General features: G+C 46.6%; 1 protein-coding gene and 1 long non-coding RNA gene across 2 annotated transcripts; both read left to right on the plus strand.

Annotated features, from left to right (window-relative positions):
• Positions 1 to 3874: 3874 nt before the first annotated feature.
• Positions 3875 to 40553, plus strand: LOC144128370 (uncharacterized). Its single transcript, XM_077661735.1, has 13 exons — positions 3875 to 3922; positions 6363 to 6513; positions 8791 to 9007; positions 9449 to 9503; positions 14972 to 15066; positions 20062 to 20497; positions 24124 to 24271; positions 28996 to 29212; positions 29680 to 29734; positions 32167 to 32261; positions 35495 to 35930; positions 38338 to 38640; positions 40320 to 40553. The coding sequence occupies exons 1-13, from the start codon at positions 3875 to 3877 to the stop codon at positions 40551 to 40553; spliced, it is 2490 nt and encodes an 829-aa protein (XP_077517861.1).
• Positions 40554 to 60852: 20299 nt separating this feature from the next.
• On the plus strand, positions 60853 to 71354 carry LOC144106779 (uncharacterized). The gene is made up of 3 exons (XR_013309113.1): positions 60853 to 61228; positions 67973 to 68136; positions 71014 to 71354. It is a non-coding gene; the product is annotated as an uncharacterized LOC144106779 (long non-coding RNA).
• Positions 71355 to 72089: the final 735 nt, after the last annotated feature.

Raw genomic sequence — 72089 nt, forward strand, 5'->3', positions numbered from 1 at the left:
CAACGTTGTCAGCGCTAATGCATGCAGCCCACATCATTCTCTCTCTCATCACCTCAATCTAACTCAAAGCGAGATTCGTCCACTGACCCAGGGAGCCAGTCATGAGTCCTTCCATTTAAATCATTGGGATCTTCCCCTATCCTCTCTTACTGTCTCCTACCTTTTTCATTTCATTGCGCCTGCTATGCTTTCTATCCTCTGCCGCAGCTGAGATGGTTCAGTGTCGATGGCTGTTGCCGGGGCTAGCAAAAATTTTATCTTTCCTTATTATTATTATTTCAATAAACCAGTCCTAATTGGAGTCTAGAACATTTTGAACGGCAATGTCAATCAGCACAATGAACACCGACGTCTTATAGTTTCAGTGCCGCGTTTCTGCCACAGCGTTCCCAACGGCAACCTATGCAGCGCACCACTGTCACTACCGCCACTTAGATTAAAGCGCGACTGACGTGCCCACCGTCCGAAGGGGGAGAGTTATCCGAAGCCTCCTTTTACTGCGCAGAGCTCGGAGAAGACGACCCGACTTCGTTATCATGCATGGAACAAGCTCGCACTGACTACGCCAGCACTGCGTTCCTCTTAGCGAGGCACGCGGTGAGTCACGAGGTCAGACGGCGAACCAGCTGCGGAGAGCGCATGCGCCAAGCCAGCAGCGGTGCTAGCGCATGCGGTGGCGTCGTTGCGAAGGCTACGGTGCAGGTGCAGTGAAGCGAAGGCACAATTGCAGCCCATATTGAAACTCGGCTCAACTAGGTTAAACTTGGCTGAGGCTCAGCCCGGCTGAACTATCAGCTTTACAAAAAGCAGCTTAGCGGTGCAAGGAAAAATTCTATATCCTGTGCACTAGCTCTGAGTCATATTAAAGAACGCGCATGGGACTGCAGAATAATAATAATATTAATAATAATAATAATAATAATAATAATAATAATAATAATAATTGGTTTTTGTGGAAAGGAAATGGCGCAGTATCCGTCTCATATATCGGCGGACACCTGAACCGCGCAGTAAGGGAAGGGATAGAGGAAAGAGTGAAAGAAGAAAGTGGTGCCGTAGTGGAGGGCTCCGTAATAATTTCCACCACCTGGGGATCTTTAACGTGCACTCACATCGCACAGCACACGGGCGCCTTAGCATTTTTCCTCCATAAAAACGCAAAGAGGTTGGTAATTTCTATCCGTGAAATTTTCAAGCATTCGTACTAGCGTCAGCGCGCATTTTTCATGACAATCTTTTAATGAAAGCACAATGAATTGTTACCCAATGTCGCCTCATAAGCATCGTACAAGGCCTCCATAATTATGAAAATTGTTTTTTTAGGAAAGGAAATGGCATGGGATCTGTCAGGTCACGGTGGACACCTGAACGGCGTCGTAAAAAAAAGAATAAAGGAGGGAGTGAGAGAAGAAAGGAAGAAAGAGATGTCGCTGTGAGGGCTCCAGAATGAAAATAGAAATTGATTTTTCGCTAGCTCTCACTAGCTGTGAAACATATTAGGGAACGCGCAAGGTAGTCCAGAATAATAATAATAATAATAATAATAATAATAATAATAATAATAATAATAATAATAATAATAATAATAATAATAATAATAATTATTATTATTATTATTATTATTATTATTATTATTATTATTATTATTATTATTATTATTATTATTATTATTATTATTATTATTATTATTATTATTATTATTATTATTATTATTATTATTATTATTATTATTATTATTATTATTATTATTATTATTATTATTATTATTATTGAAAGGAAATGGCGAAGTATCTGTCTCAGATATCGGCGGACATCTGAACCACGTCGTAAGGGAAGGGATGAAGCAGAGGGTGAAAGAAGAAAGGAAGAAACAGGTGCCATAGTGGAGGGCTCCAGAATAATTTCGACCACCTGGGGATCATTAACGTGCAATACCTCATGCCTGATACCTGATTAATGTCTGCAGCGGGTACTTGGACATAAGAAATTAAATTTTTTTATGGAGTGTTGCTGTGTGCTTGGCTTGCAGCACTCTGGGACGGGTCGGCTCGGTATTTCACTGCCTCTGGGATCGGCCTGGGGACATTTAGGGCGGCGCGTCTTTTCTTTCACTCTTTACTCTCCTATCATTTACCGCCTCCTACTTTCAGTACGCGGCAGCGAGCGTGGCTCGGCTTGAGCCAGGAGGCAGGCCCGTGCTCTTTCGTTTTCGTTCTTCTGCTCAGATGCATGTCAGTCAGTCAGTCAGTCATTAACGTGCACTGACATCGCACAGCACACGGGCGCCTTTGCGTTTCGCCTCGATCGATATATGCAGCCGCTGAGGTCGGGTTCGAAACGGGAACTCCGCACCACGTGAGGATCTTTAACGTGTACTGAGATCGACTGAGATCGCACAGCACACGGGTACCTTTATGCGTTTTGCCTCCATCGAAACGCCAAGGAAATGTTGGTTGTAGACTGTACTCAATCAACATTCTCTTGGCAAACAGAGTTTGCATACACGTAGCTCCAGTACCCAAGAACATGTCCACCCACTCCCATTAATGCCGAAATACAGCTCAGAATGAATTGACAAATGACAGCGAGAGTGGTAAGGCAGTCGACGTAGACGAGGCCCCTATTTCCCTCTCCCCATGGGAACGCAGCGGTAGCTATCGTAGTAAAATCCAACTGCCAACAACTCGTCTCCCTTTCCATACAAAACTCTACCATACAAGAGGCCTAAGTGACTGCGATAGCCCTGGCCATACCGCACGGGAATGCTACCGGCCGATAGTACCACATCGTGGCCGACTCACAAGCGGCTTGTCAGATCCTCCCTGCAGGCAAGGCACATAAATACTCCTCCCGCTAGTCACAGCAACCCCGAGTCTAATACATCCATCAAATATAAGATAACATGGACCCCCGCGTACAAAGTCTTGGAAGGAAATTAGGTCGCGAACGGCCTAGTTCGAGATTACACAAGCCGAGGGGCCCTTAATCCGATCTCCCCCAACCATTCTCGAATCCAACCAATGTTCACAGTATACAACACAAGACTCCACCATCACCGCCCTATGTGTTGATCTCTACCACCACCTCCAAAACAACTCACTGCTGGAAGGCTCTCTTTTGAAAGGGAAATGCCAATTCTTTCTTGAGTTTTATCTGACTTAGCTGTGTGGCTACAAAAATCATTGAAGGTAGCGGTGCTCCTATTCAAGTTGAAACAGACAGCTCATGCCCGCCTTGGCCGGCCTCCGTCCCACATTCAGCTCACTGTCAGCATGTACCTGCCTATGAATGATCAGTGCGCGCTCAGTCATGTAATCTTTGAGCAAGCAGCACTCGCCTGTTCCCCTTGCACGTGGGAGATGCAGGAAAATTGATGGTAACAGATCTTGCCTCTGAGGGTGAACTTCTTTATTCCGAAGCACAGCGCTAGCTGCTGGAAACATGCGGGAAAATGGGGGGAGGGGGGAAGAGTGCTCGAAAATCGCTTGACCATGTACTAAATGGTCGCCGGACCTGCGCACACTGATGCGAAAGGCTTTGAACACCAAGAAAAGATCAAGTACTCGTTTTAAAGAAGCATTCGGCAAGCTCACTTGTCCTGCGACTCCACAAAACTGGAGCTGTCCTTGTGTTATATAACAAGAACGGTATACTATAGAGTCTGACTGTTAAGAGATTCTGCTGTAAAGACAGACAGCGGATGCCTGTCTCGAGAAAAAGTTTTTCAGAAAGCACAAGCCGTCACATTTGCACTGACGCAGGCCGAAAACGGAAAGCCAGCGGAGGCGGATGCATAGGACAACGACGAGCCCGGACGTGCGAAAGCGAGAAGCAAAATCCAGCGACAAGCGACTCGGATGCCGTAGCTACGGCTATGCATCACGAATCGGGGACGGCGGATGTGAAGCCGCTTGGCGCCGAGGTGAGTGCGACAGCGATTCCACCCCGCGTCCGGGGACACTGCCATCCGGATGGGCAGCGTACCACTCCGCCAAGCCCTCGCTGCTTCCCCGATGTCATTAGGCGCGGATGCTGTCGAGGGTAAAGAATGCCAAACTTCCAGAAGTGGTAGCACTAAATGTATCGCTTCCAGCCAAAAATTGCCAGTGCACTTAAGTCTCCTTACACAGAGGAATGCGAAAGCATGGAGGTTTCCAGAACGCGGATTATTTCCACGAAGTCAGTGCGCGATCTATTTATATTTGTTATGTTTTACTTTTATATTCTTTTTCAATTTTGTTTTCTTTCACTTATTTTTATGTTTCCTGTATTTCTTTTGTTTTGTGTATTTTACTTCTCACGTCCAAGTGCTATGTCGACGGCGGTGACTATTGTGTCGTCGAAGTGTAAAAATTAATTATGTAACTGCAATTCATCAATCAAATGTTTTCTATAGCAAGATCTCATCACCTACTATCTAACAAAGTCAAAGTTGTCCACATTTATCTTCACAGAACGACGTAATCGTGCTGAGAATGTTTTGCTGACAAGGAATTCGGGATACAGCCATCTAATGTTTTCGCATTAGAAACAGCCACTTTAACATGGCACCTCGTTATGTAATTCAAGGGTGGCACGTTTTAGAGGGAGGGTATTTCTCCTGGATATTATTCGAGTCGAAGATCTTTAGCAGCTGAAGGATTTAGTTGTCATTGGAGAACTACCACGGACTCGAGAGACGCAGGTTCGATCCTGGCCGCGGCGGTCGCATTTCGGTGGAGGCTAAATACTAGGGACCTCATCCTCCTGTAGGGAACGCCTCGCTGCTTTCTAGAGTCCGCCTTTTAAACGACTTGGCCACATTATTGTTATATTTTGCAGAGGTGTTCTAAATGCCTGCAGCATTGGTCGTCTATGACTGCTTGCAACCTTCCTGAGAGCTTCATGTTTGAGCGCCAGAGTGCAGTCTTGCACCCCGCGCGTCCTTCCTTCTTGCTCCATCCTCCACGCTACTCGCTTTTTTTAATGCAGTAGCCCTAGAGTTATTTTCACGCCATAACCTCGCTGACGACTGGTCTGACGGCATAAGTTTCCTCTTTGGCTGAGACGGTGATAACTGCACCGGATGTCGTGTGTCCACAAAGGACAATTCAAAGAGCGCCACCCACTGCAAGCAAATTCAAACCACTAAATGCAAAGTAGATTGTGGAGGATTGTGCGACAGCAGTTGATTGTTAAAAACTGGCATAAGTCTAGAATGTGGTGATATTGAAAAAATGCGAAAGCATCCTTTGACCTAATGGCCTTTACCATAAAGACCGTTCACATAAAAGCCTTCAACCGAAAGTGCTTTAACCAGAAGGCCTTTACCCTGAATGCATTCACCTTAAAAGACTTTTGTCCTAAAGGACTTCACCATATGCCTATGACGTCACTATCACTAGGTGCATGTCTCAGTGCGCATACTCATTGACTAATTGTCCTTTTCTTGTTGCGTGACGACTTGATATCGAAGGAACTCCAAAGCTCTCGCCTTGCATCCAAAGCGAAAAAGTTGTGATACGTGTGCAGTACACCTTAGAGCACCTCTCCCTTCAGGAGTGCACGTATAATCCTGATATGGCCCTCAAAATTGACATGACGAGAAAATGGCTACGTGTAGCCATACGCTCAGATTTGGTTTATGGTTGGTTTATGGGTGTTTAACGTCCCAAAGCGACTCAGGTTATGAGGGACGCCGCAGTGAAGGGATCCGGAAATTTCGACCCCCTGGGGTTCTTTAACATGCACTGACATCGCACACCACACGGGCCTCTAGAATATCGCCTCCATCGAAATTAGACCGCCGAGGCCGGGATCGAACCTGCGTCTTTTGGGCCAGCAGCCGAGCGCCATAACCACTCAGCCACCGCGGGGGCTGTCATACGCACATGTGATCTCATGCAGTTGTCCTGGTGGGCCTGGCTACGCCTTGAGAAATGCACAGGCCGGGGAGTGAGCACCCTAGGCGACGTTATTGTGTCACGTGATCTGTGGTCGGATTATTACATAGCTGAATATAACGTGACATTATCACGCTATCTACATACGCGGCGTGTGTTCTGTCAGTAGAAGAGCGTTATTTTCGGTTTCGACATATCCCAATTCCCAGACCATTCCGATCTGACACCTTCCTCCGTGCAGTTGTAATAGTATTAAGTTATTATTGAGTCGATCACCCTCTTATTGAGTCTTAAAAGGAGTCTATTACACGAAAGTACTCGTGCTGAGTAGAGCTCACGAATACTACGCCCATTTTCTTCTGCTCGGTGAGGCATCATTAGTAGGCTTAATTTATAGCTCCGTTAGTAGAGTTTCTCTCTGCAGTTCAAGTTTTGCAGAGGCTAGCGCATTGTGACCTGTGCTCGTCGTCCCTGCCACAGGTCGAAGAGGAAACAGATGCTCTCTCCAATGCCTACGTGTCCAGCATCATGCCGGACATGAGCACCGTAGTGCAAGCAGCGAGCGATGTTCCATCTAGTGCTGGCCACCAACACCGCTGCGGCAAACCAAGCACGAAGAAGAGACACCGCGGTGAGTGAGAGTTGTGTGCCACTTGCGCTGTCCGGTGCACTCCTGTCGGCCAATTAAAATCCGAGGTAGGCAGTGTTATTTTCGTCCCGGACGATACACATATCCGAAGCAGGTCTCCAAGTCGAAGAACCTGTTGTCTCTGGACCAATGTAGGTAAAAGAAGTCGGCAGAACGGATTCGTTACTGATGTGAACAGGATGGTAAAACCCTTCACCTTAGGTCCTATTATGAAAGGGATGTGTGCCTCGAACCGTGTCCGTAGGGGGTCCCTTTATGTAGAGCCGGAAAGCTTCTAAGATCTGCCAGAGAATAGTGCAGACCTATTAGCGTGGGCGTACACCAAAATATTCAATGTCTATTGTGCACTTGCACCCGCAGATGCTCTCCCCACCTAACCACATAGCTACCACTTCACGTGCATAGCATGCAGCTGGTAATCCGGTTTTTCGTATTGCCTTTAACATGGTTAGCACTGTACTCCCCCAGGAGCACATGTAGACGCATTCCTGAAGCTATAGTGACGGTCCTCGCTCTGATGCACGTCACAATACGCGCATGGGTGTGCGTGTTTGCATTTGAGCCGTTAGTGCTCGACCCCTCGTGAAATGGGTGGCTGCGCAGAGCAAACCTGGCCCACAGATACGGGATGCCGCAGTCAATGTATTTGTCCTGCACTTAGAATCAGCGAAAAGGGGCAAATCCTTATGGTAGTGGGGTTGTATATGTACTGACGCCATGCAAGTGCACAGTGTCATGGCGCCAATAAATGGAGTTCCAGTCGAAAAAAATCTTACCGAATCGCGCCCAAACTGTGACAATTTGTCCTGTATATTTGCGGAAACGACAGATGATTTTTCTGTAGTATTGTGCTATTTTTCTGCAGCAATCCAGTATTTATAATTGATACTTCTCTGTTTTTCTTTCCGGTAGGACAAGGGACAGCACAATAGTACTGAAAATTTCATTCTCACTACAAAATGTTTTTTTTACTAAAGTTCAAGGCCAAAATAAAGCAGAAATCTGCTGTAATGGGAGAAATTTTTCAGCTGTGTTGTTATACTGGTTGCGTCTTTTATCCTACCCACTTAACAAGCGCAGCGCTAAGTGTGCGCAGGCGCGGTCTCCATGACGTCATGAGACATTGCAAAGAGGTTGCCAACGTTGTTGCGTATTATTTGCCTAATAATTATTGACGGTTTGCGCCACGACCGTGTACTTTTCGTTGTTAGTGCGGTGGTGGTTGCGGCCGGCCACTTCTAATGTGCTAGCGGATTCAGCCCTACACTCTCGGTATCGGGTTGTGTCTTCTACGAAGTGATAGCACTGCGGTCGTCTTTCTCCCGCTAACAGTAACGACACTCCTTGTTTTCTCATCATCTGACGCATGAGTGATTTGCCAAGTCCTCCCCTATGCTGACAAGGCGAATTTGATACAACTGGGCAGCCCTCCCCGTGCACCCCCATTTCATGTACTAAACCCCATACATGTCCGCTGTAGACGTTACGACTACCGATAGTGTTGGACAGAAGCAGCACATCGTGTTTTCCTGCGTTTTAAAATATCTGTATCTCATCCACGCGTAACTGAGGATTGCCAGCACAAATATGTATTATTCATTATAAGTGATAAATCATTTGTATACCGTGTAAGGTAGAGCCGCTAGCAATATGTTTCCCACGTTGTGAGTACTTGATCTAAGGTGAAAGGGCATTAAACGCTTTTCGATGTCCATCAACACGTTTAGCGTCGTAACTTTCACAGCGAATCAGCAGAGATTTAAAAAAAATGGTTTGCATTGCCATAACCATCACTGTTAATAATACAGAACGCAGAGGCATGTGCAATAGTGCAACGCCACAGCGCTGGCTTTTGTCTTTATACCTGGACTGCGAGGATAAAAAAATAATGACGTTCAACACGAAGCCTCTAGATCAGCATGTGTTTGGAGGCGGATTTTAAAAACTGTTTCATATTGCACAGAATTTTCTATCAGTCTGAACTCTTAACTACTTCTTTTGCCACATTGGGCTTGGTTCACACTTAGGGAGACGCCACAACGCCTGTTGCTGGAAGTCGACTTAAGTTTGTGCGCGGTTCTCTCATTGCGGTGCTAAAAAGAGCGGAACCCGTGGGAAATGGAACAGCTCGAAGGAATTGTAAAAGTGAAAACTGGCGCAAATGAAAAGAACTGTGCAGGGCACAAATGGCGCAGCTTAAGAGAATGGTACTGCTGCCTGGCGCCACCATCATTTGTTGTGGTTGGCCATCCGTCGCAGGAGCTGCCTGGCAGTGGACCGTCAGACGCCAGAAGCTACCGAGTATTGAGGACACATGCACGGTGGACAGGACGCCACCTGGTCCCCTGGGAGAACTGCTGCCCGCGGGCACCTGCCTTCGGAGGCCGCCAGGCTTCTTGGTGCAGCACATCGCTAACGTTATCCACAAGAGTCCGCGGCAAATGTTGCGCGTGCAACACATCTACGAGGCACTGAGGTGAGCCCCCTCTTCGCACGAACGATCTAGAAGGTATCTTGCCTGATCGCGAAGACCTCAGGTTGCATCACCGTCTCCCAAGTGTTTCAATGCTTATTGAACTAGCCAAAAATGACGAATCCAGACATTTCGTGTCCCCCAGTCCTACACCTTCCCCTTGCTAAGTTCTGGGGGTCCCCCGGCTCAGTATGGTCACGTGGGGTCCTGACGGACTGCGCCGCGTCACGGAGACTGTACGAAGCAGCAGTCCGGGCATTTCAGGCATTTTGTCTAGCGTGTGAGCGGCTCTCTTCAAGATGTGCCCAACTTAAAACTTCCTTAACGAACTGCGCTTCTCAGTACGATTGATATGAGCAACACATGTAGCTCGATAACTAAAGTTACTCTGAATGGTCGCTCGTCATTTGGGTGTTCTCTCTAACCTGTCTCCCCAATGCGCAGGAACAAGTTCCCGTTCTTCCGCTTCGTGGATAAGGACGCCCACGCCACATTTAAGGTGAGCGAAGCTGGGAAAGAGAGAAATGGGAAAAGTGAATGAGAAGGGCCTTTTCTGGACAAGACTACTTTTTTACAATGTATTTAAAACAACCGACATGCTGGTTTACGTAGTGGAGGTTATTTGAAAGGGGAAAAGGAACAGAAAAAATATTCTGCAAAAAAAATTTACAGGAAAGTATTCTACTAACAGGAGCTGCTATTATAGCAGCTTCTCTATTTCATCAGACCTACCTTCTTGTTATTCCTCTTGTTGTCTTTCTATCCTTTTGAACTCATTGAGGTGATATACATAGCCTCTTAACTATGCGGTGGTGTACGTAGTTATGAGCTAAAGATGGCCATGTACCCAATGTTCGCTTACAAAGAAATCCAAGCAATTTATCATTATCTAGCTGAGGTTAGACTACTATTGTTGTTCAGCTGGGGATGATGATAAACCTTTATTTGCCATCAGAATGGAGGCCCCCTACTCCCTACCTCCGGCACGCAGGCCGAGGTGCAGGGGCCGGGACCTCCGCTACTAGAGACAGGCAAGGAGTTTCTGACACCTCGCGGCAGCTATCGCCAGATGGACCGCTTTCTTCTGCACGACGGGGTCCGTGCTTTGCAGAAGGGTTTCCCAGGCGTCTCTACTGTCTATGTTCTCTCGGAACCCTGGAGAATCCGCACATTGCCAAATCACATGGTCGAGGGTCCCCCTCTCCCCACACTTCCTACACTTATCATCAATATCCTCATCTTTTAAGACATGTGATGCCCACACTGGGTGTATGAAATTGTTTGCCTGTAGTCTCCTCCAAGCCGTAGCCTCTGTGTAAGTGAGCTCTTTGTCCGGGGGAGGAAAGAGTCTCCTGTTTAGTATGTAATTTTTCACTATTTCTGTGTAATTTATCAGTCTCTCATCCAGTTCCTTGCTATCGGGCGGTCCTGCCGCGGCTCGGAAGTAGAGATCTCGAGCCAGGGCGTTTGCCGCCTCGTTTCCTGGAACTGCCTCGTGGGCTGGTGTCCAAACGAGACTAATATTTCTATTTATTCTGCGTCCCTCTAGGATTCGCAGTGCTTCCTGAGTTATTCTGCCTCGGGCATAATTTTGGATAGCAGTCTTGCTATCGCTAATTATGTATTGTGCCTCCGTTCCCACGCAAGCGAGCGCTATTGCAACTTCTTCAGCCGACTCTGGATTTCGACTGCGTATGGTTGCGGAAGAGACAGCTGTACCCCGGCCACTAACGACCGTTGCCACCACTGCTACCAGTTTCCCGCTAGCCGCATCCGTGTACGCCACTGCTTTCTCATTCATTTCGCCGAAGCGTTTGGTGAGCGCCTCAGCTCTCTTTCCCCTCCTTGCTTTGTTAAATGTAGGGTGCATGTTTCTGGGTAAAGGATCTACCTTGATCTTTTCTCTGATGTCCCTTGGGATCTCCCGCTTTACTAGAATACCCCTGTTCGTCTGGAGTCCTACCATGCTTAGAATCGCCCTTCCTGTGTTTGATTGGCTTAATCTGTCTTGCTGCGCCGTTCTCGTGGCTTCAGCAATCTCTCTCCATGTATTGTGAATACCCATGTCTAGGAGTCTTTCAGTGGAGGTGCTTATGGGCAGGCCTAGGGCCCGTTTGTAGCATCCCCTTATGATCGTGTCTAGTTTATCCTGTTCTGAGGCGCGGATCTTCAAGTAGGGTGTAGCATAGCTTATCCTGCTGATAACGTATGCTTGCACCAACTTGATCAAGCTTTTCTCTCTGAGCCCTCGTCCTTTAAGTGCTATTCTTCTAAATATCCCTATGGCTTGCGCCGCATATCCCTCGAGCTTCTTCAGGGTTTCCCCGATGTATCCGTCGCTCTGAATATGCAGTCCTAATATTCTAATCCTATCCACCATCGGCACAGGTTGTCCTCCGACCGTGATGTTGAAGTTGTTACTCTGAGTCTCAAGTGCCTAGGATTATACACCAGAAGCGCGGATTTCTCTGGTGAGCACGCTAGCCCTCTATTCGCTGCGTAGTTTACCACTACATCCGCTGCCTCCTGTAGTTTATGCTCTATTTCGGCATCGCTGCCCTGATTGATCCAGATGGTTACGTCATCAGCATACATACTAAAGTGTATGTTGCCAATCTTTTTGAGCTTTTCCGGGAGACCTCTCATAGCAAGGTTAAATAGAAGCGGGGATAAGACCGATCCTTGCGGGGTGCCCCTACTCCCTAGCGTAATTACTCCCGACTCTATGTCTTGATATCTGATTTTTGCTGTTCTATTTGTCAGAATGTCCTTTATATAGTCATAGGTTTTTTGTCCTGCTCCTATCGCTTGGAGTTCCTCTAGGATCGCCTCGTGCTTTACATTGTCGAAAGCTTTTTTGAGGTCCAGCCCAAGAATTACTTTTGCATCCCTAGAACTGGAGTCCATGATGTCATGATTCAGGCGTAACATTACATCCTGAGTGCTTAGCTTTGGTCTGAATCCGACCATCTCATCAGGCCATAAGCTGTTATCCTCCATGTAGCGAGTTATTCTCGTTTGAACTACATGTTCCATCAACTTTCCTACGCATGAGGTTAGGGATAATGGCCGGAGGTTCTCCAGCTTGGGTGGCTTACCCGGCTTGGGGATTAAAATTATGCTGGCCTCTTTCCATTGCTTGGGTAACTTTCCTTTTTCCCATACTTATTGCATGTATTTTGTGAGAGCAATGATGGACTCGTCATCTATATTTCTAAGTATCTTATTTGTTATACCATACGGCCCTGGGGCGGACTTCGTTTGAAGTCTGATTAACTCCGCTATAACCTCCGCCTCCGTTATGGGTGCGTCGAGCTCCTCTCTTACTGCACCTTTATAGGCCGGCAAGTCCGAGCAAGTTATATTTCCTATATAGGTCTGTTCTATTTCCTTTATGAAATCCTTGTCTTCCCCCTGGTAGGCATGTCTAGTTTTCTTTAGCTTAATGTTCGTTAGAGTTTTCGATTGAGTTGGGTCTAACAGGTAGCGTAGGATATTCCACGTCTTGGCTAGACTCAATCCTTTCTCCATATCATCGCATACGCCGCACCAATTATGTTCACATAGCTGCATGGCGTACCTCTCGATTTCTTTATTGTCTCTAGCTATCCTCCTTTTCAGGTTCCGGTTCCACCTTTGTTTTTTAAGCCTGCGTTCTAACCCGCGTTTTGCCTCCCACATGTGGAGTAGCTTGCTGTCGGCTATCGCTGGGGCGTCCTGTCCATCTAAAGTTACTGTTGCCTTAGCTACATGCTTTTTAAGCTTGCTCGTCCAGCTTTCTATGGTTCTGCAGTGCTGACGAAAACATTCTGGCGGGGGAACAAAAATAATAATTGGTTTTTGGGGAAAGGAAATGGCGTAGTATCTGTCACATATCGTTGGACACCTGAACCGCGCCGTAAGGAAAGGGATAAAGGAGGGAGTGAAAGAAGGAAGAAGAGGTGCCGTAGTGGAGGGCTCCGGAATAATTTCGACCACCTGGGGATCTTTAACATGCACTGACATCGCACAGCACACGGGCGCCTTAGCGTTTTGCCTCCATAAAAACGCAGCCGCCGCGGTCGGGTTCGAACCCGAGAACTCCGGATCAGTAGTCGAGCGCCCTAACCACTGAGCCACCGCGGCGGGGGCCGGACCTGCAAATCCTAGGATGCATTTCTGCATACGCGAAACATTTTCTACTCTTTTCCTGGATGCGGGATGTAAGCATTGACTACATTTCAGGTAACACTCCCCTGTCATAGTCTAAAACGACAGCAGTTTGAGGCTCGTTCCCTAGGTTTCGCGCCGTCGTAGTAGTAGTAGTAGTGCTAGTAACATCGGTAGTAGTTTTAGTCGGCGTTGCAGGAGCGTGCTCACCATGGGGAAAGAAGACGGAATTGCCCTAACGTCACTCTTAACGTCACTAGGACGCGCATGGCAACACACTCGAATGAGTTGTCCTAACCCAATGACGTGACGTCTGACAGCGTAGAACCTCTCTCTCGTAACTCCTTCCACTGCTGTGACGACCCGAAACGCATCATAAACTTCGTCTCGCATAATAATACGTTGGTCCGACACCTCGAACACATCTCTTGCCAATTATCAGATCGCTACGCTTCCTTTGTGACTATCAAGGACTGAGAGGGAAGCCCTACGAGGGCGAGTGTGCCTGAAAGATGAAAATAGTGGTCTATAAATCTACAGATATTCGTGCACTTCTCAATTTCCTTTCTTCGGTAGATTACGAAAACAGCATATCTAAACAGATCTTCCCAAATGTCGAGTTATATAGTGGTAACAGCCCTGTCAGTTTTCGTGCTTTAACATTGGAACTGCCATCAAATATTTACCACCGTTGCACGTTTAAAGCTTCGACTGCGGAGAGGAGGGGGAAAAAGTTGAGTATATTTGGTTTTTGAGGAAACGGAAGGGACAGGTACTGTCTCACTCCTCCGCGGGCAACTCAACTACGCCATGAGGGAAGGCATGAAGGTGATAGTGAATGAAGAAAGAGATGATAGAGATGCCTTGGTGGAGGGCCCCGGAATAATTTCGACCGTCTGAAGATCTTTAACGCGCACTTACATCGCACAGTACACGGGCGCATTTTGCGCTTCGCCTGCAACGAAACGCGACCGCGGTGGCCGAGATCGAATCCGGGTATCCCGGCTTAGCGGCGCAGCGCGCAAATCACAGCGCCCAAACACAGTGTCCAATTAGACCCGGTGGAGAAACGATGAGATCGCGGGAGAGGGTGATTGGGGGATCTTTTGGCTCGCGTTCAATGCCACGCCGTTGGCACGTGGTCTGTACAGAGCTAGCTCTTCACCATGACCGTTCGATGAAACGCTGTCATGTACTCCACGCAACGCCGTCACTCCTTTGGAGCGGCGTTGTTACCGTTTTGCGGCTGCACTCAGGCGTCTCCCGCAGACCCGATCACAACAGCCTTGACTAAATTCAGCTCACTAACACATATCGGTGTCCCCGGGTTCGAACCCGACCGCGGCGGCAGCGTTTAGATAGAGGCGACACGCAAAAGGCGTCCGTGTGCTGTGCGATGTCAGCGCACGTAAACATCCTCAGGTGGTCGAAATTATTCCGACTTCCTCCACAACGCCACCTCTTTCTTCCTCTCTTCTCTCACCCTCTCCTTTATCCCTTCCCTTACGGCGAGGTGCAGGTGTTAGCCGATATGTGAGACAGATACTGTGCCATTTCCTTTCACCAAAAACCAATTTTCATTTGCCGGCGTTGTGAGCAGGTGGTGCCAAGAGAGAAATCTAGGAGGCAGGTAGGACAGCTATGAATGTATAGAATGACTTTCTGCATATAAGGGAATTAATCCACTTTGCCATCGCGTCATACCCTTAAGGCGGAGCTTAAGTGTTCCCTCCCGTTTTTTAGTATGTTTGTAAATTTTTCTAGAGCGGCCACGATTTTTCTTTTAAAAGTCCTTCACATTGCGGTGAACTATCGCAGAGCTCGGTGCGCCACGCCCTCTTCCAGCGCTGGTTTATCAAGGTGCCCTCCAGCAATGCCACGAACAGCTTCTGGTCTGTCAACTACAGTGAAAGGTATGCATACGTGTCTCTGTCGCACGCTGTGTATGACGGAACGCTTTTACAAGTTTATTTGCTTCTAACAAATCAGGAATCCGAAATGTACATCCGCAGGGCGTGCACTGCTGAGTACAGATAAGCAAGGGTTGCTTGGAGGAGTGCAGTGGCTTCTAATTAAAGAGCAAACGAAGCAGTGCACTGCATAACAAGTGCTGCATAAAGTCGGGTGGACGGGTGAAGTTAGGAAGTCCGCGCTGACAGGCTAACAGCCGCTGGCGCAGGTGATCGTTAAATGGAGATATAGAGAGTAATTTCTACTCGAGTAAACGAAGCCAAATTGATGGTAATAGTAACAAGAACTTGACCGAACTGAACGAAAGCTCATCAGTGGTGTACAGCGGGACGGTGCAGCCCTTGCCTTACGGCGTCCTCTCCCGTGCCTGTTCCTCCCTGCGAGGACGCGCTGCAACCTCATACCCGCCCTGACGAAGACTGGCCCTCTTGTCGAAACGTTGGCAAGCACCCTGAGGCTTTCCCCTCTCTTGTTCACTTTGTAATAAATTCTCGACAAAGGTAATTGTGAGCCGAAAGGTGTTTAGGAGCGCAATGTTTTCATACATTGTACGATTTCACTGTAACAAATCATTATAACTGGAGATCTGTCATCACGCTTTATTTTTTTGTGTGTTAACGTTTTTCCTAACGTCAAAAGTGTTCCTCATTGCTCCTTTAAATCATTTTTATATGCTTAATGTGAACAATGAAAACACTGTAAAAAAAGATATATCTGAACACTTGACCAATTACTGTAGCTGCGGTTACGCCGACGGCTACGACGCTGAGGCGCAAGCCATAAACCGGACCTAAAAGCTGCTCTCTAAAAATATATGTTTCAGGAACTCCATGCACGCTTCATCGCTGCGCAAACCCCTGTGGTGGTATCGTGCACTTCAAGGGCTGCCTTCTCTCCATCTGTGTAAATAATTATGTACGATTGCCTATCCAGGCTAAGCGCGCAGAGTTTGTTCCTGGTCCATTCATTTCTAGCACATAGGAAGCCGGAAGTCCTTAAGAGGAGGGGAAAAGATTCCCTATACCCTTGGATCATTTTTGTCTGCTTTTGCAAGTATTCTTACAAGTAGCTCTCTGTTTATGGGGCTTTCACTGCACCACGATGAGTGTCGTTTCCTTCAGGAGGCAAAGCCAGCCTTTGACCATTTCATGATGAAGAAATCAGTGGCATGAGTGATGGTGTTATCTTTTGACGACGGTAACGAGGCAACGGTGTTTATGTTAGCGGCTTTGAGGAGCACTTATGGCACTCCTTTAGCTACATATTTTTGTAAGGCAAAGAGAACCCCTTTCCTCACCTTTCTCGACCTTTTGGCTTTTAAGGACGCCGTAAAGGCTCGATGACATGCCCGAGAAGCAAACCCCATTTACCTACGAAGCAGACCACATTTGCCTAATGAAATCTAAGGTTCGACGAAATCTCGTCTGGTCGGGTGAATACATTGGCGAAAATAACGAAGCGCCGACCAAAAGGTGTTGTCAAGATGGAAGGACGTTTCGACTTCCACACGGAAGTCTTGTTCACTGATGGAAAAATTTCGCACACAAAGCTTAAGTACGTTGTGCTAATCGTCGCAGGCATCTAGCGTACGAGGGCGGTAGATTGCCGATGTTACGGTTGAGCGTCTGATCTGTTGTCGTGATAAACAAAGACTCCAGATATTGGCGTGACATCCAGTTTTTATCACGGCCGATAATTGCCGCTTCTTCCCAAGCGATATCATGCTTCGTGTTTTCAACGTGTTCAGCCAGTGCGTTGGAACAAGCCTTCTTTTTCTTGACATCATTCTTGTGCTCATTCAGCCGTCTTTCAAAGTTTCCGCTTTCACCTATGTAGGAGTGATCGCAGTCTGAGCAGGGGATTTTATCGATTACTCCGGGAAACTTTTCCTTTTTTAGCTTGTCCTTTACGGACACCAACTCGCGACGAAGCTTGCACGCAGGCACGTGAGCTATATGCACATCGTAGGTGCGAAAAACGCGGGCCAATGACTCGCTCACGCCTGGCACATAGGGTATTGCAGCTCGGGCACGGCAAGGTAGGCGAACGGGCTGAGCTGGTCTCGTTGTCTGCTGTATTACAGCGTTCACGAAGTGCTGTGGGTAGATACAATTTTTGAGCTCGCGTCGCACTTGGCGTATGTCAGAGGCTTTTTCTTCGGGTTTCGAGCATATTCTTTCCGCACGACGGACGAGGGTAGAAACGACGGAGAGCTTATGGCACGTAGGACGGACTGAATTAAAGTGAAGGTATTGGCCTGTGTGCGTGTCCTTTCTGTACACCTTGAATGATAGGCGGTCATCACGTCGCTCCACCATGACGTCCAGAAAAGGAAGACGGCCTGAAATCTCCTCCTTGACGGTAAACTGCATGGAATCTTCCATGCTGTTCAAATGGTTCGTGAAAGCAGCCAAGGCATTCTTTTTGATTATGCAAAAGCAGTCATCAATCTACCGCAGGAAGACCTTCGGGTGCGGCTCGAACGAAGCCAAAGCGCGGCCTTCCATTGCTTCCATTGTGAGGTTTGCGGTTGTGACCGAGATAGATGCTCCCATGGCAGTGCCATGAACCTGCTTGTAGACAGTGCCCCGAAAGATTAAGTACGTGTTCTTCAAGCAAAACTGCAGAAGCTTCAACAGGTCCGATGGATCGATGGGTGTCCTAGCACTCAGTTCGTCGTCGTCCCGAAGCGCTGAACGGCATACCTCCACCGCCAGATCCACGGGGACGCTGGTAAACAATGATCTGACGTCAAATGACACCATTATCTCGTCGCTTTCAATCGTGATTTCGCGTATTTTTTCAGTAAAATCAAAGGAGTTGCGTACGAAAGTCGGTCTCTTGCCAACGAGTGGCGAAAAAACTTTGTACAAGTAGCCTGAAAGCCGGTACAAGGGAGAGCGGGTAAAATCCACTATTGGTTGCATTGGAACGCCTGGCTTGTGGATCTTCGGGAGGCCATATAAAGCAGGGGCAGATCCATTGTGGCAGTGGAGCGTGAAGTATAACGACCTGTGCTGTGGTGGAACAAACTGGAAGATGTCTGTCAAAAGCCTTTGCAACTCTCGCTCTGCCTTGAGTGTAGGGTCCCGCTTGAGTCGCATGTACGTGCCATCATCCTCCAGAAGCTTCGTCATTTTCTGAACGTAGTTGCTGTGGTTTAGAATGACGGTGGCGTTGCCCTTGTCAGCAGGTAGGATTACGATATCCGTATTGCTCCACAGGCTCCTGACAGCATCACGCTCCTGAGCAAGGAGTGGGGTGGGGTGCCGATGTGGCAGCTTGGCGAGTATGCTGATCGCATTGGTACGAGCTTCATCTCGGCGATTGTTTTCCACACGTCCCGCAGCCTGTTCCACGGCACAGATGATTTTTCTTGCGTCCGGAGCCGCTCTCGTATTGAAGTTCAAACCAAGCTCCAGAACGGCGAGCTCTGTTTGAGTAGGCCTATACGAAGACAGATTGTGGACGGTGGGTTTAGGTCTGTTGGCCGGACTCCCTTTACGGCCAGGTAGCAGTCTGATTAGCTTCTCTTTGTGTGTGCGCTCACGCTGACCAGACTGTAGACTAGCTACGAAGTTGGCGTGCAACTGGATGCTGACGAACTCGTTAGGACACTGGTGTTCAAGGCGGCGACGGGCAAAAAAGGCTTGGTTCTGAATGTGCCTTATTGAGTCCTTGCACTCCAGGATTCTGGCTTGAAGCAACTGTCGTTCTGCTCTTGACACCACGCTATGACCGAAGGGCGTATCGACCGGTCGTAGCAAGCGGAGGGACCGCGGGGTTAGGTTCCTGGCTTTGCTTATGAGGTTGAATTCTAGATGAGCCTTGAACGCAGAAAGCCGGATGGTTAGCGAAACGAACTGGCGCACTTGAGTGATGAAATTCTGGCCATACGACCGTCGTAGCATGATGAAATCAAAGGTTCGACGAAATCTCGTCTGGTCGGGTGAATACATTGGCGAAAATAACGAAGCGCCGACCAAAAGGTGTTGTCAAGATGGAAGGACGTTTCGACTTCCACACGGAAGTCTTGTTCACTGATGGAAAAATTTCGCACACAACACCTTTTGGTCGGCGCTTCGTTATTTTCGCCACATTTGCCTAAGACAGAATAATGGTGGTGGGCCCGAGTTCGCTCACGGTAGCCGCGGCCAGGAGACTTGGCTTGACTGTGATACAGGCACACAATTAAAGAGCACATTTACACGTACGTTCCAAGCCTGTTCCTCGAGTTACAGAAGCGACCACTCTAGCTCAGACATGCCCAAAAGCAAATTTGGCCGTGGTACGTGGTTTTCCTCAAGGATGGCAACCAGTGAGGCTAGAGACTTCATTGATATGGTTAGCAGGTGTCAGTGAGGCATCTGTGGTGTCTACTGGTGGACATTGTCGCAGGAGTGACGCTTCGAGAGGTACGCGATGACGCCTGCAGGAGGCGACCACGAAGCTATAGACTTCCACACCTGTCTTGGGGAACGTACGTCAAGTGGACAAATGGATGTCATTGTAGCCACGGAAGAACCCAGCGAAACCCAACTTGTCTCGAAAGTAAAACACCGCGCTTTCGTTTCTATCCGCCATGACATCCGCAAATGACCGCATTTCCTGAATGGTAGCAGGCCGCAACGCGTTTCCGGATTCCGTTCAAGAAAGCCTCAGACACCTCTTAGCGTTGCAGCGACACTTCCCTGGCCTTTTAACGCCGCTATATTCAGGTGCTCCCCTTGCTCTTCCCAAGTGCCTTGCTGCAAGCTATAGCTTCAGCAGGAGAGTCTGTCAGACGCGAGAAAGGCACCTTAGATTAACGGTGCCTCGAATCTTTGTTGAGACGTAGTGGCTAAAGTCCGACAGGACCGGTCACCTCTTCACGGACTTCTTTGTGTCCGAACTCATCACAACCAGTTTTTTTTCCTCCTGCTGGTGTCCTAATACAGGCCTCACGATTGGATCATGCCCAAAAAAGAAGAGCAGGGCCGACCAAATGAGACAACGGAGGCATTGAATTTCGCTAGCGACCTGGGGCCGGTGCCGTCCCCTGCGAGGACACCGCCGGACTTGGAGCCACCGAGAGACATCAGAATGTCGTCGGTGCCCACGGCTGGGGCGTCGCAGCTGCCAATGGTCTCATCGCAGAGCCAGGAAAAGACGAGTACCTCAAGCTCGCCTCTGCCGGTACTGCTGTCACGGACGACGCAGGCGACGCCGAAGTCGTCTCCCTCGGATTCTAATCCACTGTCGCCGACGCCACAGTACAGAGACACCGGCGTCTCGAGCTCGGCTCCAGCTCGTGCAGAGCCGACACCGGTGGGCATGTGCACCGGCCTCAAAGAAACTCCGACGGTCGACTGTCCAGGTCCCTTACCCATGCAGGTAAGTGCTATCGGCACCCTGAAAACCGCCTCACTGTTCATCTTGCAGACGAACGCGGCAGCCTCGTGGCTTCAATTCGTTCATTTGCATATCGTTTTGTACCACATTGTCGCACGTGACGGCAGGCTCTTCTTGAAAAACGTGTGCACGTTTCCTCATTCAACCTGCCCAGCCTAAATCAATTTGTGGTCAGAAATTCGTGGCTTCACATTGAAGCGCTGCAAGAGGGCGGCTTAAGCTCGAAAAACGTGCTTGTATTCTCGGAGTGCTTAAGACAGCCATGGTCATAGGGCTTAATTTGGTACAATATTCGCTCATAATGGTGGTTTTCGGCTGAACAGCCATAAAAACTCAAGGGTTTCATCAAAGTGTGGACAAGTCCCTCATTAAGTGCCATCGACAAGGCACTTCGCACGGCGTCTGTTCACATCTTTCCGGGCTAGTTGGTATTACAGTTAACGAATTACGTGGAGTGCTTTGCGAAATTGATTAATGTTCTTGTTTTACTTGTCGGCTGCAAAATTGGGAGCCAGGGAAGAGTTTTCCGTCGAGTGTGACAATGTTGTGGGCTTAAGTACACCCGCTGTCGTCGAAGTTTCGTAACACGCGCGTGGTACGAGAATTCTACCAAATGAAATAATCAATCAGTAAACCCGCCCCTAAGTTGTGTATGGACACATGCACGCTAACAGTGGTGACAATATGGATTTTAAAGCAAAAGCATTTCTTGTCTCACGAGTGACATGTACAGGACCTGTAATCAGAGCGTGTCGACTGAGCGTGTCGTCAGAGGATGCCCGTGCGAACTGGAATGGAAGGGACAGGTACAGTGTCACTCCTCCGTGGACAACTCAACTGCGCCATGAGGGAAGGCATGAAGGTGGTAGTGAATGAAGAAAGAGATGATAGAGATGCCTTGGTGGAGGGCCCCGGAATAATTTCGACCGTCTGAAGATCTTTAACGCGCACATACATCGCACCCTCCGCGGTGGCTCAGTGGTTTGGGCGCTCGACTACTGATCCGGAGTTCCCGGGTTCGAACCCGACCGCGGCGGCTGCGTTTTTATGGAGGAAAAACGCTAAGGCGCCCGTGTGCTGTGCGATGTCAGTGCACGTTAAAGATCCCCAGGTGGTCGAAATTATTCCGGAGCCCTCCACTACGGCACCTCATTCTTCCTTTCTTCTTTCACTCCCTCCTTTATTCCTTCCCTTACGGCGCGGTTAAGGTGTCCAGCGATATAGGAGACAGATACTGCGCCATTTCCTTTCCTCAAAAACCAATTAATTAATATCTATTTATATTTTTTATGTTTGATTTTTACTTTCTTCTTCATTTTTGTTTCCTTTCACTTATTTTTGTTTCTTGTATTTCTTTTATTTGTCAATTTTACTTATCACGTCCAAGTACTATGTCGACGTCCGTGGCTATTGTGCCGTCGAAGTGTAATTAATTAATTGCAATTCATCGACGAAATGCTTTCTGCAGAAAGATCTCATCATGCACAAACAGAGTCAAAGTTGTGCCCATTGATCTTCACAGAACGACGTAATCGTGCGGAGAATGTTTTGCTGACACGAAACGCGCACAAAAACACGGGCTTTGTCACGTCAAAGTGTGATTTTCGCGTTTAATTATCTATTTACAATTCATCAACCAGATTTTCCCATAGCATGTCCTCATCACGCACTATATAACACAATTAAACTTTTACATATATATCAGCATAAAACTACACTATCGGGCAGAGAAGCTATGTCGACGTCTTTGGCTATTGTTACGTCCAAGTGTGATTTCGCGTTTAATTAACTAATTTTACTACATCAACCAAATTTTTCCCAAAGCGAAATCTCATCACACACTATCCAACACAACGAAACTTTTTCACATTTATCTTCACCGAACAACGTAATCCTGCGGAGAATGCTTTGTTGACACGGAATTCGGGACACAGCCATCGAATGCTTCCGCATTAAAAACAGTCACTTTGACATGGCACCTCGTTATGTAATTCACAGGTGGCACGTTTCAGAGTGGGGGTATTTCTCCTGGATATTATTCGAGTCCAGCATCTTTAGCAGCTGAAGGATTTAGTTCTCATTGGAGAAATACCACGGACGCGAGAGACGCAGGTTCGATCCTGGCCGCGGCGGTCGCATTTCGGTGGAGGCGAAATACTAGGGACCTCATCCTCCTGTAGGGAACGCCTCGCTTGTTTCTAGAGTCCGGCATTTAAACGACTTGGACACATTTTTCTTATATTTCGCAGAGGTGTTCTAAGTGTCTGTAGCATTGGTCGTCTATGACTGCTTGCAACCTTTCTGAGAGCTTCATGTTTGAGCACCAGGTTGGAGTCTTGCACCCCGCGCGTCCTTCCTTCTTGATCCATCCTCCACGCTCCTCGCTTTTTTTTAATGCAGTAGCACTAGAGCTATCATCACGCCATAACCTCGCTGACGACTGGTGTGACAGCGTACGTTTCCTTTTTGGCCGAGACGGTGATAACTGCACCGGATGTCGTGCGTCCACAAAGGACAATTCAAAGAGTGCCACCCGCTGGAAGCAGATTCAAACCACTAATTGCGAAGCAGACTCTGGAGGATTGTGCGACAGCATTAGTGGGCTTGATTCTTGCGAAGAGCAGTTAGCCGTCCTGGTCGTGAAAAACTGGCATAAGTCTAGAATGTGGTGATATTGAAAAAATGCGAAAGCATCCTTTCACCTAATGGCCTTTACGATAAAGAACGTTCACATAAAAGCCTTCAGCCTAAAGTGCTTTGCCCAGAAGGCCTTTACCCTGAACGTATTCACCTTAAGGGCTTTTGACCTAAAGGACTTCACCATATGGCTATGACCTCACTACCACTAGGTACATGTCTCAGTGTGTATACTCATTGACTAATTGCCCTTTTCTTGTTGCGTGACGACTTGATATCGAAGGAACTCCAAAGCTCTCGCCTTTTATTCAGAGCGAAAAATTTATTATACCTGTGCAGTACACCTTAAAGCGCCCCTGCCTTCAGGAGATCACGTATACTCCGGATAGGGCTCTCCAAAATGACCTGACGACAAAATGACTACGTGTATCCGTACGCTCATGTGATCTCGAGTCAGTTGTCCTGGTGGACCTGGCTGCGCCTTAAGAGCTGCACAGGCTGGGGAGTGAGCAATCTAGGCGACGTCATTATGTCACGTGATCTGTGGTCAGATTCTAATTACATAGTCGAAAATAACGTGATATTATCACGCTGTCTACAGCGTCAGTCCACGTCTCTTGAAGCCCTTGCCCACATACGCAGCATGTGTTCTGGCAGTAGAAGAGCGTTATTTTCGGTTGCGACATATCACAATTCTCAGACCATTCCGCTCTGAGTCCTTCCTCCGTGCAGTTTTAATAGTAGTAAGTTATTATTGAGCCGATCACCCTTTTATTGAGTCTTAAAGGGAGTCTATTACACGAAAGTACTCGTGCTGAGTAGAGCTCACGAATACTACGCCAATTTTCGGCTGCTCGAAGAGGCATCATTAGTAGGCTTAATTTATAGCTCCGTTAGTAGACTTTCTCTCTGCAGTTCAAGTTTTGCAGAGGCTAGCGCATTGTGACCTGTGCTCGTCGTCCCTGCCACAGGTCGAAGAGGAAACCGATGCTCTCTCCAATGCCTACGTGTCCAGCATCATGCCGGACATGAGCACCATCGTCCAAGCAGCGAGCGACGTTCCGTCTTGTGCTGGCCGCCAACACCTCTGCGACGAACCAAGCACGAAGAGACGCCGAGGTGAGTGAGAGCAGTGCGCTACTTGCGCAGTCCGATGCACTCCGGTCGGCAATTTAAAATACCAATTAGGCAGTGTTATTTTCGTTCCGCACCATACACATATCCGCATCAGGTCTCCAAGGGGAACAACATGTAGTCTTTGAACCAATATAGGTAAGGGACGTCGGCAGAACGGATTCATTACCATGCGAACAGGACGGTAAAACCCTTCACCTTAGGTCCCATTATGAAAACGATGTGCGCCTCGAACAGTACCCGTAGAGGTCCCTTTATGTAGACGTGGAAAGCTTCCAAGCCCTACCGGTAGTAACGGCTAGCGGCTGCTCGAATTAGAGAGGTTTAGAACCGCGGAGACGTATCAACGTGGACGTACACCGGAATATCGAATGTCTACTGTGAACTTTCACCCGCAGGTGCTCCCCTCTAACCACATAGCTACCACTTCACATGCATAGCATGTCGCTGGTAATCCAGTTTACCGGATTGTCTTTACCTTGATATGCACTGTACCCCCGGTAGCACATGTACACGCAATCCTGAAACTATAGTGACGATTCTCGCTTTGATGCTCGTCAAAATGGGCGCGTGGGTGTGTGTGTTTGCATTTGAACAGTTTGTGCTCGACACCTCGCGAAAATCGTGGCTGTGCAGAGCAAACCTGGCCCACAGATACGGGATGCCGCAGTTAGTGTATATGTCCTTCACTTAGAACAAGCGAAAAGAGAAAATGCTTACGGTTGTGGGGTTGTATATGTACTGACGCAGAGTCCTGTATGTGTGCGGACTTGTATGCTTAGCTCATGCTCACGCCAGAGTGGCCGCCATGCAAGTGCACAGTGTTACGGCGCCAATAAATGGATGCCCAGTAAAAAAAAACTTACCGAATCGTGTTCAATATATGACAGTATGTTCTGTAAGTAAGTTTGTGGCAACAACATATGATTTTTCTGTAGTATTGCACCATTTTCTGTCGCATTCCAGTAGTTATATCTGATACTATTCTGCAGTTTTTTTGAACAATGAACAAAGTAAAAACACAGTACACTGTACTGATGGGCTTCTTTAATGCGAAAGTGGGGAACAAGCAGCCTGGCGACGAGGCGGTAGGCGACTACGGGATAGGTTCTGTGAATAGCAGGGGGGAGTTATTAGTAGAGTTCGGAGATAGAAATAATTTCCGCATCATAAATACCTCCTTCCGCAAACAAGAGAACAGAAAGTGGACCTGGAAGAGCCCTAATGTTGAGGATAAAAATGGAATTGACTTCACACTATGCGCTCACCCTGGAATCGTGCAGGATGTGGAAGTCTTCGGAGAGGAACGTTGTAGCGACCACAGAATGGTAAGGTCTCGAATTAGCTTAGACTTGAAGAAGGAACAGAAAAAGCTAGTAAAGGGGAAGTGCATTAACGAGCTAGCGGTAAGAGGGAAAGTAGAGGAATTCAGGATATCGCTGCAGAACAGACACTTAGCTTTAACTGAGGAAGGCGATCTTAATGTTGATACAGTGTACGATAATCTGACAGCTATCATTACGGAGTGCGCAGAAGAAGTAGGCGGTAGGACGGCTCGACAGGATACCGGCAAGCTATCTCAGGCGACGAATGATCTGATTAAGAAACCTCAAGGCATGAGGGCGTCTAACCCTACAGACCGAATTGAACTAGCAGAGCTATCGAGGTTAATAAATAAGCGCAAGGTAGCCGACATAAATAAGTTTAATATGGAGAAAATCGGGCATGCTCAAAAGAACGGAGGTAGCCTAAAAGCGGTGAAGGGGAAATTAGGCATAGGTAAAAACCAGATGTATGCGTTAAGAGACAAGGAGGGCAATGTCATTAGCAATATGGATAATATAGTTAAAGCAACCGAGGACTTCTACACAAATCTATACAGTAGCCAATGTATTCAAGACGTTAATGATGGAGACAGTAGCGCACAGCAATGCATCATCCCGCCAGTAATGAAAGATGAAATAAAGAAAGGCTTAGGAGAAATGCAAAGGGGGAAAGCCGCTGGTGAGGATCAGGCAACAACAGATCTGTTGAAAGACAGCGGGGAGATTTTTCTAGAAAAACTAGCCACCTTGTATACGCAATGCCTTATGACCTCGACCATACCTGAATCTTGGAGAACGCAAATATTATCTTAATTCATAAGAAAGGAGACGCCACAGACTTTAAAAGTTACAGACCGATCACCTTCTGTTGCCTACATGGTATATACTGAGATGATCGCTAATAGAGTCAGGGCAACCTTAGACTTTAATCAACAAAATGATCAGGAAGGCTTTCGTAAAGGATATTCCACAATGGATCACAATCACACTATCAATCAGTTGACAGAGAAATGCGCAGAATATAACCAACCCCTATATATAGCCTTAACTGATTATGAGAAAGCATTTGACTCAGTGGAAACGTCTGCATTCATACAGGCATTGCGGAATCAGGGTGTTGGTGAGCCTTATGTCAAACTACTGGAAGATATATATATATATATATATATATATATATATATATATATATATATATATATATATATATATATATATATATATATATATATATATATAGGAATTGTACAGCTACCATAGTCCTCCACAAAGTCAGCAAGAAAATTCCAATAAGGAAAGGCGTCAGGCAAGGAGACACGACCTCGCCAATGCTATTCGCCGCCTGTTTGCAGGAGGCATTCCGAGGCCTGAATTGGGAACAGCCTGGGATAAGAGTTAATGAAGAATACCCAAATGATCTGCGATTCGCTGATAAAATTGCCTTGCTGAGTCACTCAGGAGATGAACTGCAAATTACGATCAATGAGTTAGACAGGCAGAACAGAGTGCTCTGTCTAAAAATTAACATGCAGAAAACGAAAGTAATGTTCAACAGTCTAGCAAGAGAACAGTAGTTCACAATTGGCAATGAGGTGCTGAAAGTTGTAAAGGAATTCGTCTGCACAGGGCAGGTAGGGACAGTTGATCCAGATCATGAGAGGGAAAGAACTAGAACGCTAAGAATGGGGTGGAGCGCATATGGCAGGTTCTCTCAGATCATGAATAGCAGGTTACCAATATCCCTCAAGAGAAAACTGCACACAACTGTATCTTACCGGTACTCACCTACGGGGCAGAAACGTGGAGGCTTACGGAAAGGGTTCGGCTTAAGTTAAGAACAACACAGCGAGCCATGAAAAGGAAAATGATAGGTGTAACATTAAGAGACCGGAAGCGGGCAGAGTGGGTGAGGGAACAAACGCGTGTTATTGATATCCTAGTCGAAATCAAGAGGAACAATTGGGCTGGAGCAGGGCATGTACTGCGAAGGGATGATAACCGCTGGTTCTTAAGGATAGCGGAGTGGATTCCAAGAGAAGTTAAGCGTAGCAGGGGGCGGCAGAAGGTTAGGTGGGCGGATGAGATTAGTAAGTTCGCAGGCATAGGGTGAGCGCAGCTGGCAAAGGACAGGGTTAAGTGGAGAGACATGGGAGAGGCCTTTGCCCTGCAGTGGGTATAGTCAGGCTCATGATGATGATGATGATGGTGGTGGTGGAGTTCTTTGCGGGACAAGGGACAGCACAATACTACTGAAAATTTTATTGTCTGGTATGGCAGACATTTTTCGTCTGTGTTGTTATACTGGTTGCGTAATTTATCCGATTCACTTAACAAGCGCATCGCAAAGTGTGCGCAGGCGCAATCTCCGCGACGTCACGCGACATTGGAGTGAGGTTGCCGTCGTTGAGTATTATCTACTTAATAATATGGACGGATTGCCCCACGACCCTGTTCTGATGCAATGAGTGATTTGCCAACTCGTCCCCTATGCTGACAAGGCGAATTTGAGACAACTGGGCAGCCCTCCCCGTGCACCTGCATATCCTGCACTAAATCCTATACATGCCCTCTGAAAACGTTACGACTACCGAGTGTTTTTGAAGGGAGCAGAACATCTTGTTTTCCTGCTTTTTAAAATATCAGGATCTCATCCACGCGTAACTGCGGATGGGCAGAAAAATAGTTATAAAACCTTATAAGTAATAAATAATTTATAAATCGTGTGGTGTAGAGCCGCTAGCAATATGTTTCCCACGTTGTGAGTACTTGAGCTAAGATAAAAAGTGTAATAAACGCATTTCGATCTCCGTGAAGAAGTTTAGCATCGTAACATTTACCACGAAGCAGCAGAGATTAAAGAAAGGTTTGCATTGCCAAAACCAACACGGTTAACAATACGGGAGGGAGGGGAGCGAGGGGACAAACACGCATAGAACGGAAAGGCATGTGCTATAGTGCTGCGCCACAGCGCTGGCTTTTGTCTTTATATCTGGACTGGAAAGACCACTGAAAAATGACGTCCAACACGATGCCTCTAGATTAGCATGTGATTGGAGGCGAATTTTAAGAACTATTTCATATTGCACAGCCTTTTACATAAAATTGAACTCTGAATTACTTCTTTTGCCACATTGGGCTTGGTCAATACTTGACAGGGAGACGACACAGCGCCTATTGCTGGATGTCGATTTGAGTTTGTGCGCGGTTCTGTCATTGCCGGCGCTAAAAAAGCGGTACTCGGGGGAAATGTCGCCGCTCAAAGAAGGGGTAAAGGAGAAAACGGGCGCAATTCAGAATTACTGTGCAGGAAACAAATGGCGTAGCTTAAAAGAATGGTACTGCTGGCTGGCGCCGAAATCATTTGTTGCTGATGGCCGTCCCTCGCAGGAGCTGGCTTGCAGTCGACCTTCAGACGGCAGAACCAACCAAATACAGAGGACACATGCACGGTGGACAGGGCGCCACCTGGTCTCCTGGGGGAACTGCTGCCCGCGGGCACCTGCCTTCGGCGTCCATCAGGCTTCTTGGTGGAGCACATCGCTAACGCTATCCACAAGAGTCCGCGGCAAATGTTGCGCGCGTCACACATCTACGAGGCACTGAGGTCAGCCCCTCTTCTGACGCATGATCTAGAAGGTATCTTGCCTGATCGCGAAGACCTTAGGTTGCACCACCCTCTCCTAAGCTTTTGAATGCTTATAAACTAGGCAGAAATGACGAAAACAGACCTTTCCTGTGCCCCACTCCCGCACTTTCTCTTGCTAAGTTTTTGGTCTCCCCCGGCTCAGTAAGGTCACGTGGGGCCCTGACGGACTGCGCCGCGTCACGGAGACTGTAGGAAACAGCAGTCCGGGAGTACCCCACATAACGTGCATTTCAGGCTACATCGCATTTTGTCTCGCGTGTGAGCAGCTCTCTTCAAGATGTGCCCAGCTTAAAACGTCCTAAACGACCTGCGCTTCTCGAAACGAGTAATATGAGCAACACATCATGGAGCTCGATAACTGAAGTTACTCTGAATCGTTGCTCGTCATTTCAGTGTTGTCTCTTACCTGTCTCACGAATGCGCAGGAACAAGTTCCCGTTCTACCGCTTCGTGGATATGGACGCCCAGGCTACTTGGATGGTGAGTGCAACTGGGAAAGAGAGAAAAGGGAGGAGAAAATGAGAAGGGCCTTTTCTGGACAAGACTACTTTTGAGAATGTATTTAAAACCACCGACATACTGGTCTGCATAGTTGTGACTTGAAGGGGAAAAGGAACAGAAAAAATATTGCGCAAAAGATATTTACAGGAAAGTATTCTGCTAACGGGAGCTGCAATTGCCGCAGCCTCTCTATTCTATAAGAAATACCTTCTTGTAATTCCTCTGGTTATCTTTCTATCCTTTTGAACTCATTGAGGTGACATACATAATATTTTAACTATGTGGTTGTGCACGTAGTTATGAGCTAAAGATGGCCATGTACCCAATGTGCGCTTACAAAGAAACCCAAGCAATTTATCATTATCTAGCAGAGTTTACACCACTTTGTTGTTCAACTGGAGATCTGCCGTGCTGACGAAAAACTGCTGCCGGGGAAACCGGGCCTGCAAACCCTAGGCTAGCAAAAATCTTTTCCTTCCTTTTTACTATTTTTTCATTAAAAAAACCACTACCACGTGCACCAAACCCTAGGATGCATTACTGCATGCACCAAACATTTTCTGCTCTTGTCCTGGATGCGGGATGTAAGCATTCACTACATTTTAGTTAAAAGTCCCCTTTCATAGTTTAAAACAAGAGCAGTTAGAGGCTCGTTCCTTAGGTTAAGTGCCGTCCTAGAAGTAGTACTAGTTTCTTCAGTAGTAGTGGTAGTCGACGTAGAGGGTGGTCACCATAGGGAAGGAAGAAGGAATTTTCCTAACGTCACTATTAACGTCACTAGGACGCGCATGGCAACTGACTCCACTGAGTGGTCCTAACCCAATGACGTGACGTGTGACATCGTAGTTCCTCTCCCTCGTAACTCCGGTAACTGCTGTGATGACCTCCCGACACGCATCATAAACTTCGTCTCGCATAACTATACATTGGTCCGACAACTCGAACACATCTCTTGCCACTTCTCAGATCGCGACGCTTCCTTTGTGACTATCAAGGACTGAGAGAGAATGCTACGAGAGCGAGTATGCTTCAAAAATGAAAAGGGTTGTCTATAACGCTACAGATATGCATGGCCTTCTCAATTGTCTTCAGTACATTACGAAAACACCATATCTCAACAAGTCTCCCCGAATCTCGCATTATACAGTGGTAACAGCCTTGTCAGTTTCGTGCTTTATTATTAGAATGGCCATCAAATATTTATCGCCGTTGCAAGTTTAAAGCTTGGACTCCGCAGAGGAGACGGAAATGAGTTGAGTATTTTTGGTTTTTGAGGAAATTGAAGGCACAGTAACTGTCTCACTCCTCGGTGGACAACTCAAATCGTCATTAGGGAAGGCACAAAGATGCTATCGAATGAAGAAAGGTATAGATAGAGGTGCCTTGGTGGAGGGCCCCGAAATAATTTCGACCATCTGAATACCTTTAACGCGCACCTACATCGCACTTTACACGGGCGCCTTTTGCGCTCCGCCTCCAACGAAACGCGACCGCCGCAGCCGGGTTCGAAACCGGGTATCCCGGCTCAGCGGCGCACCGCGGAAATCACAGCGCCCAATCACAGCGTCCAAACAGTGCCGGTGGGGAAACGATGAGCTCGCGGGTGAGGGGGATTGGGAGATCTTTTGGCTCTCGTTCGACGCCTCGCCGTTGGCACGTGGTCCGTACAGAGCCAGCTCGTTACGATGACCGTTTGATGAAACGCTGTCGTGTACTCCACACAACGCCGTCGCTCGTTCAGAGTGGCGTTGTTACTGTCTTGCGGCTGCACTGAGGCGACTCCCGCAGACCCGATCATAACTGCCTTGAGTGAATTCAGCTCACTAACACAAATCGAAGTACCCGGTTTCGAACCCGATCGCGGCGGCAGCGTTCCGATGGAGGCGAAACGCAAAAGGCGCCCTTGTGCTCTGCGATGTCAGCGCACGTTAAAGAACATCAGGTGGTCGAAACTATTCCGACCTCAACCACAACGGCATCTCTTTCTTCCTTCCTTGCTTCTGTCACTCTCTACATTATCCCTTCCTTTACAGCGCGGTTCAGATGTTAGCCGACATGTGAGACGGATACTGTGCCATTTCCTTTCACCAAGAACCAATTTCCATTTCCCAGCGATATGGGACACCTATGAATGTATAGAATGACTTTCTGCATATATGGGAATTAATCCAATTTGCCATCGCGTCATGCCCTTGCTGCCCAGAGAGAAATCTAGGAGGCACGTGGGACACCTATGAATGTATGGAATGACTTTCTGTAGAGATGGGAATTAATCCACATTGTTATCGCGTCATACCCTTAAGGCGAAGCTGAAGTTTCCCCTCCCATTTTTTTTGTCTTTTTGTAAATCTGTTGAGCGCGGCCAAGATTTTTCTTCTAAATGTCCTTCACTATGCGGTGAACTATCGCAGAGCTCGGTGCGCCATGCCCTCTGCCAGTGCTGGTTTATCAAGGTGCCCTCCAGCAAAGCCCGAAACAGCTTCTGGTCTCTCAACTACAGTGAAAGGTACGCATACGTGTCTCTGCCGCGCGCTGTGTGACGGAACTTCCTCGCAAGTTTATTTCTTTCTAACTGAAATCAGGAAACGGAAATGAACATGCGCAGGGCATGCACTGCTGAGGACAGATAATCAAGGGTTGCTTGGGGGAGTGCAGTGGCTTCTAATTAAAGGAAACATACCAGTGCACAGTATATGGTCCGGTGGACGGATGAAGTTAGGAATTCCGCGTTGCCAAGCTAACAGCTGCTGGCGCAGGAGATCGTTAAATCGAGATATTGAGAGAGCAATTTCTCCTCGAGTAAACGAAGGCAAATTTATAGTAAAAGTAACAAGTACTGAACCGACGATTTCAGTACTACCTTATGTGAAATTTTAGCGCAGCTTGATTTTGCGACATATTCGGGCAAAATACTTTCATGACAGTTACTATGACTAGCATGCCGTTTCTCGCACAAGGCCTCTTATCTACTGCACTGAACGAAACCTCCTTAGTGGTAAATAGCGGCACGGTGCAGCCATTGCCTTGCGGCGTCCTCTCCCGTGTATGCTGCTCCCAGCGAGGACGCGCTGCAAACCTCATACCCGCCCAGACGAAGAGCGATCCTCTAGCCGAAACGTTGGCAAGCCCCCTGAGGCTTTCCCCTCGATTCTAAACTTCGCGATAAATTCTGCACAAATGCATTTTTGAACAGGAACGAGTTTACGAGCGCAATTTTTTCATACATTATACGATATCACTGCAACGATCAATATACCTGGAGATCTCCTGTCATCAGGCTTGATATTTTTTGGTATTAACGTTATTCCTAACATCAAAAGAGTTCCCCATGGTTTCTTTACATCAATTGTAACTGCCTAATGTGAGGAATGAAAACACTGTAAAAAGATTTTGCTACATATCTGAAGAATTGGCCGATTACCTTGAATATGTCTATAGCAGGGCCTTATAGCTTTCCAATATTAAAAATATTTTGTCCAAGAATGTTTGACATGGCTTCTCTCATGGCTTCAAGTAAGAACGCTGAAGGCACACAGGACGAGTTTTTGTCTGGAGCCGGCCACTAGGCGAGTGGCCGGCACATCCAAAGTAGCGCGTGCCCGTTTCCACGGGAAACAGCGTGTCCGCCATTAACGTTCTCCATAGACGCCCCTGTATTTGCTGGTTCAAGGTTCGACGGGAGATTCAAGGTTGACCCAAGTTGCAACTAGCAGTTTAGTGGTAGATCTAACGTTGATTTAAATTGAATCAGCCACGCTAGTGTGCGAAAATTAAGGGGCCCGCAGTCTTAATTGCGCAAGGACTCCGCCTCACTTGGGCAAGGCAGTGCGCCGTTCTCAATGGACCCTCCAGTTTATGCCGCCAGTAATGGAGCGGTTGCTGGGATATCTGCTTGCTACCGCATTCGCCACAGTTTCTTTTGCTGCTGCGCTAGTGGGTTTTCTCATGGTTTCATTTGTGATATGAGTCTGGTCTGTTGTTCTGTGTGTTCCCCGTTGTTACTCCTCGTTTTCTTGTGTATGTCAAATAAACTTCTGGTAACCAGTTCCTGTTGAGCAGGCTGTTTCAGCACATGTGGTAAGTATGACGGCCATCTGTAAAGTCGATTGGGAAGCCATTACGCAAAATTAGCGCGACCTCTTTCAGCCTCCGCCATATCCTTCATCTTCACTTTCCATCTTACGCTTCTGCCTTTCTTTCTTCCACTGCTACCTTTTCTGCATTCTTTGCTGAGCTCATCGCTTTATTGTAGCTGCAGGTTACACCGACGACAACGACAACGAGGCGCAAGCCAGAAACGGACGCCTAAAAGCTGCTCTCTAAAAATATGTTTCAGGATTTTCATGCACACTTCATCGCAACACAAACTCCCGTGGTCGTAGCGTACTCTTTATGGGCTGTCTTCTCTCCATCTGTGCAACTAATTATGAAAGACTGCCTAGCCAGGCTAAGCGGGCAGCTTTTATTCCTACTCTACTCAATTCTAGCACAAAACAAGCCTGAAATCCTTGAGAGGATAGGAAAAGATTCAATTAATCTTTGGATAATCCTTGTCTGCCTTTGCAAGATTCTTAAAAGTACATCGCTGTTAATGGGGCTTTCACTGCACCACGATGAGTGTGGCTCCCTTCAGGAGGCAAAGCCAGCCTTTGAGCGTGCCATGATGTTAGGTCAGTGACGTGTGTAATTGTGTTATCTTTTGACGAAGGTAACGAGGCAACGGGGATTGTTTGCTAGCCACGTTGCGGAGCACTTATGGCACCCCTTTAGCTTTAAATTTTAGTAAGGTAAGAAGAACCCTTTTCCTCACCTTTCTAGACATTTTATTTCTTAAGGGTACCGTAAGGGTTCGGCGATATGCCCGAGACGCAAACCCGGTTTGTCTGGTTACTTTTGTCAAAAACAGTATAACGGTGGCAAGCTCTAGTTCGCTCACGGTAACCGCGGCCAGGAGACTGTGCTTGACTGTGATACAAGCACACAAAAAAAGAGCACATTTACACGTACGTTCGAAGCGGGTTACTTGAGCTACAGGAACGACCGCTCCGCTCAGACAAGCCCGAAACCAAATTCGCCAAATTCCTCCGTGGTACGTAGCGTCCCTCAAGGGTGGCTACCTGTGAGGCTAGAGACTTCGTTGCTATGGTTAGCAGGTGTCAGTGAGGCACCTGGGTTGTCTACTGTCGGACATTGTCGCCGGAGAGAAGCTTCAAGGGGGAGCGCGATGACGCCTGCAGGAGGCGGCTACGAAGCTATAGACTTACACGCAATCTTGGGGAACGTATGTCAAGCGGATAAACGGATGTCATTGTAGCCACAGAAACACCCAGCGAAACACAACGTGTCTCTAATGTAAACGTCCGCGCTTTCGTTTCTATCCGGAATGACATCCGCAAATGAGCGCATTCCCTGAATGGTAGTAGACCGCAGCGCGTTTACGGGTTCCGTCCAAGAAAGCCTCAGACACCGCTTAGCGCTGCAGCGACACTTCCCTGGCCTTTTAACGTCGCTCGTTCCAAGTGCTCCCCTCGGTCTTCGCAAGTGCATATCTGCGCGCTATATAGCTTCAGGAGGAGAGTCTGTCAGACGCGAGAAAGGCACCTTAGATTAAAGGCGCTCGAATCTTTGTTGAGACGCGGTGGCTAAAGTACAACAGGACCGGTCATCTCTTCCCCGGGCTTCTTTGGGTCCGAACTCCTGACAACCTTTTTTTTTCTCCTGCTGGTTTTCTAAATACAGACCTCGCGTGTGGATCATGCCCGAGAAAGAAGAGCAGGGCCAACCACTTGAGACAACAGAGGCATCAACTTCAGCTGGCGACCTGGGGCTGATGCCGTCCTCAGCGAGGACACCGCCGAACTTGGAGCCACCAAGGGACATCAGAATGTCGTCGGTGCCCACGACGGGGGCGTCACAGCTGCCAATGGTCTCATCGCAGAGCCAGGAAGAGTCGAGTACCTCAAACTCGCCTCTGCCGGTACTGCTGCCACGGTCGACGCAGGCAACGCCGAAGTCGTCTCCCTCGAGTTGTAATCCAGTGTCACCGACGCCACAATACAGGGACACCGCCGTCTCGAACTCGGCTCCAGCTCGTGCAGAGCCGGCACCGGTGGGCAGGTGCATCGGCGTCAAAGATACTCCAACGGTCAAATATCCAGGTCCGTTTCCGGTGCAGGTAGGTACTATCGGCACCCTGAAAACCGCTTCACTCTTCCACTGTACGCAAGCCGGAACCACGCGACTCGTTTGCAGAAGCAGACGCACGCGGCAGCCTCGTGGCTTCAGTTCATTCATTTGCATATCATTTCGTACCACATGGTCGAACGTGATGCCCGACTCTTCTTGAAAAACGTGTTCACGTTTCCTCATTCAGCCTGCCCAGTATAAATCGGTATGTGTTCAGAAATTGCTGGCTTTGCAAATGAAGCGCTGCTAGATGGTTGTTTAAGCTCGGAAAACGTGCTTTTATTCTCGGAGTGCTTAAGACAGCCTTGGTCATAGGGCTGAATTTGGTATAATATTCACCCGTAATGGTGGTTCCCGTCTGAACAGCCGGGAAAACTCACGGGTTTCATCCAAGTATGGACCTGTCCTTCATTAAAATTGCCTTCAAAGTTACCTCCTGAATTTCCATCGACAAGGCGCTTTGCACGGCGTCTGTTCACATCTTTTCGAGCTGATTGGTATTACAGTTACTGACTTACCCGGAGCGCCTTGCGAAATTGAATAATGTTCGTGTTTTACTTGTCGGCTGCGAAACTGGGAGCCAGGGAGGAGTTTTCCCTCGAGTGTGACAATGTTGTAGCTTAATTAATCCAAGCCGTCGAAGTCTCGCAACACGCGCGTGGTACGAGAATTCTACGAAATGAAATAGTCAATCAGTAAAAGCGCCCCTATATTGTCTGTGGACATATGCACGCTAACAGTGGTGACAATATAGATTTTAAAGCAAAAGCATTTCTTGTTTCATGAGTGACACGTACAGGACCTGCAATAAGAGCCTGTCGACAAAGCGTGTCATCAGAGGGTGTCCATGCGACCTTCTCTCTTATGCATTATTGGAGTAAGTTTTAGAATAGTTGATGAAATAAATATGTAATTAACATAAATTATTCGTTCGCCATATTTACAAATTAATTTATTCTACGAATAAGTTGAAATAGCCCATCTGTTCAAATTAATCAGTGATTTAATCGAATCGATCAATTAGTCGATTACTAAATTATCGAACAGTTCCAGTCAATAAAGTCAACCGAATTATTGTCTAAAACAATCATTAATTACCTGAATGAATTAACTGGTTCAGTTTGGTAAATACTTGACACATTTATAGTTAAATTAATTGATTTTGTGAATTTAATATTGCATTCGGTAATTTAAAAAACTAATTAGTACTTTGGCGTGCTTACTAGACGCTCTAGTAATGGAATCGATGTCTGGATTTGGTAAATTGAAAATTGGTTTTGAGGCATGGAAATAACGCAGTAATTGTTTCACATATCCCGGTGAACACCCGAACCGCGTCATAAGAGAAGTGGTAAAGGAGAGAGTGAAAGAGGAAAGGAAGAAAGATGCGCCGTAGGGGAGGTCTTTGGAACAATTTCGACCAACTGGGGACATTTAATGTGCACTGACATCGCACAGCCCGCGGGCGCCTTTTTGCGTTTCGCCTCCATCGAAACACGGCTCCCGCGGTCGAGTTCGAACCCGGGTACTCCGGCTCAGCATACGAGCGCTTTAACCACTGAGCCAAGTTAGAGCGAAAACACTACTTAGAAACGACCAACGCATAAAGAAACGCACACCCAGCAACATAATCGGCAGGAGTAAGAGAAATGATTTCGCATTACATCGCCTAGGCAGACTTATGTGCACCCATGGAATTTTAATTAATTATGAAGTTCACAGCATTTATCATACTGTCACTTTGTGACCGCTTCATCGCATCACCTACTTGCTTTTCAAAAAACAGAATTTATGCGCTATTTCTCCTGAATGTTTTTGAAAACCTGTTTCTAAACGCCGGGTGCAAAGAACTTTTCCAGTAGCCCAGTTTCGATGACATAATAGGCCACTGATATTGCGTTATGTTACTCTAACATAACAAGGAGACCACAGCAATAATCATCAACAACCAGGAGCTTATTATTCTTCATCTGCTCCCCACGGCATTGCCCTAACCCGTTCATCATTTTCCCATTATGCTGAGCGCCAGGGGGCCGTTCAGCGGTGGCGTTGAAGCGCGTAGTCGGCAGTAGTCTCTGGCCGCCGCTGGTGGCGCTAAAGCTGTGAATTATAATAAAGTTAGCAAAAGACAATCAGAAGATCATTGGCGCAAAAGCAGACAGCTGACAACGTCGGAAGGGTACTATTAAAAATGTAATTGAAGAAAATGAAAACTATGTAGACCGATTTATAACACCGTTTAAGTAATATAAAGAAAAAGTGAATGAAAAAAGCCAAGCATGGTGGCAACTGCCACCGTGCACTCTGTTTCAAAGGGGATCAACCATGCGTGTACCCATATAGGCCGCCTTTTGTAGCTTCCCCAGTGAGTGTCATCGTCTGTTCACTGCGTGCAGGAACCTGCGCCAAGGCCCAGCAGCGCCCCACCGCGGCTCGGCAGGGCCACGTCTCAACAGACGGCGCTTCCGTTGGTGGTTGGCCGTTCAAGAGAACAGCACCAGCCGCAGGCAGGGCCGCAGCCACAGCCGCAGCTGCAACCGCCGCGGCAGTTTGTGGGATGGCCGCATGGCAACGAGGAAAGTTTCTACGCGCTCAGCGTAGCATCGTTGCAGGACTACGCTCAACAAGAGATGCAGCCATCACACGGACGCCGATGTAAGCACCCGTACAATCCCCCTTTCTGTGGTGGCATGTCTGTGGCAAAACTACGCCTTGAATATTAATTATTCAGGTTGAAGGCTGTGGAAAGCATGTGGCGAGGTGTCATATCGTCGTACCCTATAATGTGGCGCACCAAGATTGTAGCAATACATAGCCCATGGGTATGCAATAAAAAGAACATTAAGGAGTGGATATGTGAGATGAACGCCAGCGCGCGCGAAGTGAAAACGATGAGAAACTCAGTGTCTGCGTGCTTTCGAGCATGCCACTCACCTTAGAGTCACATGGTTATTGAGGCTGTCCAGTCGTACGTATTTGTCAGGAATGAAAAATATTCAAAGGAGCCCTTTATATTGACACTATTACTGTCCCAAAATAAAGCTTATCTCATGGCGCTAGCTATTGAGAGGAAATATGCAGTATGTTGCTCTGTACGTTATTAATGCTAAAACATTAATAAGCTGTATCGGCGAGGTCATGTCATCAAAACACATCCGCATACGTTTTGGCGGTCTCAGAATACGTAGGATGAAATGAATGGTTGTAATCGAAAGAGCATGATGCGAGAATGGCGCAGAAAAATGATGTCGATAGGATGAATAGTTATTAAGAACCAAAAATGTCAAAAACCGTCGAAATAGCGCGGACGTCGATATAGTGAGTGGACGGGAAAACTACCGTGGATGGCAGAATGGTGGGAAAATAGGCAAAGAAATTGTATTAAAGTTCCCTAGCGAACTGAAATGTGTTTCATGAGTGATAATTAAGCGCAAAAGTTTGAGTGATATAGAGTGATTAGTTAAGTGTTAGAAGCAAATTGCGTTAGGCTGGACGGTGATATAGGAGGCGGACGGGAAAGCTGATCTGGCGCCAAATTTGAAAACGAATATGTGATTGGAGTAAAAGCAGATGTAAATATAATAAATGTGATTAATCAACAAGAGTAAAAAGGAAGACAATGGGTAATATAATTGCAGTCGATAATAGTAGCCAATAAGGACGTTTAATTGATAGCCAGAATTTGAAAATAACTCCTTAACTAATAAGTTCATTAATGCTAATACGGATGTATCGACTAAGGATTTGTACCTTGCTCTAAACTGGCCGCGAGAAACAGGTGGACCGTTCGTGTTTCGCAACATGTCCTTTAATCTGCGTAATCGTCCGATTACTGTAGTAGTTGATTTTTGAGTGCCGTGGAAACGTCAATGCTTTAATTCGCGTTCTCCCACTACGGTCGCCGCACTGATCTCTAGAGTATTGGTAGAAAACTAATATGCAATTTTTACTACGCTAGTAAAATATAAACCATTTCGAGGCTCTAAACTTGGCTCGTTATCACAACCTTTTTCGCATCGAAAAAGTTTTGTGGCTGTTTTGCTTTTTACAGGTATACTTTGCGTTGACCCCGCAATGTCTATATCTTCACTATTCATCGCCCTTCCTCACCCCAGGGCAAGGTGAAAATTACAACCTCCACTGGGACCTACACGCCACGGACGGGAATGTACTTTCCGAACACAACTTTTATTCGGGTCGTCCCTACGGCACTCAACCTGCGCCAAGACCGCAAACCATAATTCACTCGGCGCGGCATAGACCAGAATTGCGATGGACACCGAGGGATGCCAGCTTCGTACAACTGTTGCCTCAAAGAGAACCGCCGCTGTGTCGGCAGGAACCTCTGTCACGACGGGGGAGACCGACTTCACAACAGGAACTGTCGTCACAACAGGATCGACAGTCACTACTGCAGGAGGAACTGCTGTCAGAGCACGAACAGCCAGTGCTGCGCAGGTGCCGCCCGCAACAGCAGGGAGTACCACGGGTAGAGTTGGACGTGACTCGCCTGAATGGCAGGCCGTACGTAGTGCAGAATGCGAGGCGCTCCGCGGACGACCCTCGCGCGGTCATCATCGAGTGCTATGCAGCACTGGAGCGGCCGACTTAGGGTCACCAGAGGACAGCGCCGACTGCAGCCAGCGAGTCCACCCGTGTAACCGCATTCTTGACGCTGTTTGCAAGTCGCTTGAGAGCAGGACCTTGTTCCTGCCGTCGTTCAGAGCCTGGATATAGACAATGGGGTCGAGCGTAACTTCTCTCCGGGCTTTAAACACCATTTCCGGTTCAAAATTCTCGCTTGTGGTGCCACAGTTGGTCAACTTGTTTCTCTACGTGTTCTAAGCATTTTTGAAGTCATTGCTGTCAGTTTTTCAAACGGTTTGTTTCCGCAACACGTATTATACGCTGTGTTCTGGGTGCTGTTTTGGTTTTTCCTTCTTGCTATGTGTTGCCTGTTGTTTTTTGAAAAAATGTCGCGCTATACCGAAATCACTTACTAAAGGAAAAAATTGTGGATGTCCACTTGTCTGCTGATGTGCAGTGAAGGGAAAGCACTTCTCTTACTGTTGCCCGCTATGGTGGTGTGTTTTTGTTTCTTTATGTCTTAGCCGTGGACTGGAAGCACAGATACGAACTCTTCACGATGAAATGAACAAATGAATGTAATCTAACATAGTTGATAAAATTATTCAGCTATAAATTAATTAATCAGTTGGATTAACTTGCTTATCAGATTGTGGAGTAATTCACTAGTTTAATTCTGTCAGTATATTTAACTGAATGTAATTGAAACTAATTCTGTGATTACATAGATAATCGATTTGACAAAATTACCCACTAATTTGGAAAGTAATTATTTTTATTTACTAATTTTTTATTTACTAATTTTTTATTTATATAAAAAATGCCTCTAAAGACCCTCACGGCTGAGGCTATTACATAGGCAGGTACAGGCAACAGAGCGAAGCCAAATTTAAACACAAACAGACGTGAAAAACAAAGTTTTTATGGGACATTGGCATAAAATACATGGCAGTAATAATTAAAACAAAATAAACAAAAATGAACAGAGCAGCACACTTTGAAAAATTCTTTCCTGGACAACAATCTACACAACTTCATTGAAACCACAAAGTTAAAGAGAAACAATCTGAACCATAATTAATAAAAATACAAGGAAAAAATACCCAATGCATTGATATGGAACACTTAATGCAAAAAGTGCAGAAGCGATACTAATAGCAGACATCAGTTTGTAGAATTTATCCGGATCAATGGCATTCGCGATACGTTCGCAATAAATTTCAACAGAATAATTGCTTCGCCCAATTAATTCCTGAACTGATCAACCATTATTGTGACTTAATTTTTATTTCATGCTAGTTACGTGATTATACTTAACTCATATATTAATTACATCTATAATGGATGACCTGACAGTTCTAGCGGACACGCTCTGCTGATACGCTCTGCCGATAGCCTCTGTACACGACACTCATTAAGCAAGAATTGCTTTCGCATTTTAAAGAAAAATGAGAGAGAGAGAAAGATTGAAAAAGCTTAATGCATAATGATATAGGAGGCACCCCTACATTCCCAACTTGGGTAAGCAGACCCGAAAAAGAGTTGAGGGCGCGAAAAAGTCATGTGTATGTGCATTTACATGTACAGGCGGCAAGAATGCCAGGAAGTGGAAGACGAAATAATTGCCTTAGCTATCACACACTCATCCACTGACTTTATTGTACACATCCCAAAACAGCAGTTAGTAACTATGCCAATCACAAAATCCCCCCAGCGCTGTGTCGTTATATCTGCCTCTGTCTGTGTCTAAAGGTGCGCTGTTTTTCCAAATATGAGCTACCAACTAGCCCGTTTGACCACCCTTGATAGTGATGAATGCACGAATGTATCTTACGGTCTATAAGAAGTAGCACCCGCTTCCTGAATTCTGATTATTGTTTACAATCTCTTATTCCTGTGTGATAGGCTTCCGCGATATGGCTCGGGTGCTTCATAAAATGTAAGGGTTTGGGCGAATAAACCTCATTTGCAAGTTGGCGCCTGTCCTGTTGTGTTCGTGTGCCTCTTTGATCCTTGTTGTTTTCGCGCCATCCTGACATCATCAAAAAGCTATGCACCAACTATCCCAAACCAAAGTACTTCTTGGGCACCAGTTGTTGCATGGGGGTTCGGAGTCGCTCCCGTCACAGCCAGAGGTCAGGAACGACGCTTGCTCCGACCACCGCCACCACCACCAGGGCAGGACTGCCGACGAGTTAAAGGAGTTGGATGATGGGAGGAAGAAGAATTGGGGGTTTATATACATTGCTTACATAGATAGACGTCAAAAAGAACTTCTCTCTGAAGAGAGGGTCTTAAAAGGAGGCTTAAGGAGCCTTAAAATGGAGCATGATCGAGCATGATCACGGGAGCACCGCAGAGGACCACTCGCGGTCCAGTTTTATACAGTTCTCCGTCCCTAGATTCCTCAGGTTGCGGTCGTCTCCGCCAGGGTGGGAGTGGCCTATCTTGTATTATCAGCACTACCGCATACAGGGAGACGCATTCGTAACGTGTCGAGCCAGAGAGAGAGGAGGATGCCCTTGTGTCCACGTCGACGGCGGCGGTAGATGTTTTCTAACCGGCCGAAGGACCCCAGGCGGGGTTGATACCTGTTCTTTCGATGTCAGCCAACGCGCCGGACAAGATCGCACGGTCGGGTCCAGTAGCCGGAAGGGTCGCTTCGTTCCTGGCGACGCCTGCGAAGGCTGGCGGACGACGACCGCTAATCCGCCGCTGGTTTTCCACGCATACCGTCTTCTACCAGGAACCAGGTCGCATTAATTCTCCCAACTTAGACACGACCATCGGGGATTTGCTGCCGCTCGATCCCTGCGGCGGCCTCTCTGCTCCGCCAAGAGTCCATCCAGTGCAGCTGCACTCGGTGCGGCCTGGTAGTGATCGACAGATGCTCGGCGCTCGCTGCGGCGGCATTTCTCGGACCTTCGCTCCCCTTACGTGGTTCCCGGAATACCGCTGGGCGACGCTCTCGAGTAATGGGGTCGCGAGCAGTGGAAGCGATTCTTCTCGTGTGGCTTGGAACCATTCCGAACAAGCTTAGTGCTGGTTTCCAGCAGGTGAGCCTTGCCGACGGCGCGGCTAATACAGTCGGGTGGTAGCCCGAATATAACAGTATGCTTGTGCGTTCTTGCGCACAAAATTAGCGCCTGTTTTAGGAATGTCGCTGCTCTTAATGCCGCACTAATTGCAAGGTAACTATCACATGGACCGGGGGCCCAATTATAATATTCTATGACCTGCATGCAAGATGACAGGGAGGTATTGGGGGCGTCTGTTCTAGCAGTTCCACGGGTGGAAATGGTAGCAGCGACGCACCGACTCTATTAATCTTTTCTTTTGCATCTATTGCTTTCAACACCCTTCTGTCTGCACGCGGCAGTGACAATGGATCTGTAGAAAACCGTCATTTTCTTTCTGGTTCTGTGAACGGATGGACGAGCGAAAATACGCGGGCACCACATCCCGGGAGAAGGCGCGGTCGCGCGGTTCTCCTGGGGACCGGGGGTCTTCTGGCTCTAGCCGCGCACAGGCGCGGACGCAGATCTGCCATGAAGACCGCTACCATTATCGCCCGGCCATCGTGTGTGAACTGACCGCCGGGGGCCGCGAGCGAGGAGCCAGGCGAGGTGAGCGGAACCTTTCTCCCCCATCATTTTGTGTGCATTCCACCCTTTTTGTGCATTTCACCCCCGTACGCGAGCGGAACACTCCCTCGTTGCGGCGGTTGCTATGTTTCTTGCTGCGAATTGTATTGCTCAGGAGCAATAAACGCTCATCCGAGTAGCATACTCGTGTTTGTCCCCTGTGGCACGAACCCGCCGTGGTTGCGACTTAACGCACCGCGGGTTGGGGGTCACAGCTCTGACTTCTAGGGCTGGCACGCTGGTGCTAGAGAGCGACTACTGGTTCTAGCCCTTTGAGCGTTATTATAATAACCCGTTGATAAATAACGTTGATAAATAAATGTGTCTTTGTAGAAGTGCCCACTTCTCTTAAATCTATATATATATATATATATATATATATATATATATATATATATATATATATATATATATATATATATATATATAAAGTAAAGATTCCGCTATGCACCTTGGTTTCGGTGACAGTTGGCTCCCTTCATAAGTATATATATATATATATATATATATATATATATATATATATATATATATATATATAATAGGGAATCTTTTATTTTTTTAATGTGTAGTGCTGGTCAGTGGGATAATAATACTTATTTTATTCTATCGCGTAAAGAAAATTTCTTATAAAGCAGCAGAAAAACAACCATGCCGCCGGTGGGATCCGAACCCACGACCTCCGAATATCGCGTCCGGTGCTCTTACCAACTGAGCTGCGGCGACGGCTGTCCAATCTGCTGCTCTCGCGGGTATTTATGTTTATTGCGTGTAAGCGAACGATGAGAGTGTTCACCAGCGCCACCCTCGTCCATAGCAAATTCGGATCCATAGCGGTTTCGTCCATAGCGTGGGTTCGGATCCCACCGGCGCCATGGTTGTTTTTTCTGCTGCTTTGTAAGAGATTTTCTTTACGCGATAGATTAAATGAAGTATTATTATCCCACTGAACAGCACTACACATTAAAAAAATAATAAAAGGATTCCCCTATGCACCTTGGTTTCGGTGACTGTTGGCTCCCTTCATAAGTTTGTAAACGATCCCCTCATTTCCTTAACTTTGTCTGCCACACACACACACACACACACACACACACACACACACACACACACACACACACACACACACACACACACACACACACACACACACACACACACACACACACACACACACACACACACACACACACACATATATATATATATATATATATATATATATATATATATATATTAGCGGACAAGGCAAATTAAATGAGAGGCTCGTTTGACAAACATATTAAGGAAGCCAACAGTCAATGAAACCAATGTGCATAGGGGAATGTTTTCTATTTTTTATTTATTAATTTCTAATGCCAATCAATTGGTTTTAAGGAAAATTATTTATAAATCAGCAGAAAAAACAACCATGCCGCCGGTGGGATCCGAACCCACGACCTCCGAATATCGCGTCCGGTGCTCTTACCAACTGAGCTACGGCGACGGCTGTCCAATCTGCTGCTTTCGTGGGTATTTATGTTTTGCTTGTAAGCGAACCTTGAGAGTGTTCACCAGCGCCACCCTCGTCAATATCGGTGGACGTAGCACGTCCTGTAATACCGCAAGTGTGACGTAGAACGTCATCTAACGGCGAGGGCGGAAACTGTGCGACAGCCCTCTTATGCTACCTATGGCATCAAGACTGCCAGAACCGAGACCCCCGTTAAGCTATTAGCAGACAAGGCAAATTAAATGAGGAGCTCGTTTGACAAACATATTAAGGAAGCCAACAGTCAACGAAAGCAATGTGCATAGGGGAATGTTTTCTATTTTTTTTTATTTATTAATCTATAATGCCAATCAATTGGTTTTAAACAAAATTATTTATAAACCAGCAGAAAAAACAACCATGCCGCCGGTGGGATCCGAACCCACGACCTCCGAATATCGCGTCCGGTGCTCTTACCAACTGAGCTACGGCGACGGCTGTCCAATCTGCTGCTTTCGTGGGTATTTATGTTTTGCTTGTAAGCGAACCTTGAGAGTGTTCACCAGCGCCACCCTCGTCAATATCGGTGGACGTAGCACGTCCTGTAATACCGCAAGTGTGACGTAGAACGTCATCTAACGGCAAGGGCGGAAACTGTGCGAGAGCCCTCTTATGCTACCTATGGCATCAAGACTGCCAGAACCGAGACCCCCGTTAAGCTATTAGCAGACAAGGCAAATTAAATGAGGAGCTCGTTTGACGAACATATTAAGGAAGCCAACAGTCAACGAAACCAATGTGCATAGGGGAATGTTTTCTATTTTTTTTATTTATTATTTTATAATGCCAATCAATTGGTTTTAAACAAAATTATTTATAAACCAGCAGAAAAAACAACCATGCCGCCGGTGGGATCCGAACCCACGACCTCCGAATATCGCGTCCGGTGCTCTTACCAACTGAGCTACGGCGACGGCGGTCTAATCTGCTGCTTTCGTGGGTATTTATGTTTTGCCCTTAAGCGAACCTTGAGAGTGTTCACCAGCGCCACCCTCGTCCATATCGGTGGACGTAGCACGTCCTGTAATACCGCAAGTGTGACGTAGAACGTCATCTAACGGCGAGGGCGGAAACTGTGCGAGAGCCCTCTTATGCTACCTATGGCATCAAGACTGCCAGGACCGAGACCCCCGTTAAGCTATTAGCAGACAAGGCAAATTAAATGAGGAGCTCGTTTGACAAACATATTAAGGAAGCCAACAGTCAACGAAAGCAATGTGCATAGGGGAATGTTTTCTATTTTTTTTTATTTATTAATCTATAATGCCAATCAATTGGTTTTAAACAAAATTATTTATAAACCAGCAGAAAAAACAACCATGCCGCCGGTGGGATCCGAACCCACGACCTCCGAATATCGCGTCCGGTGCTCTTACCAACTGAGCTACGGCGACGGCTGTCCAATCTGCTGCTTTCGTGGGTATTTATGTTTTGCTTGTAAGCGAACCTTGAGAGTGTTCACCAGCGCCACCCTCGTCAATATCGGTGGACGTAGCACGTCCTGTAATACCGCAAGTGTGACGTAGAACGTCATCTAACGGCAAGGGCGGAAACTGTGCGAGAGCCCTCTTATGCTACCTATGGCATCAAGACTGCCAGAACCGAGACCCCCGTTAAGCTATTAGCAGACAAGGCAAATTAAATGAGGAGCTCGTTTGACAAACATATTAAGGAAGCCAACAGTCAACGAAACCAATGTGCATAGGGGAATGTTTTCTATTTTTTTTATTTATTAATTTATAATGCCAATCAATTGGTTTTAAACAAAATTATTTATAAACCAGCAGAAAAAACAACCATGCCGCCGGTGGGATCCGAACCCACGACCTCCGAATATCGCGTCCGGTGCTCTTACCAACTGAGCTACGGCGACGGCGGTCTAATCTGCTGCTTTCGTGGGTATTTATGTTTTGCCCTTAAGCGAACCTTGAGAGTGTTCACCAGCGCCACCCTCGTCCATATCGGTGGACGTAGCACGTCCTGTAATACCGCAAGTGTGACGTAGAACGTCATCTAACGGCGAGGGCGGAAACTGTGCGAGAGCCCTCTTATGCTACCTATGGCATCAAGACTGCCAGGACCGAGACCCCCGTTAAGCTATTAGCAGACAAGGCAAATTAAATGAGGAGCTCGTTTGACAAACATATTAAGGAAGCCAACAGTCAACGAAACCAATGTGCATAGGGGAATGTTTTCTATTTTTTTATTTATTAATTTCTAATGAAAATCAATTGGTTTTAAAGAAAATTATTTATAAACCAGCAGAAAAAACAACCATGCCGCCGGTGGGATCCGAACCCACGCCCTCCGAATATCGCGTCCGGTGCTCTTACCAACTGAGCTACGGCGACGGCTGTCTAATCTGCTGCTTTCGTGGGTATTTATGTTTTGCCCTTAAGCGAACCTTGAGAGTGTTCACCAGCGCCACCCTCGTCCATATCGGTGGACGTAGCACGTCCTGTAATACCGCAAGTGTGACGTAGAACGTCATCTAACGGCGAGGGCGGAAACTGTGCGAGAGCCCTCTTATGCTACCTATGGCATCAAGACTGCCAGGACCGAGACCCCCGTTAAGCTATTAGCAGACAAGGCAAATTAAATGAGGAGCTCGTTTGACAAACATATTAAGGAAGCCAACAGTCAACGAAACCAATGTGCATAGGGGAATGTTTTCTATTTTTTATTTATTAATTTCTAATGAAAATCAATTGGTTTTAAAGAAAATTATTTATAAACCAGCAGAGAAAACAACCATGCCGCCGGTGGGATCCGAACCCACGCCCTCCGAATATCGCGTCCGGTGCTCTTACCAACTGAGCTACGGAGACGGCTGTCCAATCTGCTGCTTTCGAGGGTATTTATGTTTTGCTTGTAAGCGAACCTTGAGTGTGTTCACCAGCGCCACCCTCGTCCATATCGGTGGACGTAGCACGTCCTGTAATACCGCAAGTGTGACGTAGAACGTCATCTAACGGCGAGGGCGGAAACTGTGCGAGAGCCCTCTTATGCTACCTATGGCATCAAGACTGCCAGAACCGAGTCCCCCGTTAAGCTATTAGCAGACAAGGCAAATTAAATGAGGAGCTTTGCCAAACGAGCTCCTCATTTAATTTGCCTTGTCTGCTAATAGCTTAACGGGGGTCTCGGTTCTGGCAGTCTTGATGCCATAGGTAGCATAAGAGGGCTCTCGCACAGTTTCCGCCCTCGCCGTTAGATGACGTTCTACGGCACACTTGCGGTATTACAGGACGTGCTACGTCCACCGATATGGACGAGGGTGGCGCTGGTGAACACTCTCAAGGTTCGCTTACAAGCAAAACATAAATACCCTCGAAAGCAGCAGATTGGACAGCCGTCTCCGTAGCTCAGTTGGTAAGAGCAGCGGAAGCGATATTCGGAGGTCGTGGGTTCGGATCCCACCGGCGGCATGGTTGTTTTTTCTGCTGGTTTATAAATAATTTTCTTTAAAGCCATATTCATTGGCATTAGAAATTAATAAAAAAAATAGAAAACATTCCCCTATGCACATTGGTTTCGTTGACTGTTGGCTTCCTTAATATATATATATATATATATATATATATATATATATATATATATATATATATATATATATATATATATATATATATATATATATATATATATATATATATATATATATATATATATAAAATCGCTCCACCTCAGTTTATTGTAGTCGTTAATAAGAGCGCGAAAGAGATGCAACAACGAATGAACAAAGCGAGGAATAGAACGCGCTCAAGAGACGCCAGAATAACGCACCGCACGACTCGAGAAGCGTCGAGAAGCTAGAAGTCGTGCCACGTCCCGGCCTGGTCGCTTCATTAGTGGTGGGGAGTGGCTCTAGTTTCTGCTTCTCCCTGCGGAGATCACTGCCCCGGGGTGACTCTTCAACTACAGAAGAGACCAGTTTGAGTTTCGAGAGCGTCGGAATGAGACGCTGCGTAGAGGACGTGCCGAGGAAACGAAACTTTCGGAATTCAACTATAGGGCTAACCAGAGCTAAACCACAGCGAAATTTTTAATGCCCTTTGTAAAAGCTGAGTTATTTGTAGTCAAAATTAGAATTTCAGCGTCTTCTCGCATTTTCCTTTCGTCACTTTTTGCACGCTGAAGTGTTAGTGCTCCTCCGCCGGCCCCACCGCCGGGGCGGAGCTTGCTGACTCGCCGGAGCTAAGTCGCTTGTTGGCCATGGCCATAGTAGGTGCCTGACATCTGAAAGAAGCTAACCAAAAGCCACCTCTCAACTTGTATACGTAGCAGCGGAGCAACGGAGAAGAGTACGAGCATGAAAAGTCGCCGGAAAGGGCTCGGCAACTTTCGCGCGTGATTCTGGGTTTTCTGCTGCGTGTAGAAGTGTATTATTATTTGGCTCAAGTGTTCACGACAACGCAATGCAGTGATTAAGCGAGTTGATGGGCTCTCCTCGGAAAGAGTTTCATCATCATCATCAGCCTGACTACGTCCACTGCAGGGCAAAGGCCTCTCCCATGTCTTTCCAATAAACTCCAATAAACCCGGGTTTTTGCCAATCCACCCAATTTATGCCCACAAAATTCTTAATTCCATCCGACCACCAATCTTTCTGCCGCCCCCTGCTACGCTTGCCTCCTGGAATACACTCCGTTACCGTTAAGGACCAGCCATTATCGTGCTTTCGTATTTCACGCCTTGCCCAAGCCCATTTCTTCCCTTTTTTCGCCTAGGATGTCATTAACCTGCGTTTGTTTCCTCACCCTCTCTCGCTTCGCGTCTCTTAACGTTATACCTATAACTTTTCTTTCCATAGCTCGCTGCGTTGTCCTTAGCTTGAGCTTAACCCTTTTCGTTAGCCTTCACATTTCTGCCCCGTAGGTGAGTACTGGTAAGATACAGGTGCTGTATACTTCTCTTGAGGGATTGTGGTAAACTGCCATTCATGATATCAGAGAACTTACCACATGCGCTCTACCCCATTACCTTAAGCCCAAAATTTCTGAGCTTATAGCATTTCGTTGCTCCTCGCCCCTTCATTGTATAAATGAAAATTGCTTTCAAAATAAAATGACTTAAATAGGCCAATTTATGAAAGATCAAAAATGATAAATCCGCACATATACTCCAAAACACACAGTAAACCGACCGAAATATTCAAAATCATATCACCTTCTGCGGCCGTTGCAATTTTTGGTGTTTTTGCAAGGTGGGGTTAGCTTTTGAAGTCAGGGATATTTCAATATCTTTGACGACTTACAGTTTCAATTTGCTTTCATAATTTTGTTCAAAAATGAGGGCTGTGCTCCTTTCTGAGGATTTGACATCTAGTACCAACACAAATTCAAAGTATTGCTTTCAGAAAGTAACACAAAACAAAAAGAAAAGGCGCCATACAGTCGCCTCGGTGTTTGTGTTATAAATGAGCTTTAGTACTTTTGGCATGAAAAATTCAGTCGAAGTATTGCCATTTCAGGAGTTTGTATCGTGCCTGATACACTGCCGGGAATTACATACACCCGGAGCGGAGCATTTTTCTCTTCTTAAGCTCCATCCTCCATTTCTTTCTCATGGCGCGGTTTAGGTGTTCACCCTGATTGAGACAGTAATGCGCCTTTCCTTTCTTCCGAGCTATTATGATCCCTTTCCTCACGATTTGCTTCAGGCATCCATTCAGAGTGCGAGAATTTGTGCGCCTTTCCTTTGGCCGTTAAACATTCGAATTTATTATTGTACTGACACCTTGGCGCACGTCAAAGAAGCCAGAAGGTCGAAATGATCTGAACCTTATTTCTCTGCACCATGCCGATAACAGAGGTACTGCTATCGCTTGTAAAGGTGCGGTAATAAAACAAGGAGAAACGTTTTTCCAGTCGTAACAGAACCCCAAAGGCTCTACTCCGCGGTATCTTTTGTATTAACTCACTCTTTAAGTGTTCCTGTCTTCCCAAAACCTCGCAGTAGGAAGTGCGCAGAGGAAGGGTTTTCCATGAAATGTTGCCTCAGACAATTTTTTTCGCTATATATGCAAGACGGCGCAATAGGTGGAACAAGGAAATGGATAAGCATTTTTTGTCATTTTTCTTTTTTTTTCTTGACACCTTTTTCTGCTTTCTTCAATGCGGCTAAATTAACTTTTTCGTGGTTCATGCAGCATCCCCCCCTGTGTCTCTTAGGTCTGTTCTATTTTTTAAATTTTGTTTTTTCTGCCATGAAGTCATTCCTTTTCTACGCTCATCGCAGAAAACGGAGTTTTGAAACTCAAAATACGAGCACAGGTGCGTTGCGGAGATAGCCTATACGCTTCCTGTGGTGGGTGCGACTAATTCGTGTGTTTTATTTTTGAGAGTTGTCTAGTAGTGCGGACAGATGGGCGGACAAATAATTCCCTGCTGACATGGTGAGACGAAGCTGTTGACGTTTAATGCCTTCTTGCAATAAAAGAAAACGTTGGCTCAGGGTCATTCTGCTGCCGGGCACGGGTCGAACCCGGCCACAGTGTTCGCAATTTGCTGGAGGAAAATTGCGAAACGTTCGTGTACTTGAGACTGGTGCATATAAAGAACCTTAGGAGGTCGGAATTGATCTCCAGCCATGCACTGCGGTGTGCCAGTTGCCTAAAATGCAATCATAGCACATTAAAACCTGTTGACATCCTTTAAATATCTGAAATAAAGCAGACCTTAAGTGCTTCGGGAAATTCTGAGTGATAGGAGGCAGGTGCACAATATTGATGCATGCATTAGTATAGACAAAAGTTGGCTGCCTCCCGCTCTTGTGCTGTGACCTTTCCAATCCTGAAATCTTTCTCAATGCCTATCTCTGGCTTCTCATGCAACACAGTAATCCGTAATCAAAAGCCAAAAACTGCTCATTGACATTTGTTCAGATTTCCAAGCAGTCGCGGTTTCAGTGGTTATGGTTCTCGGCTGCTGAACCGAAAGACTAGGGTTCGATCCCGGCCTCGGCGGTCCAATTCGATGAAGGCTGAATTCTTCTTCAAGTAAGTTTTTGACCCCCATAAACCATAAACCTCTTCACATTTTCAGTCACCGATCTCAGGGGAACCGATTTGTCCTTAAGTTTAATATCGCAATCTGCAATTCTTTTTTTTAGCGTTTCTGAGCTTCTTTCATTCGCCGCCTGTGCCTTGGCCAATCCCCCGCAGTGGGTACTTGCCACTTATTCCTTAAGGTAACAATAACAACAACAACCTCTGGGGTGCTCCACAGTTTTGTCAGTTTTAGGTGATTCCGACTTTTTCCTGTACGTCATTACGTTCTGGTAGAGTAGTGCTGCGTACGCATCCCTACCTTCGCACAGCTTGCACCATTCAGCACAGACCAGCGATCCAGGCGCCGCCTCCGCGGAGAATATCCTGTATTCGGGCCCCTTCCCAAACCCACAAGGACGACGCAGCCTTGGCCCCTGAGTCCTACTGACTTGGCCGCTGATACCATAGCTCCGGGCCCTGTTCTCGGCCACCCGCCTCGAACACCACCATCTTTTCACGGCAACGTGTTTGAAGGCACTGAACATGGTTGGAGACCTTCGAATGGGTTGCCTGCTGCAGCGGCTGGAGTGACGAGTGCAAGCTCAGTAACGTTTACTTTGCTCTTGAAGAGTGCCCGGATGTGGCTTGAAAATCACTAGGGAGCAACTTTCAGCCAGAATCTCCTGGCCACCTTCCCAACGCCGATCGCCGGGAAATAGCTGAAGCTGCTTGCACTCCAGGTTCCAGCGCGGAAACAAAAGTGCGCGCAAGTACTTTGAAGACATGGCTGGTCTTTTCTAGCGCGACGACCACAACATGACGAAGAAGCTTCGCAACCTAGTGCGTGGATTAGATAAACAGGAGCTGTCTCGCGGGCCCTGTGCGCAGCCCCTCGCGGACTGTTGCTTAAGTCCTCACGGAGGCGACCACCATGAAGATGACACTCCAAAACGGGCCCTGCACTACAATCAGGACGTCACCAGCTTTGCGCCTAGGCGGCTGGCGCGAACTTATTCTGTCCATTGTTCGGGAGGAACACCAACGGTTACGTCTGCCCCAAGTTGTACCTCTCGCATTGCTGGCCAAAGTCGTCAAGGTCGAAGTGCGCCAGGCTGCACAAGAACAATCTGTACCCGATGCGCCGCCGCTGGTCGACAGAATCGACACTGTTTTACGTCAGACGCCTGGATACGGTCCCACAAACTGGACGCCTGCCATGAGACCAATCGCTGCCTATCACACACCTGCTCCCGGTGTGTCACGTCCCCGCTGCTGATTTGTGGCGCACACCGCACCGCAGGCCCCTTTGGTACCACTAGGAGGAGGCCGGTCACCTTCGCGGTTTCAGACCCGGTTTCAGTCCCTTTCTCTGGAACGGCAAGCGGCCACATGAGGCTGAACAGCATCTCTGGTCGCACTAATACCCAGTCTACTCCCTGCGCCGCGTGTCTCGTTCGCCTTGGCCACTCCGTTGCCGTTCGCTAGGCCCGGCCGCCCGAACAGCTCCGCTGACCATCGTTCCTCGAGCGCTTTGACACCTGAGCTCCCAGCAGCAACGCTCTACGTATAGTTGAGAACGACGTCACGGTGCCACCACGATGCAGCATCCTTGTACTTGGGCGGACCGACTTATTCCACGACTACGATGGCATGTCGGATGGCCCTATTCCGCTGCAGCATGAGAGGGGACTTTCACTTGCCGGAGGCCTCCTCCAACTACGTGATGGCTCCACCAACTTCCTCCTCATAATCTTTACAAACGAATTTCAGGGCTTCGTTAAATGCATAGCTGTCACCTCCTTTCAAGACACTTGTTAATTCCCTGGCTCATGCGCCGTGGGAGGAACCCCTCACGCCGATGCTGGTCCACGCTACTTTGTTCAGTCCGTCAAAATAAACCCCCACTTTCTATTAGTTTAGAAGGATATTTTGTCGAATCTGTTAGCAGATTTTGCAGACTCCTTCACCCGTTCTTTAAGGTTGTCCTTTAAGCACCCTATAACCACCGATGAGGCTACGCGACTCGCCTTCCACCGCCCATGCCGTGCTTCCCCGACGAGAGGAGCAGCCTTTGAGAATCTGGTTGCTGATGTGCTTCTCGACGATGCCATTCAGCCGTCTGCAAGCACGGGGGCATCGCCGGTGGCTATTGACAAACAGTACAATACCCTGCTTTTCTGTTTTTATTACAAGAACCTTAATCACTTGAGCAAAGAGGATGTTTACCTGCTGCCAGAATATACGACGCTCTTGAGCGACTGCGCGATGACAAATACTTGCCGTCACTAGATCTCAAAAGTGGATACTGGCTAACAGAGGTGGACGATAGAGACTGAGAGAAGACGGCTTTCCTGGCTTTCGTGGAAGACGGCCTGCGCGAGTTTAAGGTGTTCCCTTTTGGCCTGTGCTCAACGCCGGCCACATTACAACGCTTGGTGGATACCGTTCTATGCGGCAGTCTTGTATGGCCTAGCTGGACGATGTCTTTATATTGTGTACCACCTGTCACCAATGCTTGGAGCGTTTTTGTAATTTGCTACAGGCTCTCAAAGGCGCACAGCTCCCAATCAAACCAGAGAAATGTCATTTTGCTTTCTGTAAGTGCGCTGTCTCAGTCATATTGTCAGCGCCAACGGTGTTCGGCCGGACCCTGAAAAGACCGCTGCTTTCTCTAGTTTTCCGCGATCTACTGACACGAAGGCCGTTCGGCGATTCTCAGGTCGGTGCTCTTATTAGAGACGCTGTATTCAAGATTTGTCGAGAATTTCTGAACCGTTAGACTCACTGACTCGGGACGACACGTCTTCCTGTGGGAAAGCGAACAAGAGCCCGCATTCGTAGAGCTTCGTAGCCGTCTAGAAAATACTCCGATATTCGGTCACTTCGATGAACGCGTTGTAACGGAAGTCCACACTGACATCAACGATGTCAATCTCGGTGCGGTACTGATACCGTGGCAAGACTGTACAGAACAGCTCATCAGTTACGCGAGCCGAACACGCACGCGCTCGTAGACCAACTGTTATATGTCTGAGAATGTCTCGCAGCAATATGGGCTATCAGCAAGCTCCGACCGTACCTCTATGTGAGACTCCCGTGTTGTCAGCGACCACACTCGTTAAGTTGACTGGCGGACCTCAAAGACCCTTCAGCTCGATTGGCTCGATAGAGCCTTCACTTGCAAGTGTACGGCGTAACAACCGTATGCAGAGCGGGACGTATGCATCGGGATGCGGACTGTCTGTAGCGCGCACCTTTCGCAATGAATCCTCAAGAAACCACCGATTATTTTTCTTTCCTTCGCGCTGTCAGCACTTCCGTGATGGCGCAGCTTCGTGGACGGACTCAGAGTTCGCGCCACTCATCGATTACCCTCCAGCCAGTGGGGTCGAATTATTGTCACGTCGGCACGGTCAACCACCCTGCACCTGCTACGACAGCCAGCATCTGCACGCTAGTATGTGCAAGGCGATTGTCCGCGACGTTATGGCAGGTCGACGCCACTGGTTGGAAGGGGGGGGGTGTCCTCTGACACCACATCGTTCTTGAATTGTATCCGACATTAGCGCCGATATACACGTTCTCGCAAAGAGAGTGCTCTACTGCTAACTATTTGTGAATTCGCCACTTGGATAGGAAAGAAGAGGGTGGAACGTAAAACGGTATGTTGCGCTTGCATAGGCACGCTGCGCGCGGCTGCGTCCCATGGCCCTCGATTGCAACGGCTTAAGTCCGTCTATACCTTAGCAACCAGAATTTGCAGACACCACCAAACTATAGATAGGTTGGAACGAACGAGGTCATGCTGCAATGTTTGCATGCTTAGAATTTTCGCCTTGTCAGATAGCTTGAAGCTCCTTCATCAATCTTTTGCTGCTCTACACCTGGAACAATCTCTTAGACCTGGATGCGCAGTGGCTCAGTGGCTGTAGTGATTGGCTTCTAAGCTCGATTTTGCGGCTTCGATCCCAGTCGCGGCGGCTGAATTTTAAAGGAGGCGAAATGCGAAAACACTCGTGAACCGAGGTTTCTCTGCACAATGATTGTCAGGTGGTTTAAATTTGTCCGAAGCCTTCCACTATGCCGTTCCGCTTAGCTGCTCGACTTTGGGATATAAAATGGGCATTAGCTTTTTTACTCTTATTTCCACAAAATTATCCCGTTGACAACAGTGCTTCTTTTTTTTTGACCTCTTAGAATGGCTTCGCTGCTTGAATTTTGTTTGGTTAAAGTTTCTCCAAGGTCGCACATGTAAAATATTGAAACGTTCGGGTTACATATTGTAGCCTGGTGAGTAGTTAGCTTAAGCTTAGTGCTCGGAAATTCTTCAAATCCCTTTAAAAATGCGGGATCGATTAATGCATATTGTCACATCTGCAAGGAATATCCTCAAGGAAGGGCTTACTGAAATGGCGCGTAATGGGGCGTCTGCCAACAACCCTGCGCTGTGGCTTCATTTTTATACTTAAGCATCGTGTTCTCAGGTGCCGTCATCTTCGATGCAGTGGAAATAAGTAGGCTTAGTACCGTTTCAGAGAGAGTTCCCATTTAAAATGCGTGTAGTGCGCGAAAATTATGCAGAATATTGATACCTCATGATAAATATCAAGTTCCAGCCGCATTTGAGACGTCTTAGCTGCAAGGTATTCTGGTTACGGGTTCCCTTGCTTTAGTCAGTACTACAACTAGGAAGACCTGGGGGATGGCTCATAATTTTTCCTGTCAAGAGTGAAGTGGGGCGAAAGTTTCATCGCTACAGTGACTCATGGATGATGTTGCTTATTTCCGCATTAGTGTGTGCATCTTCACTTAAAAATACAAATGAAATTATTGAAAATGCCAGTGACATATACGCCTATGGAAGACGAGCAGATTCATCCCCAGGATTCTGGCCCATGCGCCTCGAAAACCGGCCGCGCCATCCCGCGACAGCCGGCGGCGCGACTGTGCGTAACTCAATGGCGATGAAAAATAAAATATTAATACCTAGTCGCGCATAAAAGTTAGAGATTAGCTCTCTCGCCTATATGTTAAATGCTTCTTAAAGTTTCTTTTATTAGTTTCATTAATGTAGCTTAAAAATTGCGTTTACCATGCGCAATGAGCTACGATAGCATGGAGCCTATGACGAGGTCCCGAATAATACCCCACTTGACTTCACTTCATCGCTCACCAAAGCCCTAATTTAAAATACATCGACAAGCTCTCGGAGCTTCAGGTAGTGTAATGTCCTACATTAAAATAACTATAAGTTATTTTACATTTCAGTGGAGCAAAAGATTTCCTGCGCTGTTTTTCTTTTGATTATGAATTCCCTGCACCGGCAAGAAACGTGTGGCGCCCTCTCTCGGTGTGTTTCAAGGCGCACGTCCCTGCTACAGTGGCCCTGCTAAAGTGTCCCTGCTAAAGTGTCCCTGCTACAGTGCCCCTGTTTTGGTAGGTTCCTCTGGGAGGTTGAGCCGTGCCATACGAATGCGCACTTTTATCAAAAGTTCTCCCATTGGTGTGAGACTACGACCATGGGCTGCTACATAAAGTCCTACAAGAAAGGGCGTGCCTACCATGAGGTGTATAGAGGAAATTATAAGGAGACTCTTGCTTGACAGGTAAATTTATTTAGGCGCATACAGTGACCCCACGACACGGGCATAGGTGATAGTTGAATTGCGTGCGCATTAGCAGTGAAAATCAATGAAACTTCCAGGTACTTTCGTTCAAGCAGTGAAATGCGTAATTCCCGGACGCTCACACTTAGAGTTCACTCACCCATACTTGTATATGGTTCTTGCACTGTGCATTGAAAATTTTAAGATCGCGTGTATTAATGACTACATTTTAGCACTCCAGTTATTAGCCTCCTTAGCAGACAGCTCTTTGAAAGTTTTGTCGATGTGGTGAAAGTGCAGCACGTATGCTTAGAAGTGACTGAATGCTGCACTATAAGAGGCAGCAAACCTGATGCTGCATTTTATGGCAGTAGGTGATTTGCCCAATGTAAAAATTAGTGTGTGGTTGTTCACAACATTTTTTTTAGGTTGGTAAAGTGCCTCTCATGATTCAATCGTTCAATCGATCGCCATCAATAAGAGCTTTACCATTGCTGTAATCGATGCTAGTTTCGGCAATTATGTCAACGGTGTACGTAAACTATGAACCACTAACGAAGATTTCATAGAATGGCATGCTGGGAACTATTCCGAAGAGTAGGCCATCAGTACGGCAAGCTAGTAACTACGCCGTTACCCAGAGCAGCAATCAAGAATCACAGCCCAGTTAAATATTCTTGATTAAGATTTAAATTTGCTGAGATATGAACAGAAGTTATTGTCCGATAACACGACGTTTCAAAGCTTACTGGTTATCTCCAGAGCGGCGGCTGGGCGCTCCAACCAGCCCGCTTGTGCAATGTGCCGCTCGCACCAGCGATTATCGACAGGACGCTACGTGCGCGCGGTTCAGAATATGCAGTGAATTTACCGTGTTGCGAATATGTGCAACAGTACTTATAAGCACTGTCGCACGAGTGGCGCGAACATATTAATTTTTTTTTGCATATGGCGTGCACACGTACCCCCGTTTTAGATTTTTTTTTCTGTCACTCTCCTATTTACTTCTCGCTATCCTCTCTATTTGCCTTTATTTCCGCCGGTTGCAGTTCCGGTGCTTGAGAGATAAGATAGCAATCGCCGGGCCGGCAGCATTTTTAGTTTCCTTTTCGTATTTTCGTCAGTTGTTGCCTCTGAAGCGATTAGTAAACTACAACTTCTTCAAGGTGTGGCTCCGGGAGTTGCAGGGGCTTTATAAGCACAAAAACCGCGGGAGTAAGAAGAGGGAGCCGTTTTCTGGGAACGATTAATACTATCCAGCGACTTTTAAATGCGCCATGATTGGTTTCCACAGCCTACGACACCAAGCACTCGAATAAAGGTGTATATTGTATCATGACCCCGCCTTAGGCATTTTCTTTAGGTTGACTGTCTTTGAAGGGGCCGACGAGGCGTCTGATAATGGTGGCCGGCTTGTGCGTAGTTTGTATCCCTTCCTTTTAGAGAATACTGGCCAAGGTTTCGCTGATACCTTCTACGTACGAGCTGCATACGCGATTTTTCCACCGGCGTGTCCTTAGCATATAAGCATATACAGTTGTTTTCATTGAATCCTTTTCGCTTTTTGGATGATACAGCGAGTGAAGAATCTTGGGTATCCATTTCTTAGAAATGTTTTCTTTTCCTGATGATGAGTTTTAATAGTGCAATGTCAACCTCGCACCAAGCGCAATGGGATGAAGTGTTTTCTTCAAGACAAGGTTAGGTGAAATACCATTTTCCGAGCGCTTCAGCTCAAAGAAACCAAGCGCCAGGCTTCGTGAGAACTTGTGCCCATTGGAAACCAATGGATACACTGCGGCACTGGGGAACGAATCATACACCGTCCTCGAGCCGCATGCTTAAAGCGATATGCCATTGCTGTTGACACTTGTTTTTAAAATCAATGAGCAAATATTGGGAATCGTCTTAACCAAAACTTCCTTGAATTTCCCTCACCCCTTCGGGCACAATTTTTGGCAGTGTTCCTCCCACAAAGGCTACGAGAACAAGACGCACTGCTCGGAGCATCAAACGGATGAAGTGGGAGAGGCGGTAACGCGAAGGGTCAAAGATGTGAGCAGGTGCTTAGGTAGGGCGACAGTCTTTTACAAGAGGTACACGGGCACCCATTTGCAGGTGGTGAGGGGGAGGAAGAAAAGGACAATGGAGAGGGGTCTCCTGCTGTACCTTTGCCTGCCTTTCTTTTTTTCCTCCTTTTATTTTTCCTCGAATCGTGGAGCGCAGTCCGTGGTCGCTTCTTGAATGCGCTGTGTTTCTGCCCCCTACGGTGTGCAGCATGACGTAGTCGGCGCCTCTGTAAAAACGGCCCGCAACGACCATGGACGCACTCTTGTCTCCAGGCTGTCACTTGGCAGCAGCGCGGGCGGCATACACGCATCGTGTGACGCTTTTCTCTGCATTGCTGCAGCGCTCACTTCCAAGGTTCGTGCGGAAGATAACGGCCAAGATACCCGCGCAAGTGCAACACGCCCACCAGGAGAATCTGCTATAGAGACGGCTGGAAGACGGCGCCCCGACCACTTGGCAGCAGCGCGGGTGGCATAGACGCATCGTGTGACGCTTTTATCTTCATTGTTGCAGCGCTCACTTCCAAGGCTCGTGCGGAAGATAACGGCCAAGATACCTGCGCAAGTGAAACACGCCTACCAGGAGAAGCTGCTATAGAGACGGCTGGAAGACGGCGCCCCGACCACTTGGCAGCAGCGCGGGTGGCATAGACGGATCGTGTGACGCTTTTATCTGCATTGTTGCAGCGCTCACTTCCAAGGTTCGTGCGGAAGATAACGGCCAAGATACCTGCGCAAGTGCAACACGCCTACCAGGAGAAGCTGCTATAGAGACGGCTAGAAGACGGCGCCCGACCACTTGGCAGCAGCGCCGGCGGCATAGACGCATCGTGTGACGCTTTTCTCTGCATTGTTGCAGGTTGGAAATTACTTTTTATATCACTAAATTTCTCTCTGTATTGCCGTCCTGTCTGCTGCCAGAATCCTGTGTTGTGTGTTGTGCATTGAGCCACTAAGGTAGCAGCTCGAGATGGCTGAGCTGGCCCAATTTCGTGACGAGTTAAGAAAGGAGGTGCGAGAATTCAAAGCTAAGATGGAACGAGATTTAAGGACTGAAATACGGGAACTGAAGACAAGCCTCTCGTTTCTAAGTGATCAAGACGACACTCTGCTGTCAGAGAACAAGGCACTCAAAGAGCAAAATGCAAAACTGGAAATTGAATGCCAAGAACTGAAAAAAGTTCCAAACTTGCATGAGCAGAGGATCACGGCGTCCGAGCAGTATTCTAGGGTCTGTAACCTTGAACTAAAAGGCATACCTCAACAACAGGACGAGCATCTTCTAAGATTCTTCAAGACATTGGGGAACTTCTGCACGTGCCCATTGCTGATGATGACATTGAAATTTGTCACCGCGTGCCAGAAAAGAACTCAGATGCTGTGCCGAATATTGTTGTCAAATTCCGGCACCGCTCCAAGCGTGATGCAGTGCTACAGAAGGCGAAGAAGATGCGCATTTGGGCAGACGATCTTGGCCACTCCCCCGGCGCCCCTGTTTTTATCAATGAACATTTATGCCCGGCAGTTAAGCAGTTATTTGTAATGGCCATATCAAAAAAGAAGGAGCATAAGTGGAGCTTTGTTTGGATCAAAAACGGAAAGGTGCTTGCAAAGAAAGAGGAGTCATCTGATGTCGTTCATATCCGACAAACACAGGACCTTGATAAGATTCTTTAAATGGAAATGGCGGTGCCCCCATCTGATGTAAATGCCGTTGTTCGTTCCCACAAATATATCAGGCTGACATGCTTTCACCTTAATATCCGTTCCGCAAGACATAAAGAAGAAGAATTGGCCACCTTTTTAAATGAATTTTCCTTTCACTTCAACGTGATCATGTTAACAGAAACATGGTATACATCAAAGGAAGAAGTATACAAACCCCCATAAAAGTTTTTTCCTGAACCGCTCACACAAAATTGGTGGTGGTGTAGCAATTCTGGCGAAATATGGACTGGGTTTCGAACTGATCTCAGAGCTCAGCATTATTAATGCATATGTTGAGTGTCTAACTTTGGAATTTCGTAATTACATGTGCTGTGTAATTTACCGGCCTCCTGATTCTAACCTAAATAATTTCTTCGTTTTCCTTGACAATATCCTGGAATCCGTGAACAAAAGCAGGTTCAAAGTTATTCTTGCAGGAGATTTTAACATCGATATTCTTAAACCCTCGCCTGCTCGAACAGAGTTACTTTCGATCCTAGAATCAAATGCACTCACCGTTTTTACAGAAACTCCGACCCGTGTCACCGTCCGCACAGAAACTTTAATCGATTTATTTATCTTGAATATTGACGCAAGCCATGTGCATTCGGGTGTGCTTTGTAGGGATATTAGTGACCATTTTCCTATTTACATGCTCATAGAAGACACTCATAAAGTAGCGCACGACGAACCTTCCTTTACTATACAGAATATTGCACCCCTTACACTTGACACATTTCTAACGAGCATCGCAAACATCAGCTGGGATGAGGTGTACCACTCTGAGGACGTGGATGAAGCCTACGAGTCGTTCATTTCTATATTTAAAATGATTTATGAACAACATTTCAAACAAAAGGCTGTCAGGACAAAGAGAAAAAACAGCAAGCCCTGGATTACTAAAACGCATCTAAAGATGATAAAGAAAAAAACAAAGCTTTTTAAAAAATTTCTCAGTACTAAATCATTGAGTGACTTGGCGAACTATAAACAATATCGAAATAAGGTGACTGCTCTTTTAAAACGCGAGAAAAGAGCATTCCTGCATGATAAATTTGAAGCCTGTAAGGGAAGCAGCGACGTTTGGGACAAACTTAATCATTTATTCTGTTGTGCATCAACTGCACCTCCTGTCAGTGGATTAATTCTTGAAGGGCATCACATACAAAGATCAGAATTGGCAGAAGCATTCAATAACTTTTTCATAGACATTGTCGGTAATGTGCCATCATATGATACTGTGGGGCTGGATATAAGACGTAATACTGAAAGTATTTTTCTTGGACCAACTGATGAGCATGAAATTTGCAGCATTTTTACCTCTTTCAAGAACAGTAAAGCCTGCGATATTGATTGCATTCAAATAGGACCGGTGAAACATGTTATCAGTCTGGTAGCTCCTGCACTTACCTACATAAATAACCTTGCTTTGTTTTCTGGGAAGTTTCCCAAAATAATGCAGATTTCTAAAGTCATTGTGTTTTTTAAAAGTGGAGACAAAAATAATATGTCAAATTATAGGCCTATATCCATCCTACCAGTTTTTTCTAAAGGTTTAGAAAAGGTTATCCACAGTAGACTAACGAAGTTTTGCGCTAAATTCTCCTTACTTTCTTCATAGCAGTACGGGTTTTTGGAGGTCAAGTCTACTGAAACCGCCTTGTTGATGCAAAAACAGATTGTTTTGAGTGCTTTAGAAAATAAACAAATATGTCTAGGTGTATTTATAGATTTTTCTAAGGCATTCGACCGCATTAATCACCAGCGTTTATAAAGAAAATTGGAAATTTTAGGCCATCGTGGCACTCCTCTGTCCCTTATAAAAACATATTTGCAGCATCGTCTTCAATGTGTAGAAATAACAAAGCAGGCCTCATCTTTTTTGACTATTAAAACCGGTGTTTCACAGGGTAGCATTTTAGGTCCGCTATTGTTTCTTTTGTACATAAATGACATCACGAACATCAACCACACACCAGAGTACATAATATACGCACACGACACAATTATGCTTTTTAAAGTCGACACTCCTGATTCAAAAATTCCAGTTGTAAACAGTACACTAGGAAAACTGATGGCTTGGAGTGAACAAAATTCTCTAATCATAAATACACAAAAAACAAAAGCAGTTATATTCCACCCCAGGCAACGTATAATTTTTAAAAACTTTGATTTATGCATGGTGGACTCCATTATAAACGTTTCACATTCTGTTAAAGCACTAGGAGTTATTTTTCACGAAAATTTGAGTTGGAACGCTCAGATTGACAATGTTGCATCTAAACTTTCAAAATGCACGGGTGTTCTTGCAAAATATCGCTCCTGTTTACCAGTGTCAGTCAAACTCATAGTGTACAATGCACTGTTTTTGCCCTATCTTAGTTGTTTCTTGGTCTGGGGCAGTACCACGGAGACAAATATCCAAAAACTTTTTCGACTACAAAAGAAAGCAATTCGTTTTATTGCAAATGCTGAATACCGAGCTCACACGGACGAGTTGTTTACCCGCCTCAATATCATCAAAATTCCAAAGCTCTACGAATATTACTTAGCCAGAAGGTATAAAAAATCCCTTCACCATATCCATGATAGCTTTCTAGACATGTGTGCGCTAAAACCAAATGATCTAACATATACTCTTCGAAATCGTGAATTTTGGTGGATCGCTTTTTCACGCACTACATATGGTGATCAAATGCAGCGCCATAACGTTCCAGTACTGCTAAATAAGCTTATCTTGAACAACGTCTGTATTGACACCTGCAATCAGAAAGACATCAGGGACATATGTTTACGATTGTAGTGTTATTTATGTTGTTTGTGCCTGAAACAGCATATTAATCACTTAAAGCACTTCTGTTTTTGGTATATTTTGAGATCTAGTGACAGCCTTGCATGACATATTTCTTGAGTTACCAGAATGTATATCTTAAGTGCCAAATGTTTTGCGCTTTATTTCGCACGCAAATATTATTCGTTTTTTTTGTCTTGTTGTGTACACGTGTCCTCCTCGCTGCAAGCCATGTATACGGGTGATTCAGGCTGTTTCAAGTGGAAGTTGTTTCCACTTTTTGCCTGAACCAACCCTCATCATTTTGTGATGAAATCAAAACGATTGATTGATTGATAAAAAAAACACAACCGCTAATGTGCCAGTCCTGGCAAAGGGTCTTTCCACACGCTGACAAAAATCTGCCTGAAAGGACATCAGAGTTTCTGCAGATCAGTTACATTCTTTATTGCCTTCCACCGACCAATGGAATTCCACCAGCATTGTTAAAAGCACAGCGCATGGAACAGGTAAAAAGGGTCACAAAAACAAATTTCGGATGATTCAGCGTGGTGTCGCCAAATGCAGTTAGGAGTGCTAGCACTTCGGTTTTCAGTGCTGTTTCGGTGTTCGGTTCCGTTGCGCACGGATGCAGTTGGTGAAGAGGATGATATCCAAAACACAGCGCAAGAGACTGGTATGTTAGGATGCAGAATATTCGGCTGCGGCGATGTTGCAGTTGTCTAATGGAGTAACCAGCAAAACTGATGTGTTCTCGCCGCCCCGGGTTCGAAGCTCACTCGCAGCCGTAAAACGTTTCCGATTATTTTATTTCAGGTCAAGTAAATTTCAGACATACAAACAGACCACTTCGAAATCCAAAATTGAAGCCTCAGTGCCACCATAAAAAATGCGACCCTGGTAGCCCGCTGTTGTTCTACTAGCGTGCGGAAGCAGATGTTGGTATCAATGCAGCCGCTCGATTGAATCATATCATCGAGTGGCCTTGGTTCTCATCTGCTCACTCACTGAAAGAGACGGCACGCTGAAAGGCTTTTCCTTAGAGCCTTTACTTCGTTCCTTGTCATGCAACGTGAGTGCACAGTGTTGTTGTGGCCTGTGTACAGTAAAAAATAAAGCCGACCATTGTGAATAGGCGAGACCCTTCTGCGGCCACGTAATTGGTGACAGTTTCAAAAAGCACGTGTTTTCGCTTTGTGTGGCAAGAAATGAGTCGAATGGAGCAAACTGTCCATTTCACCACAGATCATTGGGCGAAGAAATGGGTCGAGCATGGTGCATCGAGTCTCCAACGCTACTATATCAAAGACAAAGGAACACCGCTGATGAGAACACAAAAATCAGGAAACTCGGTTAAAAAACTAAACATTTTGACAAATTTGCCTGTCTAATTGGGTCTGAAGACATAATAAACTGCACATCTCAGTCTCATCTGCACAACAAGCAGAGAACGTGACAGAAAAAAAGAACAACGCACGATGTTCAAAGAACTCATAATGAACGGCTACACAAAAAACTTTATTCAAAACACCATTCGACGTCAAAAACACGACAACATGCGCCAAGAAATCAACGCACAAAGACCAACGCCACCACCAAAATACGTCACTCTACCTGATGTCGGAGGTGTCAGTGAAACCATCGCCCGGTTCCCGAAAAAAGGAGCCGCCGCGGTGGCTGAGTGGTTACGGCGCTCGGCTGCCGGCCCGAAAGACGTGGGTGCGATCCCGGCCGCGGCGGTCGAATTTCGATGGAGGCGAAATTCCAGAGGCCCGTGTACTGTGCGATGTCAGTGCACGTTAAAGAACCCCAGGTGGTCGAAATTTCCGGAGCCCTTCACTACGGCGTCCCTCATAGCCTGAGTCGCTTTGGGACGTTAAACCCCCATAAACCAAACCAAACCGAAAAAAGGGGGTCTGCAGTTTGCGCACAAGCCCACAAACACTGTTGCGCTTCGCCTACCGGTTCATAAAGACCGGCCGCGGAGAGAAGGAGCCCAAGGCATTGTCTACAAAATTCCTTGCGCCGAGTGCGACGCAAACTACATCGGCGAAACCAAAAACCTCCAAGAAAGAATTCAGCAACATAAAAACGACGTCCGCAACTTCGCAAGAGATTGCGATCCTGTAGCCGAACATTCATTCCGAGGACTCAGACCACAGAATCAACTTCGAAGAAAGCAGCATCCTAGTAACCGAAACAAATTACCACAAAAGGCTCCTTCTGGAATCCTGGCCCATCCAAACCACCCCGATCAACATCAACCGCGCAAAAGAAAACCTGCTCCCAGTGTATGCCCAAGGACTTCAACGAAAAAAAAGACGCCATTGGCAGCCTCCCCACAGTGAAACGACGTGACTAACAGCATTAACCCTCTCCCCCTTCCTCCCCTTCCCCCACGCCTTTCGCATCAAAACTTTCGTTCCTTTGACCCCTTCCTCCCCTCCATACTTAGAGACGCTAGCTACTGCTCACAGTCACCCCGGATGAAGGAGCGGAGTTGGGTTTGAAACGTTGGGTTAAAATGAAAGAATTTTGGTTGGAGATGTGCAGTTTATCATGAGACTCGCTTACCACTGCAGAACGGCAGATATCTTATTCTTTATTGCCATTTATTTCTTATTGCTTTGAGTGCGCATGGCGTCGCTATTCTTTTATTCTTTTAGTCGTGATCTCACTGTGCTCGTATACCTCTCAGCGGGGAAACGTGAGCGCGTGCATAGAGAATGCGGACAACGCTTTTTCAGACACATGAACTCATCTACCTCGCGTCACTACACCTTAAGGCAACCAAACACAAAGATCTATCGTCAGGGTATTGCCGACGTGCAGCATTCATTTTCTCAGAAGTGAATGGACAACTTGTACAATTGCCGACGTACAGGAAGGCTGCTTACAACCAGCAACCAACGTTTGCAAACCGCGTTTTCGCTTCCTGCTCTGCTGACTGAAGGGGTTAGCATGAGGAGAGATGGTTTTCTGTTGGCAAACTGTAGAGGACGCTCGATATTCTGCAAGTGTGCTCCAAGGGCCGTTTTTTGGTGCACGCGCCCAAAGTCGGCTCTCTTAACATACGACAGAACCGGTCTACGCGTGCCCACGCAGGAGACGCCGCCTGAACTCGGCGAGGCGCCGATATCTGTCCGTGCTAGACATCGGCGGCAGCTAACGGGCGCTCGCGCACGTGTTGGAAGCGGGGTCCGGTTTACGACAATAGGAGCACAGCGGCGCTCTCGGCGACTTTTCTTCATGGCTTGAAGCTCTTCCAGGTACCCAGAACTTTTCTTCGCGGTTTAAGGTGTCCTATCAGCGCCCCCCAACCTATTTTCTTCACGGCTCGAAATTCTTTCTGCCCGCAGAAAGAAGCACCAGAGTACAATGAACTCTGTTTGCGTAATGGCAGTAATGGTTTGAGTAATGGCAGCAGTAAACTTTAGTTTGTATGGCAGTGCTATGAAAACAACTCGTTGGATAAAAGTACTCGGTTCAGTTTAAAATTTAAACCGTCCCGTTAAAATAATGCGTAAATCACAAAGGTCACGGAATGCTAAGCTACTATTATGGACTGATTGTTGAGAAAGCATTGCAAGGTGCTGAGATAATTTCTTACTGGCGGAGCCATGTCAAATGGTGCTACCTGAATAGCACGACAAAATTCAAAAGCATGCCTCAGAAAACAAAGAACAAAATTGAGGTTGCAACACCGACAGAATCATTCCTGCGATGCTCCCCCACGACCCCTATTTATAATGGACCACCTATGCGCCTGCAACAAAAGTGAAAAAGCAAACCGCGCAACTACTATGCCCTATTCCTTTCTGGCTCACCTCCCCCCAACTTCAATATCTATCACTTCCGGCACTCACTTTCTCTGGCCTGTTATCTATCCACTGACAGCGGCTCAATATGCTTCCAGTTGTCATAGCCTCAGAGGGACGAAACTACATGTTTCCGAAACATGATATTTAAATAAAATTTATTTTAAAATGTACTTTTTGCATAGCTAGAGCTATTTCTGGGAATCCTAGCATTGAATGAGTGTCGACAAATTCAGTCAGGCGTGACTGTGCGCAGGCATGACACATACCTATGTGGCGGCATGTCGCATGCCACCTTACACATCAGGTGACTGGTGAGGTCCACCGAGACAACACATTTCGTACAGCGTCAAGTCTAAGTGGGATTTTCGAGACACACCACATTAAAGGTGTTGTGCATATCGCCAGCCACTTCACCGACCCAAGCAGATTCTTTTAAAGGAACGAAAGCAAACGGCATTTTTCCAGGTTAAGTAACAAGCGATCACGTATGCCTTGCAATCACGAAGTGCTATGTATAAGCTATGGTTTAGGTAAAGTTAAATTACTCTGTCTGTCTGAGGCAGGTGTGAATTTTAGTAGCTGGTTAGCTGTGAGAATGTGAATATAGAACTCAGGCATAGAAGCTGTCGTGCTCGATAGAGAAAAGGATAAGATAAAGCTGGCTCAGCATTGCAGATAACGCCGGATTAACGAAATTCATCAAACAAATACACAGGAGATGAAGAAAGCCGCCAAACGATTTCGTTAATATTGACATGAAGATCCTTTCAAAAGTCAGCAATACATAGCAAACGGCTGGAAACTATTTTAAGCAAAGCAATAATTCGAAACGCCTGGCAATGTCCAGGCTACAGCTGACAAGAAAAATCTGCAGAGATTGTTTATATCTCCATCATAGCGAAGCAAGGATTTGTGCTACGCAGAAGACGACAATGAGCGGTTAGTGCCGAGGGATGGAGCGAATAGAAGTTAGCGAAGACGACGCTCTGCAATGTACAGAGAAAGAGTGCGGTGGAGTTTAATACGAGGCGTGTTCGGCTGTGGCGATAGCCTCAGTTGAAGCATCGCAGGCTACAACTTAGGGTGTTTATGACAGAACAGTCTTTCTATCGGACTGGTTTCAGCTCTTGAGGCCGTGTCAATCTTTGCCGCCCTTTTAGTTGTGTTGCCTTTTATCAAACTAATGCTGTGCAGCCACTGGCTGAGTGCTTAGTAAATACTCTGTGTATAGCCTCTTTCTATACATGCATAACCTCGTGCAGGATATGCCATGATGAAAAAACAGCGGTGATCGATATCCACGTAGTCTTGCGCAGCGGCCTTTGTTCGCGTCTCCGCGGGCTCTACTCCCCTTCATGGATATTTTTTAATTCCTTTTCTTCCCATTTTTTTCTATTCTTGAGACAGAGTGGACAAATATCGGCAAGAGATGGTCTTTCTAGCCTCTGAACCTCCGGATTAGTGCCTTTGCACTTAAGCATGCCGATGGAATATTTTTAGACAGCCCAAAGGACAGCTCCAACTAAGCATGCATTTGTAACAAAATACCTTAATTCCGTGCTCCTTATGGGCGATAGAGTTATATATGCTGCATTCCTCGTTGATAAAATCTAGTTGTAACGAGGCGGAAAACGAGGCACCTGTGGTTGACTGCAAGCGAAGTTAACTAGTTTCTTTTCGAGTTGATCGACTCACGAATAACTTCTCACGTATGATGTAATCAAAATAAACTGCTGATGTAGCCATAACATTTCTTTTTTATTTTAAAGTTTTATAATTTAGCTACTAATGAGTGTAATTCACCACGACGCGGTTGCGTCTGAGCCCTGCCAACCTAAATGTGTTCGGAAGAAAAAGGGAAGACAAACTATTACAGGTTTCAGTATATTTCAGTTTCTTGCAGGATTGCTATGACTCAGAGACTCAAAGAAAACTGTTACCAAGATGTGACATCCATTTGATCAAAAGCCGACCAAAATTGATAGTTGCAGATGAAATGATTCCATATGTTAGAGTGAAGACACGGAGCTGGTGGTAGGCCCTCGGTGAAGATCTACATCACCAGTTAGTAGCAGCAAGCAAACCATTCAAAAATATTGAAATAATTCATAGCAACCGTTTTGATGGCTGGTGGGTACTGGAAAGGAAACCAGTAAAAAGAAACCGGTTTTCGCTTTTCAGATTTAGTAGGAATCAAAGCGCATACTAAACAGTAAGCATTGACCTGAAATACAGGTAACCAATAACGTTTTATTCTTCTCACGTTTTCCGCTTCAGTTCTTTTATATAATATATGGGCGTGGTATTTGTTTTCTTTTTTTTCAGGGTTGCTGCGCTTTTCTCCTAGTTTTCTGGCACGGCTCTGCCTTGACGCTCCTACTTTATCACCACCCTTTTCTTTTCTTGACGCGTCGGGAATTCTCCCGAGCGTTTGCATGGAGCATGCCTCGGTTACGTCGTTTATCGTTTGTAGCAATTTATTTTTGTGTTCTTAATGTTGTATTTTCACCTCTTAAGTGCACTTGGCAGTGACGGTGAGGGGCCTTCTCATCTGTGCATAATTTTGACCGAGAGCTTGTGCTCATGTTGATTCGTATCTGCTGAGGTGCTGTTTTTTGTTAATCGTCCCTGACTCCTACGTGTTTTATGGAAAAGCCTGTGGTCTATACGGCAGTCTTGCAATAAAGAAAGTTGGCGCTGCTTGTGGGTTGTCTATAGTCTTCACTGAAGCATGTCTCTTTACGGTGACGAAGCTATAGCACGCGAAGATAAAAATTTAGCATGTGTTCTAGAACTCTTCGAGGATAAGTGGTAATTCAGGAAGAGTTCTGTTGGGGTTAAAGTCACAGATTTAAAACTTGGCCCTTAGTCTTACTTGGTTGTCTGGGCTAGTTTAGTGAACTCACAAAAAAAAATTTTCGGTGGTCCTAAACATCTTCCTGCAAATCAGCGTCGAAGGCGCTGCATCGGTAGAAGGAAGGCAATTTTCCAATATTTTTTTCATTCTTAAAAATAAGAATAGTTGGCTGGGGCGCACGAACATGTGCATAGAACTATACTGAGAGATGTGTTAACAACCTATAAAACCACGCTAACATGGCCGAGAGGTGAGACCCCATCGCTTTGTTTCCCTGCGCTGACTGCGTCCCCGAGCTGACTTCTCGTGGAGGGAGGGAGCGTTTGGGACGTGTGAACAACGTACCCTCGAGATTGCTGGAATTCTTGCTCTGTGAATTCCGCATAGCAAAAGAAGAAAGGCTCCAATGCATAACGGGGTACCTTTAAATGAGAGAACAGAGGTGGTGGAGAAGTGTTTCCGAACCGGCTCCATGGAGAAAGCACTTTTGCACATTCAGTTCAGTTGCAATACCTTGACGTCGCGTTGTTTAGACCGATGGAAG

Source organism: Amblyomma americanum, chromosome 1, assembly GCF_052857255.1.
Source record: "Amblyomma americanum isolate KBUSLIRL-KWMA chromosome 1, ASM5285725v1, whole genome shotgun sequence".
Lineage (NCBI taxonomy): Eukaryota > Metazoa > Arthropoda > Arachnida > Ixodida > Ixodidae > Amblyomma > Amblyomma americanum.

Excerpts from the sequence above, each read along its gene's own strand:
- LOC144128370 (XM_077661735.1), top strand. The coding sequence starts at position 3,875 with ATGCATCACGAATCGGGGACGGCGGATGTGAAGCCGCTTGGCGCCGAG. Across the intron at positions 32,262-35,494 it reads TCTCTCAACTACAGTGAAAG|ACCTCGCGTGTGGATCATGC; the intron begins GTACGCATACGT and ends TTCTAAATACAG. Across the intron at positions 35,931-38,337 it reads CAGGTCCGTTTCCGGTGCAG|GAACCTGCGCCAAGGCCCAG; the intron begins GTAGGTACTATC and ends CACTGCGTGCAG.